This window comes from Neopsephotus bourkii, unplaced genomic scaffold, assembly GCF_033783945.1.
Source record: "Neopsephotus bourkii isolate Nb327-2 ecotype Australia unplaced genomic scaffold, CSIRO-AGI_Nbou_v1 NB_168, whole genome shotgun sequence".
In the NCBI taxonomy this organism is placed as follows: domain Eukaryota; kingdom Metazoa; phylum Chordata; class Aves; order Psittaciformes; family Psittacidae; genus Neopsephotus; species Neopsephotus bourkii.
Genome location: NW_026900684.1, coordinates 5,371,173 through 5,442,313, shown reverse-complemented (window position 1 = coordinate 5,442,313; position 71,141 = coordinate 5,371,173). Strand labels below are relative to the sequence as shown.

Genomic DNA, 71,141 nt, shown 5'->3' with positions numbered 1-71,141 from the left:
GTCTGAATGGCACACCTCACTCATGCAGTAATGGTCAGTCTCACGATCTGGGATCGGACTGATAGGAAGTTCTGAGTTTTGGGAAAGGATGAGGAAGTCTCTTCTCTCCTTTCAGAGACACTCCAACTACTTATATTACGTGGGCAATTAATGTGGCATGAAAGTTGTTGCTGCTGCAGGGACTTAGGTTCTAGTACTTCACTCTTTCACTTTGGCCCTGTAGCAATGTCTAGAAAGATTTTTCAAGTTTCTAATTTTTGTACTTACAGGCATTTAAGACTGATATAAAGCGCTGTTATATTTCCCCCCCCCCCATCTTGTGGTACACAATGAGCACAGAACAGATACTTTCTGATGTCTTTCGTTGCCTGACACTGTGGGGATTGTGCTTAAGGATCAAGACAATTCTTTTAAATATATGAAAAAAATACAGACATGGTTTAAAAGAAAGGATCCAAAAGGAATTCTGAGCAGGAAACTTAAGAAGATGCAAGAGTAGATGGAAAGTGTAATAGTCCCAAAAGCTTCTGTTTAGAGCTTGCCAAAACACTGAATTTCTATTATGGGGAAAAAAAAATGAAGTATTTAGCTTTTTCTCAAGCAATGCACACTGGGGCATTTCTACAAGTACTACATCTAGAAGAGTCAGGAAAGGCTGGTTTTGGGGAATCTCTAGTTAGGCTGCAATCTGTGGTTTACACTGTCTATTTGGAGGGGTTATACTAAGGTAAGACAGGCCTTGGAACCTTCAGCTACTGTCAACAGACTGGCTACAACTATACTAATAAATTAATCATGCCTGGGATCATTCTCTGACATAAACATTAACTCACACAAAAGAACTGAAATTTATGTTAGCAAATACATTAACAACAACACAAAAAGCCAAACCCAAACATGATTGTTGTAGGCTAACTGCATGTTGGGAATAATCCCTAGAACATTTTTACTGTTGAACCGTGACCTGGAACAGTCTGGGAGAGCACTGGTAGGCATCAGCCACAGTCATGCCAAAGAACCTTGCAACAGTTAACTAGAATACACTGGGTTCCCGGGCTACAGATATCTCCAGGAATTGTTTAATTTACTAGTCTAGATGTAGCCAAGTCCAAACAAAGCAGGACTAACACTAACACTAGTGATAAAAGGATGTTTTGTTTCACAAGTCAAAACACAAATTGTTTCTCTAAGAGTAATTTAGTCCACACACTTGCAGTTCTGGTCCCTCCATCAGAAGCCCCTGGATGAGAACACACCTTGGGCCACACCACTGAGCATATAGCACAGAATCCCTCTACCCAATTAAGCAGGATTCTTTCCAACTCACAGAGCTTCAGTGATTCCAGGGTCAGAATATGAATCAGTCTGCATTTAAGTTTCAGCCTTTTTTCCAGCCTTCTTTAGAAGATGAGAAAGGATACGGAGACAACAGTCATGACACAAAAGATGAAGAGACAGCAAAGATGAACAAACATAGAAACTGTGATGCACATGCCATCCTTAGCAATGAATCATCAGTAGGTGTGAAGTATTATCTAAAAGAACCATGGGAGAAGAAACACGAAGGCTACAGATATAGTTGGAAACAGTGGTTGATTTAATACACACGCTGAACATATTACTACTTACCACGTTTCAATAGTTCAAAAATGTCCACACATGAAAGATCATTGTTGATCTTTATTTTATACCCCAGCTTCATAAAAACTTCTCTGACACTTGCAGCATCCGCATCTGTACCCGAACGGGCTAACATCCCTATATGTAAGAGGAATGCGTTATTTTTTATATGATATAGATGGCATGGTCATATTGAGCCAAATTCTTCTCACTTCTATCTGTATCCATTATTCCAGCTCCACTCTTAACAGAAAAAATACTGCGCTGTTACACATGTGCACAATCTCCCTCTCCCTGTATGTTTATTGTAGATTTTTCTACTCCTTATTTTTATATCTACTAATAAAGACATAAAAGGATTTTATTTGCAAAACAGGAATCATGACTAAAAGGTAAGACAGACTTGTCTTGCCTACCAAATTCCCCCCATTACTGCTATACCCTAATGTGTTCCCTCTATGCACCTTTGGAAGAACGAATCACACCCGTTCACACAACAATTTGAGGTTGCAATCCAAGTTGGTCTGCATATTTAATTTTGAAGAATAATACATGCCACTAATCAATATAAATTAAGGAAAAAAACTTCAACATTTGAAAGTAGTACCAGTCTTTCTGTGGAAGTTCTTATTGTTTATTATTACACATTCCCCCATCTCTGGATAATCCATTCTGTAACTGTGGTCCGGCACAATTCCAGAGTCCATGGACTTGCTAGCAGATAGGTTCTTTCTGTATAGAAATCAGACAAACTTTGTTAATTTCTGATCTTCCTTCTCTAGTTTCAAAATAATAACCAAAACCAATGAAATTGGTAAGATTTGCTTCTTGTTCCCTAGAAATTCCCTCAGCAAGTTTGCCAATGACACCAAGCTGAGTGGTGTGTTTACTCTGGAGGCAAAAGAACCCAGAGTAACCTTGACAGGCTAGACAGATGGGCCTGTGCGAACCTCACGAATTTCAACAAGGCAAAGTGTTAAGGTCCTGCATCTGCACTGGGGCAATCTCATTGATACAGGCTGGGTGATGAGTGGATTCAGAGCAGCCCTGAGAAGGACTTGGAGGTATTAGCAGATGAAAAACTGAACATGAGCTGGCAACATGCGCTAGAAAGCCCAGACAATGTAGTCAATGGCATCATGGGCTACATCAAAATAAGCATGACTAGCAGGTTGAAGGAGGTGATTCTCCCCCTCTACTCCACTCTTGTGAGACCCTACCTGGAGTACTGCATCCAGCTCCAGGGCACTCAGCATAAGAAAGACAAGGGGCTGCTCATGCAGGTCCAGAGAAAGGCCATGAAGATGCTCAGTGGGCTTGAGCACCTCTCATATGAGGACAGGCTGAGACAGTTGGGCTTGTTCAGCCTAGAGAAGAGATGGCTCTAGGAAGAGATCAGCCTCCAGTATCTACAGAGGGCTACAAGTAGACCTGAGAGGAACTTTTTAATAGGACATGTAGGGATAGGACAGGGGAAATGGGTTTAAGATAAAAGAGGACAGAATTTGATCAGATATTAGGAAGATATTCTTTACCTGTGAGAGTGGTGAGACCCTGGAACGGCTGCCCAAAAGAAGTGGTAAATTCTCCATCCCTGGCAGTGTTCAAGGCCAGATTGGACAGAGCCTTGGGTGACATGGTCTAGTGTGAGGTGTCCCTGCCCATGACAGGGGGGTTGGAACTTGATGATCTTAAGGTCCTTTCCAACCTTAACCATACTGCCATTCTATGATTCTAGATGTAAGGAAGAAATTTTTCCTTACATCAGAGACACTGGAACAGGCTGCCCAGGGAAGCTGTGGATGCCCCATCCCCTGAAGCTGGAAGGCCAAGTTGGACGGGGCTTTGAGCAACATGGTCTAGCAGAAAGTGTTCCTATTTGTGGCAGAGAGATTGGAACTAGATGATCTTAAGGCCCTTTCTAACCCTAACAATTCTATGATTCTAGATATAAAGAAGAAATTCTTTACTGTGAGGGTGGTGAGGCACTGGAACACGTTGCCCAGAGAAGTTGTGGATGCCCCATCCCCAGCAGTGTTCAAGGCCATGCTGGACAGGGCTTTAAGCCACCTGATCTAGTCGAAGGTGTCCATGCTTGTGGGAGGGGGGTTGGAACTGGATGATCCTTAAGGTCCATTCCAACCCAAACCATTCTGTGATTCTATGATTCTAAGTTATGTCTGTGAAATAAGTTGTTAGATCCGATTTAAGACTAGTGAAGACTGTACTTGCCCAGAGGTTAAAATAAATAAAACTGCTTGTTATGTTCCCAAATAAACCTTTCGTTTTAAGTTCAGGAAAATGTGCACATACACAAATAATTGGGGGGGGGGAGGGTGAGGAAGGAGAGGAGAAGAGACATCTGTAGTTGTATTAATCTTCTGTGCAACTTGTTACAAGTTTAAATTTTAAAGAATCAAGGAAGAACTGTCTAAAATGATAATGCCTCTACATAGCAGAGCACGAAAAATCAGTTTAAGGAAACCAACTACTGTATCAACAAGAAATGCGCTTGGTTTTTTTTACTACCATCTTTTGAAAGCTATGTGCTAGGAGCTAGATCAGCTCTGAGATTGTAAATCTATTCTGAATTTTAACCAAAAGTCATGTCCTCATTTAATTTTCACAAGATTCAAAACCTAGGAAGACCAAGACTCTATATGCAGCTGTAATTCTACCTTAATGAGCACACCAACTATACCACCACTCATGACTGTGCACCACCTGTTAATTTTACTCAGACCATATATGCTGAGTTCAGTGTGGATTTTCTCATTTAAGCATATGGGTATTCTACAGATAAGAAGTCTGTAATGCTCTTAAATCTAATTTTCAGTGGAATATTAAGTTCCTAGAGACTGCAGTCTGATGATAGTGCTACACCAGCATAACAACCAGGAAGAACAGGCCTGCCTTTCCTTCCTTCCAGCCCTTTAAGTTCCTCTTGTACTTGTGCTTCTGCGCATAAAACCCTCCAGCAGGTCAGTTCAAGCAGCTGAACTGTCTGCCACTGGTTCCGGTAAGCCCTAGAAGTAGTTCAAGGAAAGGGGTGAGCAGTTAGCCCAGATTGAGATAGAGAAGTCTGTTTTTCAGAACAGATAACCACTTGATAATACTGTTAAGCTAAGCCTAACTGCACCTCAGGTGTTGCTTTTTAGTTCCTTGCACATACACATGGCCTGTTACAGACCGTATTTTCAAAAGTAGTAAAACTCTTCTAATAGTAATTTATGATTATTATAATTTACCATAATTGAAATTTTTCCTTTTAGCATTACTTCTATGGTTCTTGCCTTCTGTTACAGCACGTGATTCCTCACGAATTAAGGTGAAGACTTAAACCAAAAGTAGCTCACTTACCCTTTGGAACCTCTAGAAACAGATCTTGCATCTGCCAGATCTTCCCCTGAATGTGGGCCATCTCCTGCGTCTGCCATTGTGGCTCTCAATTGTCAGCTTGAAAACATAAGAAAATAGAAATACATCATAGCTAATACTCATATGAAATGCTACCTTCAGATTTTTGTTCAGTTTCCTTAAAGCCTTACACAGTCAGAAAGCAATTCTTTAGAACTGGGGAACACACTAATGTTAAAAGGGGATATTCACACAGAATAGCCTAGGAGTATTAGTATTGGCAGGCAAAAACCCCCAGCATTTCTGAGTATCCCCACATATCTTATACTTGAAAGAACATGAAATATTCTTCTAGATTACTGCATTCTACAGCGAGTCTGAGAAAAATAGGCTGCAGGTCCCTGTGGCCAAATCATTAAAAATGCCTAAGAAAAGCAGGATAAGAGACAAATTGAAAACAATCTTCAAAATATTGTAATGTCCTTACCTGCATCAGTATCGTTTTAGTATTGTGACTGTCATTTATGGATTGTTCCACATCAGTAAGACAGAAATTGAGATCCAAAGCCAATCAATGCAATTTATTGGAAGCATACAAAGACTACCATAGAAGACTGGATTTTGGGTCATAGTATCTGGGGAAATAAATAATTTCTCTGCATTCAGTTTCAACTGAAACATCATTGGATCCAGTCCTAATTGGTGTATGTGAAGGCAACTGCAACATAAATAACATAAACCACAACAACACAACTTTAAATAGTTGATGAAATCAACTCTGTGCTGTGGGCTGCTATTTACTATTAATCAGAGCACAGGACAAAAAATGATAATTGATGCCAAGCCAGAAATCAATTTAAACGCAATAAACTTCCCTCTCTATGCACCCATGGAACACATTACCACAGGTAACCTTTAACTCAGGATTCATAAAAGGATTAAGCATCATAAAGTTAAATAGCCAGAGAGGATAAAGTAATACATGCTTGGAAGTGAAATACGTGGTCAGACCTCAAGAAATAAGCAAGGTACTACAATGCAGTAACTTAAAAGATATTCACTTAACAGATATATTAATGGTATGTATACCCATCTTTCTTTCTTTGGTTCTTACAATAAGACATTTACTTATATCTAGTTACTCTGAATACTATGTCCTTGTGTCTTGGAGCACTGATGTAAGTAAGGTATTTTCTTGCTCACAAAATTATTCCAGACTTAAGAACTGTTATCACATAAATTAGCAGCACACAGGAAATTCCCTGAAAACTAAATGACAAAAGTATCGAATAAGCTTGATATTTAAGAAATAAAATTTCTAGAATAGCTTATTATGTTACATTTTTCATGGCTTTTAACCCCCACCAGCAATGAAGTACTATGCAGTCACTTGCCAACTGAGCTACCAATGACTACTTAGAGAAAGACCGAGGTGAAGTACAGGGAAAGCTAACAATTCTGTCCAACAGGTAAGACCCTGGAATTCTTAGGGAGGATAAGTGGATCATTAGGCTGCCTGTGGTTCACATCATTTGAAGATCCAACCAAACTGTTGCATTCCATTAGGGATTTGTTTTAGTACACTGGTGGCAATAACACTGGTGAACAGCAGCAGGCTTAAGTAGGTAAAATGGAAACCTAATAAACTGGGACATGAATGCTTCTGTAACACAAATGTTGCATGCTGCAAACAATAAGAAAGATCTTCAATATTAAGTGACCTAAATTGAGACTTACCTCCTCAAACCTTTTGCAACCTTAAAACTCAAACCTCTAGAACGGTTGTTCTCGATCCAATCCCAAAGAAACAATGAAATTTCAAGTAGCTAGCAAACCCCACAATTACAATGAACTACATACAGAACTTTGTTTCTGAACAATGTAAAACACAGCTTGTCTAAGAGTCTTTACAGAAGCTAGACAGATAGTGAAGAAAAACCAGGTATTTTAGGTATTTTAAATACGCACACTTTATCTTCAGAATAGAATCCGTAACTCACCTTTAATATCCATCAATTTCTGAGTACCAATTCACCTGCACTTTTTTAAAGAACAAAAGAAATCCACAAAGAGATATCCGTTTTGTTACTAGGCACTCAAATGTACATTTTAACCAGCAGTTATGTTTTCTGCTCTAAAGCACTAGTCAGAGTAACAGCAATGCTCTCTGGAGCATGGTGCTGATTCTAACAGACTAGTAAGAACTGCCTCATCTTTGTTTAGGTAATGCAGTGATGTCATGTTCTGTCAAGCAGAATACACATTTCCCTATAGAGGATGATCTCATGCTGTTAGGGATGGGGCTGAAGACTGGGATAAAGCAATTAAAAATTTAACGTTAAATTGTTATTCTGCTCCTTGTTATTTTATCCTGAAGTTTTGGTAAATAAGAAAATGTTTTTATTCCATGCCAGGCTGGATTTAATTATTTGTCTGGACCCAATGAAAATAAATTAACATCATAATGTCTCACCACTGCCATAAGTGGTGATAAGATAAGAACCATCAGGTTTCTTTATGAAGACACAAGAAAAATAATGATGTAGTGATAAAAATAATACCAAAGCTTCTCAGACAGGGAAGGAAGCAAATAACTGAATTGGCTCTAGTTACCAACTGCATCTTGAAATATGCAAACCACAGGAGTCAAGACAGCACTTGTTCAGTACATGCCAGCTGCTACAAAGCAATGATTGCAGCAGTATTAAAATACACGTCCAAAACAGAAAGCAGTATTGTAACCATGTCCTTAAAGATTAGAAATGGGCAGTTTTCCACCTCACATGACTGCAAGAGAAAATGCCAAGCATTCAGAGAAAGCATTTTATGTACATAAATATATACATGGCACGTTATGATACTAATGCAGACAGGCAGATTAAGAATTTTCCATTCTATGATGTATAATGGTAACAAATAATTATCTAACAATGGAAGGAAAACACAGAAGCTGACATAAAAACCCCCAGCAACTAAAAAAAATTTAAAATACACCATTACATTTTCTGTGTGGCATTATCCCCCTGTTAAATACTGCTGTCACAGATGAAGGAAGCATTGACAGTATTCCTTCACAGTACTTCTGGTCTGGATGTGGTTGTTGGGAGGCACTGACATCGGGCCAGTACTCTGATTTTCCAAAAGCAAACAGCACTTATCTGCAAAATCAGCAAGACCTAAAATCACTCTGAGAATAGATGGGTGCCTTGCTTACTAACTCACCCATACCTATTAAACACACCAATACCACAACAGATATAGCCTTGCCACGCTCCTTAGTGCTAGACACGGTGTGTTAGTTTCAAACCTACCAAATGATGAGTAGTAGATAATTAAAGGAGAGAATTACGGGTTGAAAGGTAAAAGATGAGAGCTATCCTTCACCCCGGCAGGGAACAGGACACAGCAGACCTCGGACAGGGCCCTCACCCCGTGGTGATGCCTCCCGGCTGCCGCACGCTCACTCTTTGTGACAGACAGAGCTGTTGTCTAGATGAGTTTTAACCGCTTGTCTCCAAAGCTTTACTTTGGTGGATCCAAACGCAGGATTTGATCCTGTGTTTCCAATTAGCTAACAGTGTAACGCAAGGCCACCGGAAACCAGTTTAAAATTAAAGCCCCTCTCCCCATCCCCCATCCCCTTTGTTTAGGCAGCTTCTCCACAAAAACAAGTTTAAATGAGCAAACTGTCCGCCTTAAGCTTCTGGGAAAGGAGCAGCTGAGTCCCCGGCCCCGGAGGGGGAGGCCGGGAGGCGCAGGGTGCTGGCGTGGCACCGCGGCCGGTGTCCCCCGCCGCAGTCGGTAGGCAGGGCGCTACCTCGGGCGGAGGGACAACATCCGCCCGCAACAGGCACCCGCCTGCTGGACCGGCCGTTGCGGGAGCCCGCGGGCAGCCGAGGAGCGGGCAGGCGGCGCTCCCAGCCGGGCCTGCTCCGCCTCGGGCGAGCCACGGCTCTCCTCCGGCCCGGCTGTGGAGAGGCTACGGCTCCCCTCAGCCCGCTCCCTGCGGACAAGACGCGGGTGGCTCCGCCAGACCGAGGCCCCTCGGAGCCGGAGAGCCACAGACACACCCCTCACAGGCACCAGCCCTAGCCCGACCCTACCACACCTTCGTTCGACCCAGCCACCGTCCCCGCCGCTGCCACCCACCTCAGCTGCCGCTTATCCACTCCACCGGCGCTGCGCTCCCGCCTGCCTTCTGCAGGACGCGGGTGAGCAGGAGGACGGCCGCTGACCGTGGCTGCCTCTCGGCTCCTGTGGCTCCTCCCCGCGCTGGGCGGGAGCCTGGCCCAGAGGCGCATCATGTCGGCCTGGTGGTGGGGGAGTGCGGATCGTGATGGTGAGTCGGTGTTTGCAGGGACTGCCTTCACTGTAGGTCCCCTTTCTCCGCGCATCTCCCTTTCTCCCCCCAGGGCAGCGCCCCGCCGTGTGGGGTGGCTCCGGTTCCGAGGAGGGCAAGTGGCGTGCGGCTGAGCCGAGCGCCATGGCTGAGGAGGCGCGCCGCCTTGCTCCTCCTCTCCCCGCCTCGGCTTGCCGGGCTGGGACTCCCGCCGTCCCAGGGCCTGGCCGAGCCCATCGGTGTGCCCAGTCATACCAGGGAAAGATGACGGGACAGGGCATGTGAGTTTAGGAGAAGGAGAATGGCTTTAGGCTGAAAGAGGGTAGATTTGGGTTAACAGCTTGGGGAAGAGAAGGCTGCGTGAAGACCTCGTAGCAGCCTTCCATTATCTGAAGGGGGCCTACAAGGATGCCAGAGAGGGCACTCTTCATCAGGGACTGCAGTGATAGGATAAGGAGTAATGGGTTTAAACGTAAACAGGGGAAGTTCAGGTTAGATATAAGGAAGAAGTTCCTTAGTGTGAGGGTTGTGAGGCACTGGAGCTGTTGCCCAGATAAGTGGTAAATGCTCCATCCCTGGCAGTGTTCAAGGCCAGGCTGGATGGAGCTTTGAGCAACCTGGTCTAGTGGAAGGTGTCCCTTCCCATGGCAGGGAGTTGGAACTGGATGATCTGTAAGGACCATTCTGTGATGATTTATGATAAACAGCCATGCCCTTCAGCTGCCATCACACCCAGACTCCCCCTACACCACGCACACAGGAGTGCCCATGCGAGGCTCCCATGGGTGCAAATGCTGAGTCTGTTTGTTACAGCTGCACTTAATGCTGTAACATTTGACTGTGTAACCCAAACTCTGTTGCTTTTGATCTATTGTTGTAGTTCCTCTATGTGCTGAAAAACATCTACTTTTCTGACAGAATGTGCATTTTAAAGATAATTGCCATCTTGAGTAGTTTGTGGGGAGGATTAGCGAATGAGAAGCTATAAGATTTCAGTGAGTTGGGAAAGCATGGATGTACTGGATTGTATCAGAGTAGCACTTTCCACTTACTATGGGGTTTTTCTCCCATCACCTCATGGTGGAAGCTTGGAAATCATAGAACCAACTGACAGATGTAGTCTGAGTATACCTGCCTGCTAGCATCCTACTGCCTTGCCATTCAACCTTACACAACAGCTCTCTGAAGCTGAGGTTTCAGCTTCCTTATCAGCTTTCAGGTCAGTTAGTTTCATATTTGTACATTGACCTTTGATTGTGGGACCAGAGTACATTTAACATGAGAAACTTAAGTTTTCCAGCTTCTCCCAGCAGGCACTAGCCTACTTCTTGAGGTCTCATCACCAGGTGTAATATTCTGAATTTTGCACAAAATTCCTCAAATATGGATTGCAGAAGCTACTTCTGTTAGAAGCTTAAGGTGAAAATTTGATGCCCTTGTTATTGTTGAGGGAAGATGAGTAGTACATTTCAGTATGCCACAGTTTAGCTCATCATAAGTATAACTAAGCTAACTTTCACTAACATTAAGGAATTTAGTACTGGGGAGAGTTATTTAATATATTATTCTAAGGCTGAAATCTATAGCTGATATTGCATCATCCACACTGGCCAAGTAATCATGTTATTTTGAGTAGCAGATGACTAGCGTGTTTAAGCTTCATTTTTCAGCAGCTGTGGATACTGTCTTTTGTCATAATCATTGCAGATTTTTTAGCATAGGTTGTTTGGGTTTTTTGGTGTGTGTGTGTTTTCTGTGGTGTTGTTTTTCTTGCTACAGTGCAGGGACACATGATGAAATGATGCATTTGTCTTTCCTCCATAGCATGAGGGAGCAGATAATAATTTCTGAAACGGAAAGTCCACCTGTCTAAAAAACCCCATACAACCAAAAAACCCTCCCAATCATCTAAGGTATCAAAACACAAGATGTCTGCTGACACCATCACTTCTTCCCTCAAAAAAGGAAAATGAAATAACAAGTTCTGTAAGTCATCTCCCAGGAGACACATTTTCCCAGGCACTTTATGCTAACATCCTGCTGAGTCAGAAATGCTGAAGTCCAAATGTGTCAGTGACAGCATTTCTTTCTGGCAAGTAAAATGAAAATAAGGACTCCCTATACTTCTGGTGGGACAGAAGAGAGGAGGATGAAGTAGGAATTTCCCAGTAAACTCAGAAGGCTACTTACTCTGTGTTCCACTTAGTCTGTAAGGGTAAATTGCACATGCTCTAAATACATGTATTAGGTATAGATGAAGTTACCTTGGAAAGATATATTGGGCTGCTGAGAATCTGAGTATTTGGACTGCAAGAACAGTGATAGATTTCAGTTTAAGGTAAGGGTTACCAGCCTTCTCCCAGGTTCAGATAGCCTCTCAGCCATGTATCTGCAAAAATATATCCTGATTTAACTAGGAAGTTTAAAATGAATAGAGAATTATGGAAATTCTCCGTTGTTTCCCTTCTTTTTAATGGCCACCATGTGGGAAGGTCTTTTGCACCCAATTCATTTACAGCAGAGCCAACAGCATAAAAATGAAACTGAGGGTTCTGCTAGCACTTATGAGAATTGCTGATTAATGTCTATAATTTCATTTTTCATTCCCAAAGAAGAAACTAATTGCATGAAAAGGAAGTGGAGGAAATTCATGAGTCAGGAGACTGGCAAGGTCTGCAGAGATAATATGTTTGAGCCCAGTTAGAAAAAAAACATTCTGTTACTTAGACTTAAGCACTAAAAAGACAGACAAGCCTAGATGTACAGTGGTCAGAAATGTAGAAACCTTTACTGTGGAAAACTCAAAGGGGCATTCAGAGGGTGTAAAATTTGAGCTTCAGGGCCCACAAGAATATTTAAATACTCAAACTCACCTTGTGTATTCAGCTTGTTGAACATTTGAATACTTTCGAGCAAGGTCAGTGTCATGTTTGTCTCATTTTTATCTTTCATTGCAACTGTGAAGTTGTTACAAGAACCAAGTAGTTACTGCAGGGCAAAACTAAAAGATGCCCCTTCATCTTTGTTACTTCTTGCCCCTCTCTCTCTGCTTCACAGTTTCTTAGAAATGCTCTTTACCAATTTGCAAGTGTTCAGAGGGGCAATAAATTTTCCAGAAAAAAATCAAGTTAATTAAACTTGCAAATAATTATATGTATGCTAATCTTGTGTTTATGCTTTCCTACATTACTTCATAACATTTGGATTACTTGTGGAACTAGAAGTTGAAAGGCTGCAAGATAGCAAGCACTATTGCGTCAGGTGCTATTTCTTGAAAAGAGATAAGATTGCTACCTTAAATTTGCAAGAAAGTACATGAGATTTTAAGCAGTATTACTGATGAGTAGCAAAGGAGAATGGAGTCCTCATTTTGGATTTCACCTCTTTGAGATACAACACTCAGAGCTGGAGTCAGATACCTTAATTTTTCTCAGAATTTCAAGTGCTGTGCTACTTATACAAATTAATTATTTCATTTGTCTTTCCAGCCATTAATCAGAAATAATAGTATTTTTTCACTCATTACTGATGCTGTGTGGCTGGTTAACATGGTTTGTGTATTTTTTTGAGAAGGTATATAATAGTATTCTGTAAACAAAAAAGAAGCTTCCTACACCTTCCCTTATTGTGTCTACTCTGCTGTTTATCTTTGATAGTACTAATATGGAGATCTCTTATATCTAAAACTGTGTGGAAAGATTTAATGTTAAAATGAATATCAAGCAAGATTAGGTGTTGATTTGGAATATTGGCTACTCTCAATAAATAAATTACGTTCAACAAAACTAGAATTCAAAGCTGTGATAAGTACAGGATATATTAAAATTGAGTTGCAAACAGAAATTGATAGTTATTTATTTGTTATTGCTTCAGGACAAATGAAGAGAAGCTGGGAAGAAAGACTGAAGAAAATAGAAGAACTAGCTTCTAACTATGAAAGTCACCCTCTTCCTCCAGTTTATAAACCAAGACTGTCCAAACCCTTTTTGCCATCCCCTGTTTGGAAAATATTTTGTCGTCAGGCTGACGCTTTCAATTATGTAAAAGCCTGCAAAGAGGTATAGTATTTGTTTGGTAAATGTCTCTAGGTACTTTCTAGGTTGAGCTTCACTTAAAAGCCTGTTTGGCAATACGATCTTTATCAGATTGCAAGATCCGTTTTGGGGGGTTTTTTTCCTTCTTCCCAATCCTGAAACAGCAAGTAGTTTTATTGTCTTTGTAAGAGATCATACTACACTGGAGGTACCTCTGAGAAGTACTGTTACAACATGCAAATTGGTATGTGATGTTAACCTCTAGCAGTAAAAGTGCTTTTGCTTACGTTGTAGTGATTTGTTTCTTCTGAAGATGAGCAAGCTATCAGGGTTGGCAGGAGAATGGAAAGTAGTGAGAGTTGAGTAAGCAGAAAAAAGAGTTAAAAACTGAGAAAGAAAAAGAGATAATCAGGAAGCAGAGACAGAAAAAATTGTACAACTTTGCAGTGGCATCAGAGTAGCAAGTTCAGTGGTAAGAAGTAATGAGCCAAATGAATGTTAAGCAAAACACATCTTCTGTTTTCAGTTTAATGCTTTTCAAATTGGCTGCAGCTTTTAAAGAAAATACTGGGGTTTTCTTCACACTCTTTCAGGTGTTTAAGTGATCCTGGCAGTCTGCTTTCCAAGAGGCACTCTCACTGGCTTGGCAATAGTTTTTTTGTGTTTTCCATTTTTGCATTTAAATAATATAAAGCCTAAAGAACATTTGCTATAAAGCCATATGCTGCCATCATGTCCAGGCTGTTCCTTTCAGGACATTGTTCTTCCTTCTGTTTGATGCACTTGCCACTGATCAGAAAGAAAGAAGATTTTACAGAGAAAACAGAGCAAAGAAAAGCTTCACATTTTTGCTTATGTAACTGAAATCAGAATTATATTCTTGATTAAAACGAGATGCTACTTGGCTTGAAAAAAGGATAAATTATCTACTTACAGTTTCCTAGTACCTGCTAACCTTTGACCAAAGAAATTAAAAGGAACTTGTGAAAACTTTAACTGGTTCTTCGAATGAAAAAAAACTTTGATATTTTTACTTTAAAAGCGTGTTCATGTATTTGCCTTGGAAAAGAGCACACAAAGTGGACCGAGGTTTTACCTTGTGACGTCATATGAAGAGCTTTGGTTTTATTACACGTGAGTATTTGAAAAGGTATCCTAGATGTTACTGTAAGACAGCAGCGTAGTGGTTACACTGTTGTCCAGTAATAGCTCTTACTGGATAGCCATCCTCAGTAGCCATCTGCTGCTCTGACAGAGCTGTAATGGGTAGCAGAGGTTTCATCTTGCCCATGGGGAAAAAGTCATAAGGCCAAACCAATCTATTTTCTACTGGGTTTGAACTTTCTTTAGAGATGCAGACTGCAATTATTCCCTGTGAATTAAGGACTATGTCTAATGAACTAAAATCTAATAGCACTAGGTTTGCTTTTGCGATCAGGTTTCCTCAGAGAATCATGCCAACATGTGACACAAACACATTTCTATGATTAGTCATATTTTCATTTAAATGGGCATTAATATAAATGGTAGTTACTGGTTTGTGGGTTTGTGTTTGTGTTCAGTAGTTTCAAGTATTGGCAATTCAGTTATATGCTAAACTTTTTTTCCCTTTTATTTGTTTTACAATAAAACATTTAGTTATGAAGTAAAAGAAATCTAAGAGTCAAATTTTATATGAAAAGTAAGCTTTTTTTTCTCTATTTAAAATTAGATTAATTTTTAATTTAGGTGGAAAAAAAAGTCTGCGTAATCTCAGTGCTAATTTACTAAGTTTTACTTTTGAGTTTTAAGGTTTTTTTTTCTGTCATTCCTTAAGGTCTCCACAGCATTTCTTTTGACAGTATGTGTGGTAAGGCTTGGGGGTCGTGGGGAGGAGAATACAAATTAAATTCTAGGCCAGACAAATGTCTTTGTTGAAACTTGATGCTGAAGTTAGTTACAGTTTTTTTTTTCAAAGGATTATGGGGTTGCTACTTTGGTGATAGACTGAAAAATGAAAGAATGTTGTGGGATCCTTGTTTGCAACTGATGAGTATGTGTAATGTTTAACTTGCAAGGTTGTGATTTGCTTTTGTTTTTCCTTAGCAAAGGTTATAAAACAAGTCTTATGCACTGTTATGAAGTAATTCCTGAAAAAGATCCTTGCAAACTTTATTTTGATTTGGAGTTCTACAAACCAGCAAATCCTGATGCAGATGGCAAGAGTATGGTTGCAAAGTTAATTGAGGTAAATTGGAGCAAAGTCATATTGTAGATTATGAATTCATTCCTAATTTAATATGAAACCAGCGTATTCACCACTTCATCTTCATTATTCTTTAGCAAAATGGAACGGTATTGTAGACCTAGTGGTTATCTTTAATTAAGTAAAAAGTACTGTTTTAGTGAAAGCGAAGCCTCTCTTTAAGTGAAAAATAGAGAATGATATTTGTTGGAATGCTTGTATTCACTGTACAATGCTATACAGGTTTACTGACATAAGCTTGCTTTTGCAGATTGATTTATGTGCTCTGCCACTTCAAGGCTGTAAAACTGAAGGAATGTTTAAGTATTTTTCAGAGTAGCATTGATAAAAGTCTCATTCATGTACTCCTCATTTATTTTGCCAGCTGATACAGTCATATATTCAGTCATCTATATAAGCCACTAAATTAGACTTTGACCTGAAAAACTGCAAATCTGCTCAGCTTATCACTGTTAGTATATTTCGTGACTTGTTTATTTCAGCAAATACAATCTATGTCAAATTTGGTTAAAATTTGCTATTAGTTCTGAGCTAGTTTGAATTAACTGTATGCTCAAAATGAGAAAAATAAAATGGGAAAAAAGGATGTAGAGTCTGCATTTGTGTTAGGTTTTATAGATGCTACTGTTAAAAATGCTAGAGAAAATAGCATAATTAATGTTTGTAATTTCAGCTTGTCAACGAAAAGTTAAAAGAACTTTATGGTGTAAATTGTTCAGCCAAAGAAGTCTTGAATTTAGATTCCAGTACTGATGAAAAATTTAGTCGACATTTAATATTTCTACCCCAAAAAGCTGTATTTAAGGATAATATTCATGTTGGTAAGTGTGTTCTTTTCTCTTACACCTAGAAATAACAAGTGAGGTTTTGACTTTGTACAATGCCTTTTCACATTTGAATATTTAATGGAATTATATGTGGAAACAAATACCTATTCCCAGCAGAAATTACTAACGATTTCTATTTCATTAAGCCTCACTGTTTCTCAACTCATCTTGTACTTACTTTTTCTGTAATTAGCATTTGTGGTTGTTTATCATATTGGTTGCCAGCCCTGAGTGGACACAGAGCAGTTATTTCCTGTGTGACACTGTGGTAACAGCTACAAGCCCCAAAGATTAAATGGGATTACTGCAATTTTTAGTTCAAAAGTATGATCTTTAACTCCTCTGCCCCTATAAAACTCTTAAATAATACATGGTTAATAAATAATTTGATATGACATCAATTTTAACCTGTGTTCTTGTTAAGTAAACTGTATTGGTCTGTTCTTTCAGTAAATGCTTGAACTGTTCATTCTGGCCCATTAGTTAAGTGTTATGTGTCTCCACTGTGATGTGAGTTTGTCATGTTTACTGTCAGGCTTAAAATACAGAGATTGTGTATTCATGTTCTGCCTTTGCCTTTGCTGTAGTAAAAACCTAAAAAGGCAGATAATACAATTTTTAGACACATTGAAGTGTTGTCCTTTTTTTTAAATTAATCATTGTGTTCTATCTAATAAATATTTAAGATCGGTTAGTGGTATGTATGTGGGATAAACTAAGATATGGACTACCACATCTTGGATTATATTGTTTCATAAGCATTTAATGTCAGGAGACATGCACAAATTGCATGGGCTTAAAATTAAATATGATTAAAACCATTTACTATATAATTGGAATTAGTTACTAGTTAGGGTTAAAATACAGGGACTGAGTTCATAGCTCATGTGAGAAAGTATAAGAGATACTGTAGAGATCAATGAATTTACATATAAAAATACAAAATACTGTCAGTGGTCAAAAGTGGCAAGTGACCTCGCTTCTTAGGTCTCTCCATTCTCAGTAGTTGTCCTGGGTTCTCCAGTAACAGTCATTTTTCTCCTTAGTTTTGACTTTCAGCCTGGGAACAGTGCTGATAACACTGATGTTTTTAGTTGCTGCTCAGTAATGTTTAGTCTGACCAAGGACTTTCTGAGTCTCATGCTCTGCCAGGGAGGAGGGGAAGCCATGAGGAAGCAGAAACAGGACACCTGACAAGAACTGACCAAAGGGGTATTCCATACCACAGCCCATCATGCCCATTATATAAACTGGGGACAGTTACCTGGAAGGGCTAGATGACTGCTGGGTCAGGCTGGGTATTGGTCGGCGAGTGGTTAGCAGTTGTATTCTCTTCCCTTGTTATTTCCCTTATCATTATTATCATTTGATGGTAGCAGCAGTGATACCTTAGTTACTGGGCTGTTCTTATCTCAACCCATGGGAGTTACATTCTTTCTATTCTCCTCCCCATCCCTCCGGGAGCAAGGAGGAGGAAGGGGGGAGTGAGTGAGTGACTATGTGGTTCTGAGTTACTGCCTGGACTTAAACCACAACAGTAGTCAAATTGCAAAGGGGAAGATTGTGGCTGTATGATACAGTTGATATACGCACAATTGTTTATTTTCTTACGTTTAACAAAGTTTAGTAAACTTCTTGCCAAGCATGGGTTTCTCAGTCATGAACCAGAGCCCTTTTGTACTCTGGGCTGGTCAAAGATGTAATTTTTTCCTTTGAAATCCAGAAGGTGGGAAAAGAGACCCCAAACTCCAACCACTTCCAGCTTGGCTGTTTTGCAGAATGTTTGCACAGGAACTGTTGGTCTTTCTCGACTATTAAATGATGTTGCTTGTGTTGAGGTTTTCCTGTTTGTTTTTAAGGTAACTTTGTGAGGAGGATTCTGCAGCCTGCCATAAAGTTAATAGAGAGCAGCGCTGCTGCTGTGATTCCAGAAGAAGGAGCGGGACATATTTTCCAGTGCTCTGCAGAAGGAGTTGGATCAGATGGCTCTCTTACAAACCTCACAGCTGTTGGAGATGCTTCTAAAGACTGCCCAGCCGTTGCTCACAAAACAAAGGATACAGAAACATCATACCAGGGAGAAAATTTGGAATTTTCCTTTCTAATAGTAAACGATAAAGCTGGCAACAAGCAACTTCTTGTAGATCTAGGTAAGTATAAGAAGTGCTTTTAAACCTCTTTGGGATGTTACAGAGGTTGCAAAAACAGATGTTCCTTAATCTTTGATTACAGACAGTAGGAACAGCAGTGTTTATATTGTTGTCCCTTCAGTCAGAATTTAAGCCAAATACAATATATGCTGAAACTGTGATCATAAATGCTGTACTTAAAATACTCTTAAATTCTGGCCCATGGAACTTCTTCAATTATTATATTTAACTCTTTTGTTCTGAAGTTTGAAGAAACTCTTGCCACACAAGACTCTAGTTTTGTTCCTAAGGAGTTGGTGCTCTTAGTTGGATTAGAAGAGGATAGCATCTATACTGCATTTTTGTCATTTCAGTTGAATTAGGAGCTGCTTCATTACGGAAGGTGTGGCCTTCTGTATTGTTCTTCATGTGTGCATTGAGCCTTCCTCCCCTCTTTGGAATGGCAGTTGTTAGATTTTAAAGACAGAAGAACAGAAATGCGGGGTTGGGCACTTCATGGTCCCGCTGGGTTTCACCTGTTCATGGTATTAAAATGTTAAAAATCTCCAGGAGCACAACGCCCACAGTCAAACTAAAGTTTGAAAGTTGCACCCTTCTCCATCCCTGTGTCTGGTGTCTCTGCTGTTTTCCTGGGCTTAATGAAATGGAAAGAGGTTAGCATGCGTTTACGCAGCAGTGTGTTATGTACTTGAGTACTTCATCTTGCTTTTTTTTGTCAGATTTCGCTGAAAAAAACCCTTTCCTTCAAATTCTTCTCATGGAATTCAGGATCACTTTTACTGGTGGCCTCTTCAGTATGTCTGATTTGCTGAAACGTAATTACAAAGTTAGCCAGATAGTAGGCTTCTCCATTACTGAGTCAGAAGGATTACTTTGTACCTACTGTTCAGGATTCCTTCAAGCATATTAGTGAATGGAAATTACAGAAAACCAAAAAGTTCAGTGCATCATCTTTTAAGAATTTGGTGTTAGTCTCCCCAAATTAACCATGTTCAGCATTTGTTACACACATTACCTCAAAACTGGAAAATCAGATCAGCTGCAGTGATAGAAAGCTAGTGGCATTCTTGTTGAACGAGTTCTTTAAGCTCTTTTATCTTCATGAAAATTAAATGCCACCCACAAAGAAAGCTCTCACCTCCTCAATAAATCATAGACAGATCAGGCAGTGTTTAAGATAGGTGTTCATTTTTTTGTGGTTTGAGATTGGAACCAAATTTTCCTGAGAAATGCTTCAGATAAGTGGTGTCTGGTCCACAGAAAACAAAGTTTGATGAAGCCCTTTCTGATTAAAATAATTGTGCAACTTTTTATTCTCGGTTGCATTTCACAAAGTTATCATGAAAACATTAATTTCTTGTACTGAAGGGAAGCTTTTAGGAATGAGAATGTCAGAATGATTAAAATGCCTATGTAGAGGTCTTGAGTGTTTTAATTCTTCTGTAACATAAAAGCTGTACCTGTGTGCGTGATCTCACTGTGTTGCATTTCTTCTATGGGATGTGAGCTGAAGTTCATAATAGTTTTTGTTCATTCCTCAGACCCTTAGCAGAGTCTCAGGGAAAGGGTTTCATTTACAAGTGCTCAGTATCTTAAACCCTAGCCAGCACTGTTGTTAAGAAATATCTGGTTTCCTGTAGGAGTTTACACAAAGAATAGAAATTTCCGGATGTATAAATCGTCAAAAGCAGGAAAAAACGTGATTCTGAAGATAGCAGAGGATAATAAATTTGTCCCTAAGTGTGAACAGAATGTCTCCATGGAAGAAGCGTATTTTCTTTCCTCCTTGGTCTGCAACGTTAGGTAATCGTTTCATTCTGGTGGAATTTAAGTATTTTTAAACATGTATTTTAGTGATTTTTCTCCTGTGGCAGTCGTGAATAATTACTGTCAATGGGCAGTTATTCCATGGACATTGTTATAGGGTGATTTAGAAGTTTCCATTAGAATTCCTTTTTCTCGAGACTCTTTAAAAAGTTTGAAGAGCACTACAGAAGGCGTGGTTTGGCTTCCGAGTAGTGCCTTATCTCTCTATACACACATGCTGAAATGTTAACTGCTGTTAATTTTGGTTGGATTCTGTATAGTTTTGAGAGGAAAAAGTTGATTTCCACTCAATTAAATATAAACAGTAAATATTGTCTTAAGTCTGATTGAAAAAATAAAAAGGATTTTTGTACATGTTTATTTCCATACCAGATTGCCCTTTTGGTACAGATACCTCTTTAGGCTGGATACTGGTACATACAATAATCAAGTTTTCTGTATCTAAACCTCTGGTATATCTTACCCTGTATTGATGGTACATTAAGATGATCCTAGTCATTACTGCAGCAGGAAGCAGAAAGTTAAAGTACTAAATACAGCTGTATGGTATCATGTATAATATTTTTATTAAAAACAGGTATTTGTTGTGACTGAAGTTTTCATATCCTGAAATGTTTGCTAGCCCATAGCCCGGTAGCATAAATGGTGTCATGTGTTCAGATCACAGGCATCAGCTGGGTGTGTCATAAATATGTATGAGAACTTCTGCTGTGTTGAATTGAGTCTTGTCTGATCATCTGCCTTCCAGCTAGTAATATGACAAGGAAAAAGTAGTTCATTGTAAAGAGAAAAAAACATCTGAGACCTTTCAAAGTGTGTATATATATATATGTGTATATGTATATTATATCTAGAGCAAATACTGCTGCATGAGGGTGGACCAGCTGTCTTTAAACAAAAGAAGTGCCACAGGGATAGGGAAAGGTTACAGGCAGCCTTACAGGCTGGCTGAGGCTGTCAGGGACCTCTGGAGGTCAGTTGGTCCAGCCACCTGCTCTCACAGGGATGCCTGGAGCCAGTAGCCTTGGACTGTGTTATGTCATGGCATACTGTGGTACGTTGCAGTATGTTACACCATACCATGTTGTGCTGTAAGAATCAGAGATTCTCCTTTGTATTCTCTTCTTCAGAGTGAGGGATGACACAAAAGTTCTGTCATCTGGCCTTTCAGAGGAGGAGGGGAACGTGTCTGCGGTTTGGAACAGTCAAAATACCAGAAGCAGTAGAGGTACTCCAAGCCTTTTCTACTCTTTCACTGGATATACTGTGACTGACACACCTGATAACCTCGAGGAGGGCTTTTCTTCAGCAAGCTTTCTACGGGAGGCAGCATGCAGCTGCACTGACAGATGCTGTGCAGCACGTGACTGCCAGCCACTGAGCCTCCCCTCAATGAGCTTCCATGGCAGCCATGCTTTGTCCCCTTCCCCTGGCTCCTTGGGGGTGGCAGTAGCAGTTTAAAGATCTACAGGAAAATAACAGTGGATTTATCCCGTTTTTATTTAAGGATTTGATGTGATTCATGTACATTTTCTGTCTATGGGCTATACAACGTGTAGCAGTGTTACAGTTGCATATGGCAATGGCAAAACCAGTAACTGGGCATATATGTGGCCTTTGTTTTAACAGATTCCATGGATGGTTACCAGGATTCACCATACCCGGAAATTGATTGTTTTGTTCGTTCTTTGGTTAACAAAGATGGGGTACAAGGAGGTAAAGACCATTTTGCTATTTACAAATGAGTATTCTGCAGCAGTATTTTTCAGTAGTTAATTCCCTTTTTAATTTCCCGTAGGAATACGGCGATGGAATTATTTCTCTCCAGATGAAATACTTGTGTATGATATTTATGGTTACCGGTGGTGTGCAAATATTGGAAGAGCTCACAAAAGTAACAACATAATGTATGTTCTGTAACTGTTCACTGCAAAACAGCTTTATTGTCCTGCTCAACTGTTATTCTATAATAATGCTGAAAAATTATTATGGATAGAATTGGCAGCTGTTACCAATTTCTGTGCCGTTTCTTTGTGAGGATACTATGCTTTTAAAAATCAATCAACCAAAACCCTCAATGTACTTTGTGATAACTGAACTTGTATTTTTAATACTTCTATGAAGTAATCTTCATGCTGTTTAAAATATGTGCCTGAAGATGGTCATGTACAAGGCAGAGTATATTAAAGCTATTAAGTGGTACTGTGCTTTGATGGTGCGTAGCAAGGAAGCTGAGCAGTCACAAGTAAGATAAAACAGAACACTTTAAAATCCATTACATTGCATCTTAACATTATTAAAAGGACAAGGGCAACTCCTGCCCCCATGTCAGTCAGGGTGAGTTTTGCTGGTCACTCTACAAGGACTCAGACTTCTTACAGATTAGCAAAAGAAATCTTGCAAGGTCAGGTTTTCAGATGACATTAGAATTGTAATATATCATCAGTGGAAATATTTTAACTTGAAAATAATTTTATATAAACTTTTTTTTTAACTGCAAGGAATGTGTTTTGGAGAAACAAGGGTATAAAAAACCCTATCCACAGCCACTATGCTGGATGAACTTGGTGTTTCTAAAGCACAGCTGAAAAAGCCAGGTTGTCTCATCAGTTGGCAGGAAATAGTGCTTTTATCTGGCTTTTATAATGAAATTAACTCTGACAGCAGCAGCAACAAAACCTTACCTTACACTTAGGTCCCATATACTAATCTTACTGTAATGACTTTTTCTTCCAAGCTTTACGTAATGAAGCTGAATAAATTTCACTGCTACTCTTAAAATAAATACATTTTTAACTTAAGAAACCTGAAGTTTATTCTAAAAACTTAGGGCCTGTACAAAACAAGTATGCAGTAAGCATGTCAGAGAATGAAAAGCAATATCCATAGATGGGGACAAATGAAACCTGTTTTTTTAGTGTTAGTTTTCTTCTGCCTGCATTCACTTAATTTGTGTTACTAAAAATAAATGGCTTCATTTTTAGGATTCTGGTAGATCTAAAGAAGGAAGTCTGGTATCAGAAGTGTCATGATCCAGTCTGCAGGGAAAAAAACTTCAAATCACAAAGTAAGTATTCTGTGATTTCAAAGCAGTTATACTTAATACTTTTTGGAATGCTAACTTTAATTCATGCCGTGTATTTGATTTAGGTTTTCCATTACCACCTAGGATCTGTCTCCCGTTTCTTTTCAAACAGGTATGTTTTGTCCTATCAATACGCTACAGTTCTTGTGAATAAAGCTGTCTCTGGAGCTCACTGGAAATCCCTGCTAGCAGAGCCTGTTGAGCTTCTTACAGTAGTGACACTGGTACAGAATAGCTCCCCAGAGCAGCTGTGCTGGTGGGGTAGCTCCATATATTCATTTTTAAGTTCTCCAACAGGAGATCCAGTACAAAACCTGTCAGCACAGATAAAGCTGCATTAGCTTTATATATTGAGTTACTGCAGTAGCCTACCTTCCCCTGGGACTAAAGACTTTTTTGTTTTGGTCTGAGCAGTAGTTCCCATTGCATAAGCCACAAGAGCACTCCAGGTGCAGAACGGAGAAACTGCCTGCATTAAGCTCTGCTGTGCACTTTTGACTTCATGCTGGGCCAGCTAAAGGAGAATTGTTCCCTGACCACTTGAGTCAGAGTCAAATTTAAGTCAGTGACGCTCAAATTTGAAGTCCACTTAACTCCGTTTTAGTGTACTAAAGCAGTTATGTTTACCCACACAGGTAGAATATTTAAACCAACTGAATACTGCACCTGGATTCTAAACCCTGAACGTAGCAATTTGTCTACTGAGGAGGCAGTAAGAGCTGGCATCTCTGCAACTTTTAAATTTCATACACTTAAATTTCATACTGCAGAATGCCACATCAAGCTCTACTGAGGCAGATCATCAACAGCTATTAGTGTTATTTCACAGAAAGTATAATTTCAATGCATTTTCTTTAAACAGATACTAAAATTGGTTTTGACCTTGTATTTTAAGAAGTTGTATTCATCAGACTACTAGTTTGCTAGAAAAACAGCATATTTCTATTCCTATTAAAATAGGATTCACTGGTTAATGTGTTTATAAATCGATGTACTGGAACATCTGTCTTTTTGGCCACCTTTCTGTAGTATCCATTAGATGTGACTATACGAGTTTCAAACTTTCAGGTCAGAGCAGTTAAAGATATGAAGACCATTTTCATATGTAGTAAGTAGGATTCTTGTTTCTAAAAGGAAGAAGAGCATGAAAGCAGGAACATAGAAGTAAAGCCCCATTCTGATGTGTCAGACTTGTCAAATACTTCAGTATCTGTAGAAAAAAGCTTGTCTCAAAGCTTCCTGTTGTCAGACAGCGAGTGGGACAATGCAAGCGATGACGCCTGTTTCCTAGAAGCTACCGAAGATGTGGAACTAGCTGAAGCTGCAAATGACAGTCTGAATTATGCCATGGAAGAAATCCCTGATGAAATTCTTTTGGAAGCTTTAAGGAAACAGGACACCTGCAATAAAGAAAGCAACTGACCACCGACTTGGCTAGCATACTGCTAGCAGGGAAGTTTGCCTCTTGCATGTCTTCTGTGACAGATACTGTGATACAGTTCAAAAGCGCTCTTGCAGAGCTGTAAGACAAAGAACTGAGTAACTGCCAACAACCAAGCGTCCTCTCGACTGGATGGTCTTCAACAGGCATGAGGAAATCATAGAAGACTATATGAAGGCTGAAGAGTACTGGACTGAAAACTTGTGATGAATGCTGCTCCAAGTTTAGCACTTCTAACACACTGCTGTGTGGTTTCTATTTTATTAGTTGTATGTCCAAGTTCTACTGACAAACCAAGGCAGATGGCTTTACTTTCAGAAATGGAAATTATTTATTTCAAATAAACAAATCTTTTTATTAAATTTATATCTATGTCTTCTCTTTAAAAAATACATATTGCTTTCAAGATCACATTACTTTAATAGCCAAAAGATTGTTCACAGAGCACAGAAGAATTTTAGTGCTTTAACTGGAATACCAGTTTCATTAATTTCACTGCCATCCTGAGTATGTTCTCACAGACTATTTAACTATAGAAAGATAAAAACTCTGGTTAAGTCACTGATTTCTTTTAAACACTGAAGCAACACAGAGCTGCAATGATTAAACAAGCTTTAAGCACTGACCGTTGCAATAACTGTTACAAGCAAGTGTCAAAAAGTCTATTAAAAACCACTTAATGTTTCTCTGATAATTTCTGTCTTTGTACAGCCAGAGCCTCTTCCAGTTTCATATTAATATTCTGAAAGTGTTTTTCTGCTTGTAGAATTCTCCGTGACTCCACCAGAAGAGCAGGGAGGCTGGAAATTCCATACTGTTGATAAGGAAATAAAATTACAAGGCAATCTTTTTAACTCTTGGAAAAATCACTTACAGATCTGTATTTATTTTTCCTGTATCTGAAATGGTGCAAGGTGATTTCTGAAAGTATAAACCAGACATTAGAGAGGCTTCTGAAACAGGAGGATCTCCCTTACACAGGCAGGCACTGAGCGCTGTCAACAGAAAACATCACACCAAGTCATGAGCCATGGTGACAGGAGTGCCAAGACTACATGAGAAGTTACTGTCTTTATAATTAAACACCTTACAGAACACGCACATAAGTACCAGGGCATTCCCCACCTTTGATCAGTAACAATAAAAGGAACTGACTACTTGTTTCTCACTGTTAATTGTTCTTTGATTTCTATAAAAAATGTTAAAACCTGAGGACAGCTGCTATGCTTCTGTGTCCTTTGAATTCCTGGGCACAGACAACAAGGTAGCATACTTTAGTTTCTAACATGGGGCCAAAAAACCTGAGTGAGATACCACAGTACAGTTGCAGCAGTGATCCTCAAGTTGCTCCCACAATTAACAAAATACTGCTATTTAATGTAAGTTAAACATTAATAGAAATGCCCATCAGTCTAGGAAAGAAAAACTGGCAGGAGGGCTGATCCAGAACAGTTCAGGAGCGTACACAAAGTATGTACTTACAACCATTGTTTCTGTTGGATTTTCTTCTCTATAATCCAAACAGTCTTGCTGTAGCTCCTTTAAATGAGTAAGTAATTCAGTTGCTTGCCTCAAGGCAGATTGCCTTTCCTGTACCTCAGCATATTCTGTTTGTAGGCGTACCAGTTGTTGCTCAGCTCTGAAAAAGATCAAGGCTTTGATTATTACAGCTGCGTATTTATTTCATGAGTAATTTATGAACATATTTCCTCTGAAGAAGATTTCAGGGAAAGGTTGGTCAAAATACAAAACATAGGTTAGTGTAACATACTGTTTAACTAGAACAACCAGCGTAGTCTTTCAATGACAGCATGAGTCCAAATCCACACAAGACACAAACCTTTTTCCCACATGTCATTTTTGAGTCTGACAATATAGCCACTCTCTCTGAAGCTCTTGAGGTTTTTTCAAGTGAAGCACCTCATGTTCCACACACACACACCTGCTTGCAGGCTGAGGTGTTTTGTTGGGCACTTATGCTGAAGCATACTCAGGACCCCCAAGTACATACACCTCTGCCTAAGGAAAGGGGAAGGCTCAATCCATTTAAACTGCACTCGACAAACAACAGCAGCAGTCATTTAACAGTGTTGCAGCAAAAAAGCTGTTTTCAGATGATCAAAGGATTAAAAGGCAACAAATAAAAGATGCAAAGACAGTGTCAGCCTGTGAGGGGGTCAAACCCTGAAGGATGCCTTTAATGTGTTCCTTGAGTGAAGTTTATCCATAGTACTCCAAACAAACCAGACAGACTCTCATGGCCATAGAGAAAGGGGTTTTAATCTGCCTTTGTGGATCCAAAGCCGTGGTTCCCCACAGAGTTGACTTACAGTGTGTGTGTTACAGACAGCTTTGGTACAAACCTTGCCACAACTAACAAACGGGTTATGTTACAGACAGCTTTGGTATAAACTTTGCCACAGCTAACAAACGGGCTATGTGGCAGTCCAATGGTTCTTCCAAAGAACTTAACTTTTGTGTTGCACATCTGGATGATACTTAAGATTAATGGTGAGTTAGAGAAGGAATTGTGTGGCCACATGAGATGGAAGTAAACCATGTACCCAGAGGCATCCCTGCCAAATTGCAGAGGTGAAACACATTCTCCTAGCTCAAAACCAAAAGAGAGCCCACAGTATTACCTTTGTAAATTTATGATTCAAATTGTAATGTTTGTGTTTTTCTTATGAATATAGGGTCTGAAATACCATCCCAGTAACCAGTTACCGAAGGGAACTTGTAGGAATGACTGTCCTGAGTTGTATCAGGTCATCCTGAGCTTTTGCAAAAACAAAGCAATCCAAGAATAGAGTTTCATCAAAATAATATGGAAGAACAAAAAACCCATTACTTTCACTTCCGGGTTACAAAATAGCAGACTTAAGTTCTTCAGGCTATTCCTGGGCCTCAGAAACATACCGAAGTTGCTCTTGTCCAAGTTGAAACAGTTGCTGCCTTTTCTTTTTCATGTCTGTTAATACCTGAAGCAAACAGTGAGAAAAATCTTTGAAATAGTGTTGTAACTTCAAAGGCAAATAACTCCAATTTTGTTGACTTTTTTCCTTTGAAGTTTTATGCTTCTGGTTCTGGGTGCAGAAGATTCCCAGATACCAAACCTTATAAACTGCTATACTTCAAGTTTGTATTTTAAACACTTCCAAGCTCTTTCAAACGTCAAACTCTCATCTGCATCCAAAATTTCTCTTAAGGAACACTGGATCTACAAGCATACAGAAGGAGTTTGTGACATTTTGAACCCAAAGATGATTAACTCTACCAAGGTTTTGTTTCTGTCTTAAAATTGCAGACTAATAGGAATGAATGTATGGCTGCCATAACTAAGGAACTAAGCATAGTTAAGCTTTCATTAATACGACATCCAACTTAAACCAAAACAAATCATAAATGTAAATTTAGCAAATAAAAATCTGATTTTAAAGAGATGTACAAGAGGCAAAATAAGGTTAACTCTGAGTGGCTGTGAATGCCAGATGTATATTAAGGTATTCGTTTTATATGCCCAGTAGTTTCCCCTATCACCTCCAACTAGCTAGACTTTAGCACATCAATTGCTACCTCCCAGAATAAGCTTTTTGTTGACTTTACTTGTTAAAAACTATTTTGTCATTGAAAAGTTGGCACCAGATGTTAATCTGGGCAGAAAACCTCTAACAGACAGTGCTCAACCTGCTGTGGTAAGGCAGTTACCTCTCTCCTGATGAAACCACTGCAACCTTTCTCTGCTCTGACGTTAGTTCCTCCTCATGTCGTCGTTCCTCCGTCACATGTTCAGTCAGTTCCTATTCGCTCTGAATGAACAGAGGAACTGCCTTCCTCTGAATATCTATATTTCTTGGAGGTTAGCCCTCAATACTTAATTGGCTCTCCAGAGGCTTCACCATCATTAATTTAATGAATTATTCATGAAAAAGAATAACTCACAATCATAGACACCTCTTTTTACACCAGTATAACAGTATACGTATGGAGTTTCCAATCTGTTGTATTTACTCAGATCTTTTCCAAAAAGCCGCTGGTGGTTCTGTCATGGTTTAAGCCCAGCAGGAGCTAAGTACCACCCCTGAGCCAATTGCTCACTCCACCCTCTGCCCCAGTGGGATGGGGAGGAAAACTGGAAAAAAGGTAAAACCCATGGGTGGAGCAAGGACAGTTTAATAATTTGTTATTAATAATAAATATAATAAGAAATAGAGAGAGGAAGAAATAACACCCCCCCCCCAAAACAAAAAAAAGAAACAACCAAAAAAACACAACAAAACAAGTGATGTAAAACACAACTGCTCACTACCCACCAACCGATACCCAGCCCGACCCGAGCAGTGATCTGGGCCTGCCGGGAAACTGCCCCCAGTTTATACACTGGGGATGAAGTGCTGTGGTACAGAATACCCCTTTGGCTAGTTTGTGTCAGGTGTCCTGCCTCTGCTTCCTCCTGGCTTTCCTTCTTCCCTGACAGAGCATGAGACCGAGAAGTCATTGATCTGAGCAAGTGCTACTGAGCAACAACTAAAACACTGGTGCGTTATCAGCGCTGTTCTCAGACTAAAGCCAAAACACAGCACTGCACCAGCTACGAGGAAGAAAATCAACTCTGTCCCAGGTGAAACCAGGATAGGTTCCATATCCTCTATCTGAGCAATTGATTCTGCAGTACAGTACACTGCTTTGGTGAATTATTTTATTCCTTCTGGTCAACTTCTCAAAATTTCAGTGCTCATCTCTGTATGCTGTACAATCTAGTGATAGATATGTATTTACCTTGGCATTTCTTTTCTTCATATTCTCTAATTCCTGGACTTCCACTATCTACAGAGGAAAAGAAGAATTACAGACTGACTATGGATTTTTATTTCATCATTATCCTCCTAAAAACACAGTTGCAAGAACTACTTTGAAATGACATAAATAGGTGATTAAAAATCCCCAAGCACTGTTTCAAATGAAGATTACAAATGGCAGTTGTGTATCAGTTCTTTCCCCTCCTCATGCCAGAGGAAGACTCATGCATAAAATAAATCATCTTGCACCAGTCAGTGCAAGTAATACTCCTTGTACCAATTAGTGGAGTACTACCTAGCTTAATTTTTCTATAACTTTATATATAAATGTGTAAATCTAGCAGTTTCAGAACTTGCTCATTCTAATGAATCACTTGGTAGTTTTAGTACTTATCCATTATACTTCTCATACCTCCTACAAAGTTCTGAGTTTACATATTCATGTTTATTAGTGAGAAGAAATGTTAGTCCTCCAAGCTAATCATCTTTTTACAGTCAGGTTCAAAGTGTTAGTTAAAAAAGGGCAATTTTTCCTGTTAGAGGCCTTAGTCAGGCCTCTACACAAGAGTCACTGAGACACAATATAACCATTAAATCATCAACCTTTTAAAACTAATCTGTGAGCCCCGTGTTTGGCAGAACTGATCAGTCAAATTATGCAGCTCTCCATTTTTACTACATAATGCTTTACACATGTCAAACAGGATTATTAGATGCTTCCCTATTCTCAAAATCTGACAACTTTGCAATGTACTTAAAAGCCATGCTGGATGGGGCTTTGAGCAACCTGGTCTAGTGGAAGGTGTCCCTGCCCATAGCAAGGGGGTTGGAACTGGATGATCTTTAAGGTCCTTTCCAACCCAAACCATTCTACTGGATCAGTGAGAGCAGTGCTGTGCCTAAAGGCGATTCTCATAAAATCCAGCATAAAGGCAGCAAATCACAACCTGCACACCAACAAATTGTATTCAAAGTATTTATCCTGACAAGAGATTAGAACATTTAAAGTATCATAAAATAAATATGTAAAGGACAATATAAAACCATAAGCATTTTGACTCCAGTGTAATATACATCTCTATAATCACTACCACAAAATTGATTTTATTTATGATGCACTTACAAGATCAGTGATTTCATCCTTGAAGGCAGCACAGAAGCTATTGATAGCTTTTCTGCAAATGTCTGATTCTATGCTTTGTCTGGAGAAGTCAGAGACAAAACACAAACCATTTGGTTTAGTAAAGGAGAAATCTCATCCTTGGAGTAACAAATAAAAGCCAGAGTTAAGCAGCTAGTAGCACAGGCAGCTGTAGATCTGCCATGTACTAGCAATAGCTTAACTTTCTACATTGAAAAACATCAGCTGAAATGTGTTCTTCTTATGTTTGGAAAAATTATCGAATCCCTAGGGACCACCTCAAGATCACATACAAAAAATATTTGTATCACAGAAACCTAATAATCATTAAAATACCACTAGCATGTAACCATGCAATAGTGCACCCCCTGCCTATAAGCAAAACACAGGTAATTTGTTTTTAACACTTTGAGTATTCATCCATAGGAAAGCAGAATATTTACCTGTAATTTGCTGTTATCTTCTCAAATTCAGTCAGAACAATATCCAGTTCTGTAATATCTCTAGTAGATCTCTTAATCTCTTTGGGGCACCAAACCTGTACAGAATATGGACTATCCACTGAAACCGCAGAATAAAGACAAATACTGAATGATTCAGGAACACGTTATAATATAATGGAAAAGTGATTGTGCTCACTATTAAAATAACCATTTAAAAGTTAGGGATATTTTAATATAAGAGGAATATATCTGTCTTTGGCTGAACAACTATGATACAGTTACCTGTGAATACTTCAGATTTGGATGATCAATCATAAAGAACTTTCTATTCTTCATCATTTCAAGCAAGTCCAGGAGCACGTTATTAAACCAACTGATAAACTACACAGGGTAGATACATACAACTGTTTGTGCTGTAAAAACTATTAGCCTGAGTTTGATAAACCTGCATTACTCAAAAGAATCATGAGTTGTTATATTTGTATATATTTTGCATTAATACCATTTATGCTTCAAAAAAAGCCCTATATACAATTGGTTTTTTTTAACCTTTGCAATAGTGTTATTAACTAATTCCACAAAAAGTTAAACTGTGTTTCTTCACACACTCCCAAATGTAAATCTAGTACTTGAATGTGACGGGATACTGTTCAAAGGAAGCAAAATGAGACTGGAGAAAGTTTCTCTCTGCTGAAAAATGCCACTCTTGATGTTCCCTACCTCAAAAAGGTCTTTATACCAACAGCTGTGCCGACACACAAAGTCAGGGGCACTCCAGGTTCTGCCCCACAGCTGGTGCTCCAGGCTTCCAGACTAAGGGATGTACTGACATGTCTTACAGTTCCATATCCACAGGCCAGACTTCAGTTCAAAGGGAGCCAAACTGAGTATGAGTGATGATGCACACCTACAATTTACCCCTAAGAGAGTAAGTCCAGGCAATTGCAGAGATGCAAACCATGGGAATCTGTGTGGCACACCAGACCCTCAATTTAACCATTGCTAATGAGTGTCTGTTCCAAACCTGAAACTAAAATCTCTCATTTCTAGAAGCAGTATGTTGCTACATGCCAGAAACTAAAACCATCGTGTTATGGAAATGCATTCATCTTGAATAAGAAAAAGCTATACAGGGGTTTTGAAGTCTACTTTACCAGAAGGATCCGATGTATTCTCCTCTAAAGGCTGCTTCTTTTTTGCCTGGAATTGAGGAGTATTCTGAGATTTCTGTGATAGAAAAAAATAGATTAATTTCCAGAAAACCCATAGGTTTACTCACTTAAAATTCTGAGAGATGGCAGTTAGGCAGAATGCAGGGAAACATTTCTTGACTGAAAGGTCAGTTACATTTACCTAGGCCTATTTCACCACAGTCACAGCACAGTGACCACCACTGCTGAAGGACAGCTGACTGGCCAGCTGATATATCAGCCACTGCCTGTGCAGCAGGACTAGAAACATCTTAAGGAGCATTGGGACCCTCGGTTCAGCACAGCCGTCACCCAATATTAACAGTTCTCTGATCAATAGCACCTGCTCATTTTCCTTTTCACCCCCATTCTGTCCAAATCCTTTCTCTACTTTGACTATTTTGTGATACCAACAGCGCTTCTACAAAGTCCCGCATAGGTGTACTTTGCTGATGAAAGACTAACACCTTGTACTGAAATTTAGAACACACTTTTCAACAATTCCAAGAAATTTCAATACATAAAGAACTTTTAAGCAAACTACTTAGCCTTAGATAGGCTGAGAAAGTTGGGGCTGTTCAGCCTGGAGAAGAGAAGGCTGTGTGGAGACCTCATAGCAGTCTTCCAGTATCTGAAGGGGGCCTATAGGGATGCTGGGGAGGGACTCTTCATTAAGGACTGGAGTGACAGGACAAGGGGTAATGGGTTAAAACTTAAACAGGGGAAGTTTAGATTGGCTATAAGGAGGAAATTCTTTCCTGTTAGGGTGGTGAGGCACTGGAATGGGTTGCACAGGGAGGTTGTGAATGCTCCATCCCTGACAGTGTTCAAGGCCAGGTTGGATGAAGCCTTGGGTGAGATGGTTTAGTGTGAGGTGTCCCTGCCCATGGCAAGGGGGTTGGAACTAGATGATCTTAATGTCCTTTCCAACCCTAACTATTCTATGATTATATGATTCTATATTACTACATAACTTTTTTTTGTCATAGGCCTACTTTCTCAAGCCTGCAGACAGTTAATTTCCTCTGTGTGCCTGAAAACTAAGTGGGCTAAAAACATTTTACACAAACTGTGGTCTGAGTGTGGAAAAACAAAAAAAAAAAAAGAGTGAATTTTGTTTCATTCTACTATATATTAAAAATTAATTTTGTCACTATTCAGTTCTCTCATAGATACATTTCACTTCAATACTGAACAAATACAAAGGATTTATATTCCATTTGTACACCATTCCTTAAGAACACCGATTCCGGATACAAAAAAGTTATTTAAAATAACATATTCCTAAATGAGCAACAGAACAGGCTACTGGATCCAGGAACACCAGGCTGTTATATTCCCTGCAGGCATGATCACTGTAGCTTTAAGCATTTCACTTGGTCGTCTCACAGGAATACCTTGAGGAATAAATTATTTCAGATATCATTAAGTACTAAGGCAGTACTAAGAAATGAATGGTCTTCCTCTTCCCCCAGCCCTTCAATGCAAGCATGCCATGAAGCAAGCTAAAATTAAATCGACTGATAATACTCATGCAACTTTTTCTGTACCACATTGTCCGTAAGGGATTTATCCTCAGAATCAGCTGCACTGCATTTCCGATCATCACCATCTGATGTTTTTGAGCGAGGTGTTTTTTTACTAGGAAAAGAAAAACACCCACATGTAAACCCACTATACACTGAGAAAGAACAATCTTCAACCACTTACACAACAAAGCCTTGTGTTGTGGGGAATATTTTGTAGCACTATGTCATTCAGTTTGTGTTCCCTAGACTACACAAGAAGTTGCAAATGGCATATACAGGGAGCAGAATCTTTATTCCTCAACAGCAACCCTCGCGACCACTTAGAAACCCATTGCTAACTGAGCACTGGGATAGCCATGTTGTATTAAACAGGAACTTCAAAACAGAGGCAGAATTACTAGTGAAGATACTTTAGCAGGAATGGAGAAGGGTTCCTTGGTGGGGGACAGAGTTGGTAATAAAGAAAAATACACATCCCCCCTGCCATACAAACACTGTTATTGTCTCGCTATTTTATTCAAATCAGAACTATTTCAGATTTAAACCAGATCTGATTTAACAAGTGAGAAATGCACTAAAATTTGCATTAAAATATTTAAAAAATAATTTTCTTTGTTGCATAGAATTTAACTAGTTTCTATTTATTTTTAATTTTTTCTACCTTTTAACTTTAGACACCAGTATTTAGAGAACTCACCCAGGTATTTGAAAATCCCTTCATACTAAAATAACCAAATACAGAAAGTACTTAGATCAATATACTACTTACAGAAAGCAGACTACTTTATTCTCACATTTCTTTTCTACATTCCCCAACTTTACTTACTGTGTTGTTTCTCATCTGGGAAATTTTAAGTTAAAGTACTTGACAAACATAACATTTTTCCCATTTAATCTGAAAATTGAAAGATTAAATTAAATGCTGGCAATGATTTTTTCACCGGACCTTCTTTCTGTATTTTTCCTTTGTGGTTCTGAAACCTGGCCAAGCGACTCGCTTCGTGATTGTTCCTCTCCATAGGCATCCAGAGCAGTACTGTGCAAAGGGTGATCTATAAGGAACAGAAAATGAGCTGTGTGAAAACTGTTCCCATCTGTCCAGGCAAAGAGCACAGACGTGCTAAGGCTGCCTGCCATTAATCATTTGGTTAGAGTATTTATGGTTTGATTGTAATACAAAGGAACTCTTGTTAAAAGCATTCTTTGAGGATTAGGAAAAATATATATATTGTGAAAAGCTTCACAATTTTTATACTTGCCCACCTGCTATTTCTTTACAACCCGAAACTGAAGGTGCAAGAAAGCTCAGTAGGTACGCATGGCACATAGCAAGCCAAGTATTTTGCACGGTTTATTTAAAGTCTCTTTCTATTATGGCACACATCAATCTTCTACACACTTAACTACTTTCTAAATTTTACCTTTTGTTTTTAATATGGATCTTTTTAGCTGCTTTACTGATGTTGTAAGGCAGCAGTTCCAGCTGCTACAGAACGTTTGTAAGTGTAGAAATCTTGAAGGTAGATATCAAAATACAACAGAACCTCTTTAAGTTCTCATGTTGTTTAAGTTCAAACACTTTAAGCTTTTATTATGTCTTCCATAGTACAATTTCTTTTTTCAAGCACATTGCCACAGAAACTTAGTGTTACCTTACACTGAGCAACCTGTTCTACTGGAAAGTGTTCCTGCCCATGGCAGGGGGGTTGGAACTAAATGATCTTTAAGGTCTCTTCCGAACCAAACCATTCTATAATTCTATTATTAGCATTAGTGGGCATTCTTTTCATAGTTCTAATACATGACATAGTAGTGAGAAAAAGAAGAGCATTTAATTTTTCAGCCTTTTTCTCATGACAACACTTTTGCTATACTGTTTTTTGTATCTAATTTTCAGTGCTGTTTCTAATAGCTGCATGTATATTATCCAGAATTTCCTTGAAGAAACAATCATTACAGCTGGGAAACCTCTCAGCGTTTTCTCTGCAGCTTCTAATTACACAGTTTTTTCAAATATTTTTATTATTGGCCTTATAATATAAAAGCTATCTGTATTTAATAACTGAGGACTTCACACAGGGATAAATAATTTAAGACTTTCTTTTTTAAATGTAAATTCTCACACAATTGCAATGTTACATTGTGGAAATTCTAACTTTCAGATTATTAAACCTGAAGAGAGTATTTTTCCATAGACTTTATTTGCACATATTACAATATTATTCTTGTTACATCCTAAATGATAGAAAAGAACACCACTCTCAAAAAACCCCTTTGTCTCTCCTGCCCATAACTTGCTCTGCCAAAGAAACAATACCTTTACCTAGGTAAGCATTAAAATATTTTGCCCATCTGGTTGGTTCATGAAAACTGTACATTAAATGACATTCAAGTTAATACTGACCAAATGAATCGTCAAGCTCCTCAAGCTGATTTCCTTGAGATACCTTCTGTATCATCGAGACATCTGGTTCCTCAAGTGAAGGTAATTTCCGAGAATGAGGGTTAGGTTTGTGTTCCTGGATAGGTAGGAAATTAATAGCTAGTTCATCCAGCTTTTTGAGTATAAAACAGATTAAATATGACAATAAATTTCAAGAATGCTTGACCAGAAATAAATTTAACCAGGACCATATTGACTACTGAGCCATGATACAAAGTATTTGAAATATTCCTCAGGCTATAGGGGTTTTTTTTTCCTCTAGGAAAAGTGATGGTATAAAATGGATGTATTATACTATTTGATACTATACTGTAGTGTGCCCTTTATTTTATAAAGCTAAGTGTATAAGCTTAGAACTCTTATAACAGTCTAACATCTAGTTTTTATCATCTGCAGCCTTTTTTCTTTTCAGGCATTAAAATATTTCTTTTTTCATCTCTGTATTACATAAATCCCCAATTTAATTATTTTCACTTTAAAAACCTGAAAAGCAGTGGTGTAACTTCCTATAGAAAGTGGCATTTATAAATCAGGGATTGCACAGGCAGTTCTGTAAAGCAGAGGGTAGAGACTGGCACGAGTTTATGAAATAGCTGTAAATGTGTCCTTAGCACCCAAAGTGTGTGAGTGAATTTCATCACTAACGGGTGTGTACAAGGACGGGGAATTATAACCAGAAAACACCGACTTCCTGAGCTTCTACTTTTACCAGCACTTAGCAGTGCCTCACAAGTTTAGTTATGGCACCAAACATGGACCTATCAGCTACTTCCTCTATAAGCTGTTCTCTTTAATTTTACAAGACTGTTTTCAAACTTTTGGCCGTTTAAAAGTCAGTAGCCTATTTTGCCTAATGATGTATTAGTCCTAAAGGAAAAAAATGAAAAAAAGGCAAAAAATAAAAAAAAAAATAAAAAAAAAAGGAAATCCCTCCCACCCCAAACCTGCATAAGCAAGGGCTGCAGTGCACAGCTCCCAGCATCCACGCAGAGCCCTATACCGATACCCGTGCATCCACCTCAAGAGCGGATGCTGTAAGAGCACAGTAAAACAAAACACTGTCTCAATTCTGCTCAAGCTAGGAAAACTTACCGTTAACTTTTTGCTGGAATGATCGCTCTTCATTTTCTTTCTTGAGGACATTTTACTATTCAGTATATGCTGCTAAATATACAACTGAGGATAGAGCTACTGAAAAACTGTCCCCGACACAAATCTGCTGTCTCAGTACCTGAGAGAGAACGGGAAATTTGTTAACTCAGTGCATTATGCATAACTCACTTCACAAGTAGAGCTCCCTTCCTTAGGCCAGCCCGACACAGCACGCCTAAATGAGCAACAAGACGCGTTTAATGAGCACATTACCGTACAACGCTGCTCGCACCTTCGCTTCTGCTTCCCTAGGGCCGATCGGCTCACGCAGAGCACACCAGGCCCCGTCCCCGACTGCCAGCAGCCCAGAGCCCGCCCGGCCGTGCCCGCCGCCTCAGGAGCAGGATATAGCAGTCGGTGGCCACAGCGGGAGCCCGGCCCCCCAGCCCCAGCCGCCGCCGCCACCGCCCCGCGCGAGGCTCCGCGGACATGGGCGCCCTCGGCCCGACTCCCTCAGCGGACCCACCCGCCTCCGGCACCGCCGAATTCCCGCCGCCAGTCGAACCGGGCACGCCTCTAGCGGGAAGGGGCGGTGCCAGCACCGGAAGGGGAACGGGGCAGCGGCGGCGGCAGCGGGGCGGCTGGGGCAGAGCTCTTTGGCCCCGGGGCGAGGGGAAGGCTGCAGCGGGTTGACGGGAGGTGAAAGCGTCGAGGTGAGGCGGTGAGGGTCTCTCCACAGCGGGGTCAGAGGTGCCAGGAGGGAGCAGAGCAAGCTTGTCCTGCGGGTAACGCGTTTGCCTGCGCTCTGGTCCCGGCTCACTCCAAACCGTGCCCTGACAGGTAGCGTAGCTTCCTATTTCCCCATTCCAGATACCAAGGTTTTATTTTTAACTCATCTAGCAGCATAGGTGGAGTCAGTGTGCACATTAATACACCTAACCCACGCTGTAACATGACTGAAAAAACCCACCCAAACCCTGTTCTGTGCATGGGTGGCATTACAGAGCCAGGCCAATGCACTGGCCATCTCCAACTTCATACCTGCCTACAGCAAACACGGTCAAAACCTTGCAGCAGTTAAGAAACTGTTATAAAGTCATCACACCACCAAATAAGCTAAAATACCATGAAACAGCAGTTGAGGATGGCCAGGTTGCAAGTCCTCTTTAAGATTTTAATTTGATGACTACAGCACCCAGCAGCATTTAGTTACAAGCTCTACCTACAGCTGAGCCTTGGTTGTGTGGTGGTGAATGGCTCCTCCAGAAAACAGTCTGTGGTAGGATGCGTCAAGAATAAAACTTGATCCAGCTCCCACCCCTCACTTAACCGTATCCCTGAGGAGAGGTGTGGGGGCATATCACAATCTTGCCAAGTGACAAAAATTGGGTTAATATATAAAGGAACATATGAAATGACTCAAAGGGAGAAAGTCTACCATGGCTAGGAACAGAAGTGTGCTTACTATTTCACAATAACATCTGTGTTCAAAGTGTGCTCTACACCTTGCTTTGGTGGTGATGCTTCACGTACCTTGGTCTGATAAATCTACCATGAAGCCTTGCATAGCATACTTGATTAAAGCCAGACACACAATAGAAGGGGGAAGAAGGATGACAACACAGGAAGGACAACCACTACCTCCCAAACACAGCCTAAGAGTTTCAGAACTCCAGATTTCACTCAGAAGTTGTTTTTGATAATAAGAACACTAACCATCAGAAACCATACTGAAGACGAAGGGTGTTTGGTGCTTAGGAATCCTGATTTAGCAAGTTGCATCCAACAGAATCCCTTACAGACACTGGCCAAAAGCCTACACAAATATCAGACCAAAGCAGAAAGTTACTTTCCAGAGTGTCAACAACCAGTATTTGTCCTCCATTTAGTATGTTTGTAGCAGTGGAGTCCTACAGCTTGTCAGTTACCCAGTGAACGCAGGGTTGTTAGTCAGCAGCATGGTGACTTGATAAACACTTGACCAAGTTGAAATGCAGAAATATTTATTTTGGTTTCCTTCATTGGTTTTGAAAATTGTTTTGGTTTTATAAAACATAGAAATAGCCAACACTAAGCAAACATTTGAATTCCAATGTAACAAACTACTGCTCTAACAGTTGACTTTGATTTGTGTACCTTAATTGCACACATGTATGAAATTATGCTACAGAGTAGTGCATTACAATCACACACAAATCTTAGTGCAAACCTTGTTGTGCTTGTATTTTACATATATCCATGTTTTTTTGAAAACAGCAATGAATGCTAATGCAAAACCAACTGTTAAGGATAGTAAAAGACTTCTGCTTTCATAAGGCTTATTTCTGCTGATTTCTCAAACAAAAACTAGTATTTTGTAGTTTATCTGGGAATTAGGTTTTTATCCCTGAACAAATACCTATCCTGTGCCAACACACAGTCCGTTGGCATACATAAATACTTCCAATTGCTGCAAAGCATCAGGCAAAAACATTCTACCTGATCTATTTTGCTATTCAGTGAAGAATACTCAGTGGCTCATATATAAAGCACAGAAAACAGAGGTTATGTCAGAAGCTCTTCTCCTTACAGAGGACCTGGCACATTTTTAAAATGCATTTTAAATACACGCTCATTACAGGGAAATGAGTGGCTAGTACAGGTGCAGTTTACCTGACTGTTAGCATAGCCAGCCTCCTGAATGGTTTTAAGTCTCTAGTGTTCTTGCCAGAGTTAGGATCTGTTCATTTACCAGGCTGGCACCATTCTGGAATTCGTGTTCATAAAGCAAAGACCACACTTGCTGAATTAACTGCATCCACACTTTCAGTGCAGAGCCATCATATGCAGACTTACTCTGAGGAACTTGCATTCATCAGTCTCCTTCGTGTGAAGTTCTGACTTTTACTTATAAAAATAGATCTCAGAACTGGCTGCAGATAGAGAAGGGAGGGAAAAACCCACTCAGATGTTTTGCTCCAGTTAACATTAGGACTAATGCAAGATGTGATACCAGCTATACAACTGTAAAAGTTTGGGTTTTTGGTGGTTTGTGTTTTTGTCTTTTTGAACAGATTAAGTAACCCTTTTGAGGATGCAAGATACTTAGAGGCATTTTCAAACCTGCCAAATCCTTTGTGGAACTGCTAACTGCAAAATACACTGCAGACAGCAAACGTGCTGGCAATAAGAAAACCTTACCTCCTTGGTAAAGGAGAGTCCGATTTTTGGCAAGGAAGTCTTAAATAACTTAGATATAGTTACCATTTATAGTTAAGGCTCTTCTTGGAAATTGTAGGTCACCATAAAAACAGTATGCAACACAACTTGACAGTAAGGCAGTGTTCCATTTCTTCAGTGTTCCTATGGCAAGTACCCATTTTTGTACAAGTTAATGATTGCACAGTTTCCTTCCCTATGTTTGCTGTAGTCAAATTACAGATATGAAGGCCAACAGTAGACATCGGACATGTGCCACTTCCCTCATTCCATTCTCAGTTACATTTTGGCATTGGCATAGAGTTCATTTATCTGTGACTGGAAATATTTTCGCAGTTCTGGTCTCTTCGCCTTCAGGGTTGGTGTCAGCAGGCCGTTTTCAATAGAAAACATTTCACTGTGCATGGCAATGTCTTTGACCTGCAAAGTAAACAGTTACTGGCCAAGCTGCATTCCTTGGAATAGACAAGGTTATTAAGGATTACCCAGACATCATAAAGCCCAGATGCAAATTAAAAGCAGTTTCTGGAGAGCCAGATTATATTGGTGTTGATAAGTTTAAAGAATTGAGTCACAGAATCATGCTCACAAGCATCTTACCTGTTCGAATGACTTCAAACCAGATTCTTTCCCAATCCTCACCATGTCTTCCAAAACATAGTTTTTAAGCTCCTGTGGATACAGGAATACATTGTATAGCTTGAAAAAGTTGGTGCAGAACTGTTAACTGTATTTAGACATGACTCACCTTGTTTTTGCATAGCTCTTCATATGAGCCTTCAAATCCCTTTTTCTTGGCCCAGTTGCGCAAAGTCTCAGGATCAGGTACTACAATGGCTACTAAGAAGGCCTAAAAAAAGAATTTTTGTCAAGCTTTTCTTCTTTTAAAGTCAACACTTTAGTTCCTAGTCCTTTCATACTACTCAGCATTAGGTTTTGGGCAGCATTTCTCATCCTGCTATGAAGTCAGCAGCTTACCACTACCTGAACACAGGAGTGCAGTTCAGAATTTGTATTTAAGAGAATTACTCTCCTTAAGAGCCACAGTTCAGTTTACACTTGTAAAAACGTGGACATCTTGGATTTAGATAGGTTTTTTTTGGTGGGGGGGAGGAGCTCCCCCCACCCTCATGTTTTTGTGTTGTGGGGTTTTGTTTTTTCCTCCTTCCCCTGCACACTGTTAGTGACTTACAAACAGTCTTTAATACCCAAATTAATCCAGCTTCCCTACTGTCTGAAACTAAATCCAGATACATGCTATATAACTGCTGGAGCCAAAAGTACAAAAATGTGTCAAAAGAACTAAAATGTGTAATGTCAAAAATTTATGGTTTCAGTCCTGAAGTTTGGGGTGGAGGAATGAGGAAAAGATGACTCTTCTGCAGTCTTTTCTTGCATTTATTTTTAATTACCTAAATAATACTTACCTGCAAGCTCTCTCCATGGACAAACACCTGAGCAAGTGCTTCACATCTCAGATACACATTTTCTATTTTCTCTGGTGCTATGTACTCTCCCTGGGCTAGTTTAAAGATGTGTTTTTTCCGGTCAATGATCTTCAATGTACCATTCTGTTGACAGAAATAACTTCCACTCAAAAGAGGCACTTCAAGTGAAAACACCAGTCTACATAGCTTAATCATGCCACACTAGTACAGTTAAAGAATGCTAGAGCCAGAGCACTGTCAGACTGATGTTAGGACTAAACAGGCTCTGCATCAGCTAACCTAAACGAGGGAAAGCCCCAGGATTGGCACTGCTAACACTTTAACCCCCAGGCACACAAATTTATCTAGAACAGTAGTTGTCCTCCTCCTAACATTATTTGTCTTTCACCTAATTCATTGTGTTTAATACCAGATATTTTCAGTCAAATTACTGCTCATAACTGCAGAAGTACATTTTAGCTATACAAGTTAACTTACTGGTAGCCATTTCCCAATATCTCCTGTATGAAGCCAGCCATCTTTGTCCAGAGCTTCTGCTGTTTTTTCTGGATCTTTCAAATAGCCACGAAATACATTTGGCCCTTTTATACACACCTGAAAATAGCCATTTATTAGCATACATACTATGAAGGAAGATTAGCAAACACTACTTGCAATGGATGTTTTCTCTAGTGGTTCTAAATAACCCCTGCTAAAAACACGAAGTTTATGCATTAGTACAGAAATTTCTGCTCATGGTTTTTGGAGACCTAACATTTTCTATTGGCATAAAGTATAATAAGCAATTGGAAGCATCTGTTTTCTTCCAGCCAAGCAGCAGTATTCATAGCTGCTATCTGAATAATCTGAAGTTACCAAATGAAATTTTTATTTATCTGAAGAAATTCTGCTGAATCCAGAAATATTACCCCTCAGCCTGGCAGCATGTGTGTTTCAGCTCTGGTAAGCAGCAGTGGTGTTGTGCTAAAACCAGTGACAAAAGACTGCATATCAAACAAATTACATGCTTGCTGTCCCAAAGTAAAGCAGTTAATACTTTAGGGCTTACAGCACTCAAGACCTGTCTATAATGGGAACCTGAAATTTCTGTGGCTTGAAGGTTGCCTGGGTTTCCATACCAAACAGAAATCCAAGAACAATTCCTCTGGAGGCATGGGCATCATTAGGATCAGAAAGTATGCTTACAAGGTATGAAAAGAGACCAGCAAGATTAAAGGTTTGTAAGAGGTTGTCAAGGAATCAAGTTAGACCTTACAAGCTAAATTAAAACAATTAGTAGAGCATTTGTAAGTAAGAGAACATAGAAGTAAAGCAACTAATCAGAACAGAGTAGAGCCTGAAGTATCCAGAGATGATGCCAGATTTAAGTATTTTCTGACTGTAACAGCCAAGGTTGTGTAAGCTTTTTTCAGTGGAGAGTAGGACACAGGACAGAACCCTTGTTATTTAAGGATCTGTAGGACTATAAGAATACCTCATTAGAAATGCCGACAGAGATATACACAAGATTAAGTTTTGCTTCAGTCTTGTTTTAAGATGCCCACTGCACACAACTGTTGGTGAATCAAGAGTCTAAAATCCCTGAAAGCTTTACAGAGCAGTCCTCAGAATCAACAAAGGATTCAAGCCATCATACCAGCTTGGTATGTGTTGATGCTGGAAGACAGTGAGAAGGGTCTGGTCTGAGCCATAGTATCAGGGCTCTAAAACAAATCTAGAAGAATGGGACAGAAAACCCAGTTTTAAGTTAACTAGATAATAAATATCAATAGGGATGGATAAAATATAGGCCAACTATTAGTCTAGGGGATTAGTAAAATTATAAAGCAGGCAAGGAGGTGGCTAAAGAATCTTCAGACACTATTATAAATTCTCAGACCAGAAGAAGAAATTACACAGTTCATAGAAGAAATAGACCAATTCTTAATAAAACTCATCCCAACTACTTTCAGTGCTTACCTCAACATAAAACATAGGCATACTTGTGAGCTACAATACAGCAAACAGAGGTGTTGTCAGTAAGAGGGCAGTCTGAGTGTTAGTGAGGGTTCTGATGACCTTGTCAAAACAGCACCAAACTTGTGACCAAATCAAGGTCATGTTTTATGAACCAAGTTATTTCTACTGTAAAACAGAGCTTAACTGGAATGATATGAGTAGAGATCTTGGTGTCCCAGTCAAGCCAAAGGCTGACTGATCAAGTGTTTCCATTTCCATGGCTCCTACAATCACAGGATGGCAGTAGATAACAGCTTTTCCCAGTTGAGACAGCAAACCATTTGTATGTCTGCTGCTAACTGGCACTAAGATCTCACCTGCATGTCAGTATATACAATTTATTCACAAATTTATCCTTCTTGAACATGGTAACTGGTAAAAGTGAAAAGCAAGGCTGACAGAATGGAGAACATTGAAAGCTTACTCTCAGAAAGGAGGACTAGCAGCGCTTAATCCAGCTGAAGGACAGTGAGGAGGAAGATGTACTTTGGCCAAAGATAATGGGAGCCAATTCTATAGCTATGAGCTTCAGTTCTGTGAAACAAGTTACACTTAATTTGTTAAATACAGAATAGTTCACACTGACGAAGTTCGGACTGAAAGACTAAGATGGTACCTGATGTATTAAGGTACTACCATATTTATTCAAGTCCAAAGTAACTCCTAACATAGCAAACTTGCAAAGTAAGTGCAAACCAAAATATTTTTAGAAGGTTTGGGGTCTTTTTTAAGAACACATAACTGTTTCTCATTGTAAGAATTTATACTCAGTTCCTCTAGCAGACCAAGCTTTAGAAGCATATTTAAAGTGAAGCAGAAGATGACTAAACATTGGATCATAGAATAGCAAACATGGGGTCATATGCAATACAGGAAAGAATTGTGACATTGCTCTCTACTTGCCAGCATTTTCCCACCACCAAGCCCAACTAAATCCTTAAGTATTTCTGGGAACTAAAGCCTAATGACTTGCCTCTAGTCCCATACAAACCACAACCAGAACAAATTAAGATTATAAATTGTTTGCTGTCACAAATTAGTGACTTGCTTAAGCTACTTTTTATTTATTCCTTTCTCACTCCTCAGCTGCCCCCAAGACCTCTCAAAAGCATATAAAAGACACCACAGTTAATTTGCTTTCAGGGCTTGGGGAAAATAAATTGCTTCATGGACATCTGTTCAAAGTATACACACAAAGTTCAAGCTGTATAGATTTTACTTGGGGAAAAAAAAATACTGAAAGAGACAGCATATAGCATTACACACAGAAGCCGACTCCTCAAAGTGCAATTTGAAGACATACATGTTCAGTTTGTGCAAGCTGCAGGAAAAAAGTTAAGAATGTGCAAGCAGTTGTCACAAATTAGCATCCTTCATGACATTTTAGCTCTGTTCTTCCTAATGGTGTTCCAGCCACTTTAGATTTCCTCATCTTACGCATCACAAGCTAGGTAACAAGCTACATACATCAGCATGTTCTCTAGCACTTGGCTGGGGAGAAGAGGAGGAGGATCCCTAGCATTTTACTGGAGGATAAATGCAGTATGAGATACGTAGCTTCACAGCTATCCCACAGCTGGAAGATGGCATGTTAGCCATACAGTCATAAATACATCGTAATCCATTATCCCACAGTAAGCAGCTTTTTCTTGCAATACACGATTCCGGCTTTGCTTCTGTTAGCTGACGTTGCGTGCAAGCATTTTTGATTTTAGGTAGCAGGCCTTGTTTAGCACTTGTACTAAGCTCAGACAGCGAGCTGTTTATTTCATGAAAAAAAAACATTTTCCAAGGTTTCGTAAGAGGCTCATATTGACCTTCTGAAATTGCTTACCTCACCCTCTCCTTTGGCAGCCAAGTAGTTCATTTCCTGTACATCAACAAGCTTGATGATGCTGCATGGCATGGGTGCTCCAACATGACCTATTAGACAAAGTAACATTTCAACTGCTTTTCAAGTCAGGTTCTTAAAACAAGAAGCTGGTTACATGCTAAAGTAAAAAAGATGGAAAACTGATCTCTAATAATATACTACACCAATACCAGTACAGTAATAGCTTAGTTTTGCTGAAACTGAAAAATTAGATTCTCAGATATCCCTAGAATGTTGTAAGTTGCACCATGTACTCAGGATTTCTTTTTCTTATAATCAGGATCCTCACTATGAACACAAGTAGCGTAACACCCGCTATAGTTTCAGTTATCAGTCTTATTTCAGTTAGGGTGCTAGAAATATAGCAGCTGACAAACGCAGACTGTTTGTTCCAACACCAAAAATGCCATTTAAATTTCCAGCAATGTGTTTATATACAGCAGATTCCTGTTCTGTAAAAATGACAAGAGTTGATACTATGACCTCCCATCTCCTAAATCCACTTCAACTTAAAAGGACAAAGCCTACTAAAAGTTTGGATTACTGAACCTTCCTAGCTACTTAGGGGTAGAAACTTGAAAGGATCCCATCAAAACTATTTTACTTCACTTGAAGAAAACCAGAATCTTATGAGAGCTTTAAGCTGAAGACTAATGCCATCAGGGACCTTTAATAGCATCCTGAAATTTAACAGACAGGCAGACTGTTGAACACCATACCTGCTGTCCAGTCACCAGGCAGTGACAGTGAGCATGCAGCTGTGCATTCAGTCTGTCCATAACCTTCATAGAACTAGGATTGAAACCAAAACATTAAGATTTACTTTTCAACATGCAGTTTATTAAAGTCAAATTAATATTTTGCTTCTTCCTGAATTTAAATTTGAGTCCAGCAAAACCCCCAGCATTTTCTAGAAAGAAATAGCTATTAGAGTTTTATCACAATACACAATCTTTAAGTGCTAATATTCCACATGCAGTTCCAATAGTTACTCCAAGTTTCACAAGCTATATGACACCTGTAGAAATGAAAACAGAAAATAGAGGGAGCAAGAGGAAAAAACAAAGACTAACAGTACTAACAGTGACTTCATTCACATCATTTAACAACCGGTTTGTCCAAGACAGCCAGGAACAGGATCCCTATGCCCATCACAGCTCTGCAATTAAACAGAAGACAGGCTTCCCTTTTCTGTGCAGAATGCATTGCTACACCTGCACACTACTGATTAACTTCAAGCCACAGAAGCTTCACATTTTAGAGTTCTTTCTATTCTTTAAATTTGTTTCAACACATTTGTTCCATCCTGTGCCACTGTTAAGCAGATTTTACCTCAAAAAGCATATACTTTGGAGAGGTTCTGAAGACAAATGCAATGTGTACAGTCTGATTCTCCCCAGTCTCATCTTCAAAGCAAGAATACTACAGTATCATCACATTGATTTGATTCTCTACAGTAGTTACAAATACTTCTGCAAGGCAAGCCCCAGGAATTTAATCCAAGAAAATTAATTATTGCTTATAGCAACCCTTCCCCTCCCCCCCCCCCCAGTCTTCCCCTTAACACAGTTTAGTTGGTTACTTCAGCTAAACTGTAATAAAGACTTTGGAATGAATGCATAAATCTCAGGGGACAGAGAAACTGGAAAGGAGTACACACTTGCATAGTCTCTAACAAGAATGCCAGAAAGAGTTATCCATATGATCAGAACACTTGAAATGTTCTATCATCATAGATGGAATTGGGAATTAAAATACTTATGGTTTAAGATTATGGTCAGGACACTCACCTGACAGCCAAGAGCTGTTCTCAGGAAGGTCAATACACTTGCAGATACAGGTGCTGCTCCTGTAATCATCAGCTTTACTCTTCCTCCCAAACTTGCCTACAACAGATACAAGATACTGTGGACACCAAAAGCATTTTAGAGATTTCCAGAGTCTTTTTCCTTCCCACTCTTACCCACTACTCACCTACAGTGCTACCCACAGGTGTTAAGAGATTAAAGTTTAGTCCCCTATTGCAAGCTGTCTTTCTTGCAGTGTTTTTGACTGCATAAATGGCATCTCAAACATACAGTATCTACAAAGACTATGCTTATGGTATCACTGCAGTGCAGGCTGTCAAAAGCCTGAAGAGCTTAAGCTGTGGCCTTATATCAACAACTTTATTTTTAACTGCCTTGTATCAGCTTCTATACATCCTGAATGCTATAAAAAGCAGCCACAGGGCATGTTGTACAACCAGAGTTAAGGCCATAGCAAGTGAGTGCCAGATATAATAGCAGGTGTAACTTACTAGTGACCAACAGTGAGGAGGCAGTAGGGGTTACAGGTGGCCCTGTCACATTTAGCATTCCTCCTTCAGAAGGACAGCGATTGCTTTCAAAGTGGTAAGAGAGGGAAGCACTAGACTGTTTTAGAGTATCTCACCTAACACAGTTAGCTGATACTATTAGAACTAAGGGGGTTGAAAAAGCAAAGTTGGAAATAGAACAAACCAGCTTTGCTTGTTATTTGGAGTAGCCAGTTAGTGATGAAAGTCACACCAGATTGTAACTATTCATATGAAACTCAACATCTATGAACTTAAATTCAGAGGCTTTCAAGCATACCTGTATTTTGCGGAAGACGACTTTGTCCCAGAAACTGTTATTTCTAACTATACCACTTTTGAGCTCTGCTTCTTTCCTCTTGGAAGCAAAATCCAGCATCCACCTCTTTATTGTAGTATCTGCCTGTCCAAAAATCTATAAAGAAAGAAGACCTGTGGTTAGAAGCCTCACAAACTAGCATTCCCTTTTTCTTACAGAAGCATGCTTAGAGACGCTTAACAATGAAAACCAATTAAACAACCTTTATTGGGAGGTAATCTTAATCCCAGTAAGAAATACTTGTGGATCTTTTATCTTTGCCTCTACCTCAGTTCAGAGATGGTCACCAGTTAGTACTTAACCAATTCTTGTGTCCCATCAAACTGTGATGTTGTTTCAGTATATAGTTTCTTCATTTAAATGAAAGAAACAGATGTTTGCCTTTTCTATTCCACGATGATTAAAATTCAAATTGATTATAATCCTCAGCATATTCTAAAAAGCACATCACCATAATGCTTAAAGTAACAAGGGTTTCTGAGGAAATACAGGTCCCTTCAGAGATACCAGGGAGGTCTGTCTTGCACATACAAACTCACTTTCTGTATCACTTTTCAAAGGCTCCTTCTAGTTCTTCTCAGGAAGTCAAAAAGCAGATTCAACAGGCCACAGATTAGTGTATTTACTCAGAAAGAGAAAGACCCAGCAGATCTTCAGCATTATGGCACCCCCATCATGCCAATTTCCCACTTGTTGACTTCACCTGCTATGTTACTGCAAGGCTGGGTGAACTTGAAACAGTGCCATAGAAGTGTGAAAGCCTCAGGGCACCAGAGTTAACAAGCAAGAGGACATCATGAAAGAGTGTCCCAAGCTTTGGCTCTGCTTCTAAAATTCCAGTACAAGAATGTGTGAGCAGAATGAGTGGCTATATTTTAAGCACCACAGGCTGGTCTCAGGATTTCCTCCCCTCCAAATGGATCAGAGTTGCACTGTCTGTTCCTGTGGCCAAACATAACCTTGTATTACTTGCTGTTCCTCCAGTCTCAGGATTAGAACACTTTCCTGGCTAAGGCAGCATAGGCAAGCTCTGCAATTTCTTTAGCAGTCACTGGGCTTCTTCTTATATCCTTCAACTGTTCTGACTGTATCCTAAGAATAGTCACCCATATACAAAAGGATGACTTTAAAGTCTGAAGTCCAGGAAAAAAACTTGCTTCTGAATTCCCACCTCAGGTGACCCTGAACAGCCAAACAGCAACCACCAGAGAGAGCAGAGCTGTTGACACACCCTGTCCCCAGCACTGCTGACTGGCTGGTTTATAGCTCTCCCTGCTAGAACACAGTGGTTGCTGTGTAGGAAACTTGTATGCGTCTGTGCAAAGAGGCAAATACCTGACCTTGGTGTGCAAATTCCACTCCATGAGTCAGATGCTAAAAGCATGACATGCAGAATCTAAGCATGGACTAAGTTCATATGTACTAGACTAGACTTAAATAACTTGCTCTGAGCAAAACAGTACATCATTAATCAAGCTATAGGGAACCAAGTCCCCTAGTCAGACTCTTTAATGCTAGTATTTACTGCGTGGAAATATTTTAATACAACAGGTATTACAGTACTCCCTGTACTTTCAGCCCTCTTTTAGAAGTAGATACACAAATTGGTGAGCATACTGGTTTAACATTCCAGAGCACAGTTACTCCTACCCTGGCAGCACAGACTTCATTAAGTCTCTTAAAGCCCTGCACAGGTCTAGACTCATGCCTATAGACTTACCTTATCAAACATTCTGTTCAACAGCCTTGGTACTACAGGAAATACAGTTGGCTGCAGTGTTTTCAGGTCATCCATAAGTAGCCTGATATCCCCTTGAAAGAACCCTATCCGAGCTCCATGGCACAGAATCACACACTATTAGAAAAAAGTTAACATTGAAAACACAAGATGTATGCAGCTGGAACACATTATACAACACCTATGCAGAGCAGACTGCACGGGATCCACCTTAAGTCCTCTCAGCTTCTGGGCTAGTTCTGCAGCATTCTGACATTATAGGATGGGACTAGAAAGACCACGACATGCCTGGTGTACACAGGCTAAAGACTTTGACAGAATATACAGCACAAAAGCCCCTATCTAAAGGGGCTGTTGGCCAAATAAGGCAATGCCAGTGACTCAGACGTAGCAAAAGACCAAAAAGCAGAACCCTTCTTTAAATGTTTAACAAGCTTATTTAAAAATACTAGACCTCTCTTTGTTCCCCGCTACGTACTAGGAAACTGCATTTCTGCATCTGAAGTCAACACATGCTATTTACTGATCCAGCAGGGATTTTTGCCTTATGCTACTTGAATTCCACTCCTTTGCACTCTGGTTTTTCTTCCCATTTCATAGAACTGATGCGAGCAGAGGATCTGTTGTTAGGAGATCAAGATGCTATTTAGAAGAGTCTAGCAGACCACTGCTTATTTCTGCACCCTTCAAACCTACACCAAGAAAGGCAGACTTAATCCTGTTGTGTTCTATAGCCTGTTACAAGTCTAGAAGCTCCACCCCCTCACCTATACACCCCCCATCTCTATTTTGTTTGGGTTTCATTTATTCTGTTAAACAAAACCTCTATTCCTCTTGTGTGTATCTATACCTGTTTTTATTTCTTATGCGTCTTTCATTCCCTGCCATCCATTCTCATCTTTTCTGCACAAGACAAGAGTATCAATTTTGGCCTTCACCCACACTGCCACCATCTGCTAAAAAACAACAACTGCATCAGTCCAAATGGACTGAGGAGCAAGTGCATTTGTCCTGTCAAAGCTTCCTGGCTTTCTAAGGGAGCCAAAAATCTGCTAACATCAGGTTTATGACTGGGGTAGAACTCTAACGATTGCTTCTCACAGAGCCTGTGTTCGTACCTACCCCAAAGAGTAACCAATCTTTTCTCCTTTTTACCAGAAGTGTTCTTGCTTGCAATTACCTACTTTGTAAAGACCTCGAACAGCAGAGGAATACTGAGATCTAAACACTTTCTTCTCATTTTATCCTTTATAACACAGGTTCACATCCTATTTCTACTGCATGATCAAGAGCAGAGCTGTTACCTGAGGCTTGTACTTTCTGGTGCAAGGCAGGCATCAGTAAAACAGACACTGAAGCATAACTGGTATCCAGGTTACCAGTAGAAAGAAGCCAAAAGCCTAAAGGCACCTGACTCCTCAGTTACACTCTATTCCCAATCTTAACTTAAACACTTTTACATGTGCACATGTACACACTCGGTAGGAAGCTCAGGTTTCCTAACTGAAATCACAGGACAATTTCTGGGTCCATGTACCTTTTCACGCTTGCACAGAGGCTGTTTATTTCACTACATAAACTGGGGCACAACTACCTTCAACATACATACTTTCAGTCTCACCTAAGGGAGAGGTGTTAATTGAAATTCAGTAGGTCCAGTAACTAAATACCTGTGCCTCTACTGTATATCAGAAGGAAATTGCATCCTTTCACTAATGCATGCCACCTAACTATGGGCTCAGAGATCCTTAAGACTGCCCGTATTAAGACAACCTGAGCTCCCTCATCCTCAGAAATTAAACCCCAGGTTTTGCTATATGGTAAAACATATAGCAAGAGAATCCAAGAGAATTTCAAAGTCTGTCATTAAATAGCATCAAAAGTAATTTTCATTCCTAGAAGAGAACTCCACTAAATCATCTAAATCCACTAAATCATCTAAATCATCACTAAATTCATCTCCTAGAAGAGAACTCCACTAAAACAAAATCCCTTCCTCTTTATTATTTCTTGAAGCAATGGTAAGTTTAACCAACATAAAATTAGTTCTGTGTAAGCAACCAGGATGCCACATTATAAATAAATTTGTAGTGTCTGTAGACTAAAATGCATGGATATTTAATAGTGCACTAACTATATTAGAGGGAATTTTTTGAGATTGTCTCATGATCTAGTAAAGCCAGTTTATTAACCCTAGCTCTAAGGTTGATGTTTATGTTTCAGCATGAAAGCTAATTGTCTGGTACTTACTGGATATTGTTTACAATATTGCTTTCCTGAACCTTACCTCAAGCTTTCATACACATGAGCAGGAGTCAAAAAGGAATAGCGTGTAACACTGATTCAAGATACATGCACTCTGTAAGTAAAGTAAGCTTTTCAATAGTTCAGAATGATAAACAAATGCTTACCTCAACAATTCTCTCAAACATATGAGCCAAGGGCAGGAATGATATCAGAACATCATCAGGACAAACTGAAAACGTTTTCTGAAAGTGTTAGTAAAATTAGATTTCATTCTCATTGATTCTCTATTTTGCTCAAGTTAAACACAACAATGAAACCTAGTGTCTAAAGGACAACCCCTGCTTCAAGTTTTGTTTGCAATAAAGCTGCATTGTTTTTCTTTCATCAAAATACTACAGCAGTAACTTGTAGCATGACTAAACACTGCAGAAACTGTAATCTTTTAGAGTTGAATACAGTAACCAAATTATTACAATTTACCATTCATATTATAACTAGAAACAAATTCTGATAGAAACTACAGGAAGTTATACACATTGTGGGGGTAGATGGGGACAGAAAGATTAAAGTAGTAAAAAATACACACTGCCATCTTAAGTCACACACTGCCATCTTAAGTCACCTTGCTAATCCAATTTACCATAGGGTTGATATCAAAAGTGCCTTACATGATCTTATTGTGAGACCACTTGCTTAAAGACAATTCTGTGTGTTGTATTTTAAATAAGTGCAGTTGTACTTTTAATTACATCTGTATGCATTAGAACCATCTTAGCTACCTTGCAAATGAACTTTAGTAGTCTACCGTAAACTAGAAGTTAACACTATCAAGTAAAAATACAGTTATGTTGCTTGCTCATTTGTGCAAGGGCTTTAAGCATTTTGGGTGTTGGAAGTAAAATACATTATAGCTTCTCCCATTCTTAGTGGAAAAGTTTAGCCCCTACACAAACCCTCTGATACAGAGCTTTCACTATTTACAGACAGTATAAGCCCATGGGAGAACGTAGTGTAGATCCACATCAGGATCTTTGTAACATTTTGCTTGGATCAGAGCAAACTGTAAATTTGTCAAGTTTTTGATGCTGACAGAAGAAACCAGTAAACATTAAACTTCTGACCTAGCATGGGCAGAGTGCTGTCAAGGTACATTTTCACTTGAATTTTACTAAAAAGACCAAAGTTAACAGGGTTTCAATGTTGGTTTTACTCATGAGATTCTTCCCTCCTGCAAATCCACAATGTTAAGCTTTGCAGTTTACCTCTGTAGTTCTCAGAAAAGCTGAAGCATTGCTGACTATGTTTTGATGAGTGATCATAGCTCCTTTGGGGTTTCCTAAGGAAGAAGCATATCAGGACACAACAGTCAAATTTTTAGATCCTTTAGGTTACCAAGCAGAGGTAAAATTAAGTGTGTGAATCAGTCCCTTCTTTGATATTAAGATCTTTCCTTCTATATTGATTTTACAAAGGCAGAGAACTTGCTAATACTTTCCAGAATAGCTAGTAACAGTTAAGTTTGCACTAAGCACCTCAAATTTCACAAGGAAATAAAATCCTTGAATTGTTGTGGTTCTCATTCAAAATCCAACACTTCTGTGAAGATACAGCTATCAACCCAGACCAATTTCTACTCTCGCATCTGCTGTAAAAATGTAGCTTTTCTTCCCTTTTGCTCCCTGCCAATCTTTGGTATTAACTCAAATATCAAGTGTGTGACATCCTGGTTTCAGCCAGGACAGACATCTAGACAGTCCGTTTTGGTCTTACAGCAAGGTTGCTTAGAGCTAAGGAACAAATTCTGCTAATACAGTACAAAAAGAAAAAAGACTACAGGAGAATTGAAGTATGAAGAGCACTTACAATGGAAATAGACATTCAGTTCTTATTTCCAAACCCCAAAATATAACATTTCCACCCCCAATATTGTAAAACTCTGTAGTGATCTATAGGAAAAATCAAAGGGAGCCTTACCATAAAACTTCCCCAGCTACTACTTGCCAAAAAGATGCAGCAGTAGGGGAGAGTCTTGAAAAAAAGTAGGAGGGCTTCTGAATTAATTTTGCACATACAGGATAATAAATTCTGCATAATGTAATGATGTGTACCTGTTGTTCCACTGGTGAAACAGATGATTGCTAGATCTTCTGGCTTTGGAGGCTATGAGAGTTAAGAAAGTATTACTATGGTTAAGATGGCAAGGAAAGATTTTCCTGGACAAAACACTGAAATACTAGTGTTACTTGTAAGCAATGGGAGATCTGCTAGCTGCCCAGCTTTCAGATTGTCACTTACACTGATTTCATACTTACTATAGGTTTTTGCCTGTGTGCTCTTCCCAGCTCCTACAGAAAAGAAAGAAAAGGGAGACAGACAGCTTAGACATGTAACTTTTGCTTTAAACTTAGCAGACTAACGTTACCAAACACCATAATATTCTGTTACCTAGACTGTCTATTACGGCATTTTAACCTCCAAAGAGTAACAAAGGCTTTAAGGACATTTTAAAGATATACAGAATAACTATCATGTTCTACAAATACAAAAGTGATAACTAATCTCAAATTCACTGTTTTTTGTTTTTTGGTTTTTTTTTTTTTTCCAGCTACTAAACCAGAAGTTTAACTCACTACAGGAGCTCAGGGTTAAGCAGTGTTGTGACAAGCTACAACAGGCAATCAGTCCTATACATCATCCAGAAGACATGTGCCACTAACAACTGCTAAATAAATGAAACTGGATTAATTTCAATAAGCACCTCGCACCAACATCACTGCTTGTGAAAAGGAAGACTGGTTTTCCCCATGATTACCACAAGTAGTTTGTATTCCTTTCATACATAATCAACACAAGATTCTCTCCCTCTTCCCTCCTTATTCAGGTCTGACTTACTAATGTCATAGTTCTTTAGGCAGAAAGGAATTGATACCATAAAGATCCTTTTATCATCAAGGATAAAAGGATTAAGAGGGAAGTTCTGAATGCCAATATTCCAGTATCTGTGACCTTCAAAGGTTTAAGTCAATAATTATTACTGTCATGCTTACTGAAGAATAAAAACAATACTACCTTAAGGACTTAGGCAAATTAAAATGGACTTTTTTAATGTATAGCTTTGGAAGCACTCTTTGAGGGCAGACATATCAACTTCACCATTGCTTTTACATTTTAAGTCACAATAGCACTATGCATTCCTTCACTAGCCCTAGATTTCTTTTAGTTATGATGTACCTACTTGGGTAACCTTAAGAAATAAGCTATGTCTGGGAAAAGTTAACATTCCCATACCTGTAAATTTGCGCTTTTGAAGCAGTACCTTTATAGAAAAAATTGCTACTAGGACAATGCTCAAAACAGCATCTGCATTTCAAGTACCAACAGAGTCTCAGTATTTCCCTACAGCATGTTCTGAGTAAGAAACTGGTATTTACTGAATATACAGCTAAAATCTCCACACACTTATTTTGATCTCCTAGATCAGAACACCGAGATCTTTTCTATTGAGATCTGTTTAGAAGCCATTTATTCACAGCTACTCAGCTCTAAGTAACCACAGCATACAATCAGATACTATGCATCAGAAATCAAGCTTATGGCATCTGGGAGATATCAGAGGAACAGGTCACATAACCTATAAAGCACAGCTGAGCAATAAGCTTAATCCAGAGATCCAGAAAACAAATACTTAAAGCTAGAAATAGTCACTCTATTCTAATCTAAGCTTCTAAACAGTCTATGGTTGTCTTTTGGGAGACATTAAAAGCCTCTACCTCTTAAAAAGAGGGAAAAAGAAAACTCATGAGAAAAAAACCTTATTCCTGCTCACAGAAACACTATTAGAAATGTTTAAATTTGCCTAACTTTAGATAAGATTTAGACAAGAGGCTCTTGGAGCATCTATTACTGCATCAATCCAAACATCAAGCATTTCTGTGAAATAAGACCTACAAAGTACTACTGGTAGTCACTACTTGAGCATCTAAATTTCTAACTTCAAGGTAACATTCATCCCCAGTTTTGTTTTTCCATAATTGGAAGATCAAATGAAAAGCACCTTCCTTTGCAAAAAAAAAAAAAAAAAAAGGAGTTAAATCAAGGAAAGAAGCCAATTCTCACGTAGCAACTTGCAGCTGGGCCAATCTTTTTCTAAGCTTAACCCAACCCTTTTGCCACTGAGCTATAAAGTCACTTAATCCACATGTTTTTAGCCCCATTTCAACCTGATTTTGCTGGGGCTAGCTAGCTGTGATAGTTACCTTTCAAAGACATACTAGCATTTTTTATCTTTACCAGAAGGTGGCCCTGTTAACACAGCAGTTAAAGACTTGCTGTGGAAACAAGTTCAGTGAAATGAGGTATTTCACACAGTCACTGACACCTGCACAAGACAAGCTCACTTACTTTGAGACATTCAAGTCCTAGTGAACCAAGCCTTCCCCAGAAGTCCTAGCTAGAACTAGGTTAAGCCTCGTTTCACAGTCTCCCAGTAAAGATGTACTTTATGCATGTTGATCATGGAACAGAGTTCTCCAAATAACAAGTGAAGTTATGAAATAAAACTTGCATAAGATGTTTATGCAGACAAACTAACTACGAGCAAAACCAAGACTTAAACATTATGTGGCTAAGCAAAATGGTTTCTACTTCCCAAACCTGGCAGTCTCATACCCCTACCTTACCATAAACTTCCCCTGGAACAGTTCACTGCCATTTTCTTCCTCCCCATAAAACTTTTTGGAGAATCACCGTACAGGGGAAACTACCATTTTTCACAAGACCAAAACCTACACAGGCTCTTTTTTGAAACAGTGTTTCTGAAGTATTAGTCACAGTATATAATTATCATGTATCATGGGCAAGCCTTAACTGTTCAGTCTGAACCATGTTAACAAGCTTTCATTCTGCAATCTTGGCATATACACTTTTACATTTTTAGCATTATCAAATACTATTAGCAAACTGCTTTCTTTCTTATATTTTTGTCTAAACTTCAATCCAAGAGATAGTTGAGTATTTTGAAACTAATCCACAACATTCTGTTCACAGTCCTAAAACTCTGTTCAACAGTCATCTTCCTCCAGAAGTAAATGGGATGAAAGCAGTAATGTAGGTTAGGCATGCTTACCTCTATTTCTCTCATGCTGAAGACTTCCACCCCACACTTTTTGCCACGTTCCACAAGATCCATGCCAAAAGACTCCATAATAACAATAGTGTTGAGTATTGGAGCTTCACCCTTTTCCACACTGGTTAGCAGAAGTTTGGCCTTGTCAGGTTTGTCACAGAAAACCAATGACAAGTCAGCTGATGAAAGAGAATGACTTGTCAGTATGACAATTTTAGGCTAGATCCATACATACTTCAGAACATGTAATGGAAGACTTCTCTGAAGAAGGCTACAGTTCTGCCCTCAGTCAGTTCTGCAATCAAACATTCGCTTGCTGAAGTACTAAAAATGTCCTACCTTTGTTCACAATGTACGTTATAGCTTCAGTTCCCAGTGTATCATAGAGCGGCACCACCACCATGGAGTATGCATAGCATGCCTGTTCAATGATAACCCACTGCAGAAAAAGAAGAGATGCAAGTCATTATGTGTTTGCTTATCATAACAGACATCCAAGAAAGAGTCATTTGGATTCTATCAAGAAAGCCAGCAGGACAGAGCTCATTTGGACAAGTGGCAGTTTGTATAATTTGTTTACTTTGAAGACCTACTAATTTATTTTTATTTGTGGAGTTAAAAATAAATGAGCTATGGGAAAGAATCCAACTCAATAAAATTCAACTCTGCCCCAAGAGATCTGCCTGCTAACAATTGCCGTGCTCAATAAACATAATGGATACTGTAGCCTTATGATGTGTTGCAAGCTGACAATGCTTTACAGCAAGCCTGATTTCACCCAAAATACTGTCAAAGCAAGATAGTAATGGAATTATTTTTTCTGATAGTAGCTCACTCCCCTATGATGACAACTTTAAGCATCACTCAGCTGGTTCTTCCATGTAATATGTAACATCTAATATCTAATACAGCAGCTATGTTAACAAAATTGCTAAATGCCAGTTTTACAAACTGTTTATTAGGGGCAAGTTTCCTGAAGTAAGTTCTCTACTTACTAAGACCACTTTAAATGCAGGGAATTCTTCTGAAAACACTCGTGTGATAGGCAAGTTGTACACCTCTTGTCCAAAAAGACTTCTTATTAAGACTACTTCAAGGCCAGCTAACAAGTAACTAGACTTCAATGTAAACATTAGGAATACTGGTAAGTCTAAGCAGGCACATCTATACTAGCCACTGAATACCCCACCTGTACATGTAACAAGGGGGCTGCTGTATTGCTGTTCAGCAGCCTGAAGTTTAGTAGGTATCTTAATAGGGTGGGAGTCTACTTTGTTGGACTTAAGAAGCTGCACAGTGATAAAAGCTTCTTGTTGCAGCCTTCAACAACTTTTGCACACCATCATTCTCAATACAACAACCAGCATCTTCATTTTCTGGACTATCAAGATATTTTTCTTTCATTTTTCCTTCTAAATTTAAGAATAGTTCAATACAAGTATCAAACCTTAACATTTGAGGTCTCTCTCAAAGTCCAAGCAAGCATCTAGTATTGAATACAGACAACAGCCTGGAAGTTTCAATTTGTTTTCTGACATGGCTCTGACCTTCTGATAAGGGACCCTTGTATTATTTCCTGTCCTGTTCTCTCAGTCCAAAACACAACTTTCTGTTGTGATCATCTGTTCTCCAGTTACTCAGGGAAAGTAATATTTTTATTTATATATCCAAATTTGTGGTGGTTTTTTAGTGAACATTTAAGCAAATAACATACTAGGATTTTCCCAATTAGGGGGTTTCCCCAGCAGCTGTTCCATGAACTGACAAATGTGAATCATTTCACACACACACAAAAAAATAATATCTCAATCTCATGTCTGGATTAGCAATTATATTGGGGATGTTACAACACCCATTCAGTAGTTTTCTGCAGGGAAAACCCCAGATTTAAAATTGCTGCTTCAAACAAGTCTTTCCAGCTCATTCCTGACCCAACCCAAAGCCTGCTGGAGCAATGCAACTCAAGCACATTTTGTCTCTGTGATCCAAGAGCAGACCACACTACTGTGCTCTTTCAGAAAATCCACTGGCCTAGCAGCCAAAGACTTTGCACACAGATGTCTGTAGGAAAACAGTTCAAACTGGTACAACACTCCCATAGCTCCCTTTCTCACTTCCAGTTCATAACGCTATAAACACAGGAGACTGAAAAATCAGTCACACCGTGTCATTTAACAGCTTCCTAGCCTTTAAGATATCCCAGCCTTTATTACAGGGGAAAAAAAAAAATAATATAGCTTTTAGAACCAGAATTCCAGCAGGAAAATCCAAGCACCAAACAACTGCAAATTTAAGAGTCTTGAAACTGTGTTTACTTCATCCATACAAGGCTAGAGTTAGGGGAGTTTGTGTTGCAGGTTGGAAGAGGAGGAAGGGGGTCAAGGTCACTTATCACATAACTTGCATTTTAATGACAGGAGTGAAGGCTCAATGGCAAACTTGAAATCAGAAGAGATCCAACAGCATGCTGTTGTCCAGCACGACCAAGACACTGACACAACTCCTAATGCTGTCAACACTGTAGATGGCTCTGTATTATGGCATCCAGCTGGGAGCATTTAATCAAGAGTGACAGTATAGTTCTGACAAAACTTAAGAAACAGTCCCTTCTCAATAAAGGCTTGTATTAGCTTAACACAGCAAGTACCAGCTAGGCCACTGAGCACATAAATTATCTAGTAAGACTGAGTTTCTCTAACCTGTGTTTAATAAACAACTCCAGAGAACAAATATTTACTGAATATTCCATAATATTTTTAGAAACAGTAATCTAGAACCACTTCTGGGTTAAAATGGATAGACACCAGCTAATCAATCTAAATATCCCAAAGTTGTTTCAGGTTTCTAACATCATTTTGCTTTATCAGGTCTTCTTTGATTATGTCTCTCTTTAGTATTTATGCCCCTTTATTAAAGTGCAGTTGACTTCCAATTTTGCCTCCCCAAGCAGTTCTGCCTCCCAGAATCTTTGTGCCCAGGGTCTCTGTCCAAATATTTAATATCTCCTATAGTCGTCCAAATTTCCCTTATTTGTCCAAATATTTAATCACTAAGTGATTTTAAATGTTTTAACACAACCTTATTACTTCCAACCACTTTCAATTACCTTGCACTCAAGTGTCACTTCTTAAGAGAAAGCAAATGGTGATTACATTCTCTAAGTACCACATTAGCTTCCCATTAAACAGGTTTCCTCTATAAACTGGGAAGAGGAGTTTGGTTCTTCTGGATTCCCCCATTCCCTTCCTGCTATCCAACCTTCTGCATTCAGCTTTGAGCACTCAACACTAATAATTGTGTCAGCTAGCTGGTTTTGTTAGCTAAAGATATCAGAGTTTATGGCTTGTGGTTCTACAGTGTCAGCCTTTATAGCCTTGTCCAACACCACATGGACTCCTAATAGGGAAGTTCAGCACACTGCCAAAAACCAACAGATAGAGGAGTGGCACACTTTAATAACAGCTATACTACCAATACACACGCTGTCAAATTACCTCAGGTCTGTTTTGTGAAAAGATTCCTATGTACTGAACATGAGATGGTTTGAAGCCCCGGTGGAGTAATGCAGAGCCCACGCACTCAGCTCTGTCTAAAGCCTGTAGAGGCAAAAAAGAAAACAAAAATATTGAGAGCAAGCTCATCAGTTTATACCCCTCAACATTATTCTATCTTAGGTCTTACAAAAAGAAGGCCAATAACTGGTATGAAGAAGACATAAGTTTTTAGGCTACTCTGGATGTCCTCTGCGACTTTGATAAATGAAACATCGCAGTGTTATTACACTGCACTGACTGTAGATACAACACTTGAACTCAATATGCACCAGAAAAGGCACTTAATCCAGTTGAAAGTATTAAGTGTAAGTTTAAATGTTAGGCTCACATACACAGAAAAGGCTGTTTCATTGTATCTGTATGGAACTGCATAAGTGACCATGGAATGATTCAGGATTATATTTCTGTTCGACCTAAGGCACTACATACGCCATCCTTCTGCTTCATTCAGTGCTTATGGGAAAAAGGAAGGGAACAAGGAGGCAAAACACAGCTAGGTCTATAAAGGAAGCCTGGGAAAGCAATTTTCTAGATTCTTTCCACATAGCACATGACCTGAATTCATGTTAGTCACATGATTCAAGCAGCAAATACAGATAGGTTGCACCTAGCAAGTGCCCAGCAAAATCACCTTGGAAAAAGTGAGGTCTGCTACATACAAAAGGTGTTTAATGACCCTAACAGTATGTAATAGGCAAGGTTTATGCAAATTTGAATAACAGATTAAATCAGGAACAACCTAGAAGTGCACAGCTGTGAACAAAGACTTGCATAAAGGTATTTTTAGCTATCATTAAGGAGCATGCTAGTAGTTAGAAGTGTATCTTTCAGCACCCTATACAAACATCATTCAGCACTATGGAGACAAGTTGTCAAGAAGCACAAGGAACATCTGTAGATAGGACCTTCCCTAGTGTAAAATGAAGGTTTCAGAAGCAAGCACCTAAAGTAGTAGCAGTCTGAGTCCCAGAATACTACTTCAAAGCTACAGCTTTTTAGAGGCAGTGCCCAAGTCCTAAACAATTCAGCAATGAAATGCTAAAACCTGCCAAGGTAACAAATTCCAAAAAACTTAACAAACCAAGTAAGTGCAGGAGATACTCTTCTCCCTTGCACGTGTCTGATGCTATTCAAGACACTGCAATATTCTGCTACAGCTTTAAAGCATCTATAAATAATTAAGATTTGTTATATCACATTACTGGATGTTGTATCAATGGTCTCAGCAAGCAAAAGCAGGTCTAGCACTGGATTAGAGACTTACCTCTTTGTAGGAGATCCACTCATATGGCTGGTTTGGTTTTCTAACACCTAGACATGGACCATTATCTAAAAAAAAGATAATAAGAAATTACTCAAAACTTAACCCAACTCCTCTGCCCTGACATCACACTAACTACACTCATGGTGGTAAGCCTCTAGATTCTTTGCAGACACCTTCAGAGACAAACCCAGTTGGTTGGTTCTTTTCTGGGGGGGAGTGGAATGGTGGGGTGGGAGGTATCAGGAAGGGAAGCTGGGGGGGGGAGACATATAGACAACAAGGTTGGTTTAGGCTAAAGGAACACAGCACTGACTTTATTCACATAGCTCTGCTTCACAAGAGGTCAGTCGTATTTGCCTTCAAGAAAAATTACATCCAATACATTTACCATATTGCTAGATAGACATTCCCTATCCCCAAGTGCATTTCAAATGAGCCCAGACCTTAGTTCTTGAGGTATTGTTGGAAAAAAAAAAAGTATCTTTAGCTTAAGACTTACTTGATACTTGCACACCCCTTTGGAAGATATCATAAACTGTTCTCACATCATCATAGTAGTAAACCAACAGTTCATCACTGCTAAGAAGAGAGGACCTTCGAGCATGTTCACCACCCTAAGGAAACCAATTAGGAAGGTTAGACACTTGTTTATTATAAATGAACAGGAATTTCCTGAAGAAATAAAAACACCTCATCCATTAAATTGTTATGAGCCTTGGCAAATTCAGCTTCAGAGAACTTCAATTCTTTTTAGTTCAGTGAAGAGACTGGCAAGGCTTCCCAGGACTTTGTTTAAAGAGTCAGACTGCTCCCTGCATTAGTAAAAACCTGTCAGGCAAAATCTTATTCCTCCTCAGCTACCTATAACAGCACAGAACAAATAAGGGACAGAATGCCCTTTGACAGTCCTTACAGGGCTTTTCTTAAGAAATGCTTTACTCTATTATTGCAGCATATATCACAATTAATCCTATCAAGCTTTCTAAATCACTCCAGCTTCAACTCTCTAGATACAGTGTTAATGCTGAGATCCTAATCTACTTTTCTGATTAAAATTACAAAACATAATCACACTTCAAACTGTGGTTTTAAAGCCTAAATGATTTTAAGGGTGGACACTAACACCCTGAACAAGTGTTCTCATAAGTGAAATACTCTATACCAAATAAAAACTGAGCCCTTTAATCCAATTTCAAGTTCCATCTTATAAAAAAAAGGCTTTCTCCTGATCTTGTCAGAAGCAGTCAAGACAATACCACCTTGAGAATTAAAAATCACCATCTTTCAGCAGCTGAGCATTTAACACGGGCTACAACTGGAAATCAATACAAAACCAGATTTTTCTAGATTGATCAAATCATCTCATTTTATACCAATCATGTTTCACAAATTGCTGTTATGCAAGTACTATTAGGCCATGTTTATTAGTCCTGCTATGATGACAAACACCTGCAAAACAGTTCTTAGCAGGAAGAACCTAGCTGGTTAAACAGAGGGTCTTGGGTTAACATTGAATAAGATTCTCTGTCAGTGGCTGCTGTCAACTCCTGGCTCTTTTACAAAAGTAAAATCATGAACTAACTAAATCCGTGCCTGAGTTGTTCTTCACCCACAACCTCAAAAACCTGTTCACATGCAATAGGCTTTTCCTGGCCATTAGTGTATTTTCCTGTTTTCAAAGTACCCTAGAAGACCAGAGTGCATCTATTCCTATTGAAACTAGATAAACACAGGTTCATCTGCAGAAGATGTCATATTGCCTGTGTCCACAGAAAGGAGCTAGCACATTAGAGGCACAGAGAAGAGAAAAAACAACACTAAAACAAGTCTAACTTGTTTTCACAAAACACTATGCGTAATGCAGTGCTTGCCACTCCTTTGTTCAAGCCAAGGGTTTGCTTCTTGTTGACACAGGCTGCTTAGGATTCCAGTAATGTCAAAACATACTGTGGGCTCCACCATGACTGAGAGGCAAGAGACCAAATTTTTATTTTCCTGAGAGAAAGTATACTAGCAAGTGGTGCTTAGGTCACCAACATGCATATTCTGAGCAGCAAGAAGTATAAACTAGAGTTTTCAAATCAGCCATTATAATTTAAAGCATGCCAATCCCTAGATAAGCACGCAACAGCTAAGGCTGATCACTTCATATGGAGACAAGCTCATGTCTAATCAAGTGATTCCTGAAAGACAAGGAAAGCTAGAGTTCTGGTAATGTATCAGGAAAATGTAATTAGGTTTAAAAGTTTCCATGAGTTGAACACTTCTCTCCATGTCTTCCATGCTAAAGGAAGAAAAAAAGCGAGTCACAAATGCAAACCCTTACTACTAGAAAATACTGACATCCTAGTGTTTATTTATATTCCTTCCTTCATGACTTAGCTGAAATTGAGCCAAATAGAAGTATTTGGGGCTTTAAAGCAATATTTAATATTTGACAGCCATACACAGGCACTCAAAAGCCAAAGTTGTGTAGCTACCAGTCACCAGAGGAAAGAGCAATCCACAAGCAGACAGATCCAGATACACGTACAACTACAGACATTAAGGGTGCACAAGCTTGCAAAACACAGGACAAATGCCCTATTTCTACCATCACTGTAGCACTGAAATTCTTAATATAGTGCATGACTGAGTACAGCATGAGTCTCAGCAATGCAGCCTTGCACTAGTCAGACTTTATTTAGAATAACTCTTCATTAATCTTGTCTCCCTTCCTACACAGAAGGGATTCAAATGGATCCTGAAAGACTTTCACCTATACTTCTGAGAAGATACACTGAAGAGAGATTAGGTTGGGAACTCTGAACACAATAGGGTTTCTTTCAGTGAAATGTAACCCTGGTATGCATAGTTTAAAGACTGTACTCCATTAATTGTGCCATCTACTCTAGAAGAGTAAATCTTTCAGTAACTTTTTGTATCAATATTCAACCAAGTGTGCAGTCTTCATGCTCATTCAGTGATTGTTAAAATGGGTCACTGGGTGCCAGCCTACTAAATCTAAACTTTCCAGAGATGGGAAGTGACCTGGAGCAGCAGTAAATAGGATCATTTTCCTCCCACAGAAAGTTATTAAGATCTGTTATCAGAACACTTAGAAACCCTAGTCCAGTCACTGATTGCATTTAAACTTTGCTGGGCCAAGGAAATATACCACAAGTAAGAATTAAACATAAGCCTATTTATACTTCAAAATTGTTACTATTAATGAACAAGTAGGTTAGATATTAAAACAGTAGAGAAAATGAATTGCCTCCTGCCATATCTTTTTTTTTTTTTGGGACCACACTGCTTACTCCTTAGACATTTTAATATTGTATTACTTAGCCAGAAAAAACAATGTTAAGACATAACTTGAGAGCAGTATTGGGTATTTTTCTTCAATGGAAGAGAATCCATCTTAACACATGTGTTAAGAGAATGGAGTAAGCTGAATGAAATTTTAAGCAAAATGCAATGAGAAACTGAATACTAAGCACTGTACTACACCCTTGTTACTGTTACAGCAGTACTAATTCTAACAGACACTTGAAACTTTCTTCAAAACATACATTCTCCTTTGATTAGTTTGGTACAGTTTATAACATTAAAGGCTGTATCTGAACTGTCCATAGGCAAAACTGGATTGATCTTGCTCATTTCAACCTGTTCTCAAAGCATGAGCTCTTTATCACCAAGACATGCTAACACACTCAACTACTGCTCATTTAAGTTTCACTACTGTTTAGTCTTCCTATTAAAATGAACTTTCTAAAGAGAAAATGAAAAATAATGCTGTTATATCTATATTGCTCTGATCAGAGAGCTGATGTTAATTAGGACAATATGGATCAATGACGTGTTAAGCGGTTCAGTGACGTCTCATACTACCAAACAATTATTTCAATTACAGAAACCAGCAGTGCTGAAGAAGTAAAGGCACTGAACTGAGAAGGCTGCCAAGATTCTCAAGCAAATAAGCATCTATCACTGGGTTTATGGCCAGTTAAGAGCCACATTAAGGAAGTTAATCTTCCAATGCAACACACCCCCCTCAAATCTGTTGAAGGCCATACTGACTAGTAAGGCCTCCCACTGCTGGAAAAACCTTTCACTGCTAGCTGATTCCAGCCACCAAAACATGCTGTTCTACAAGATTATTGCACCCACTAAGTGGCTGCTGCTAGGATTGGGCAAGCTCACCAAGAGAAGCAAGAGCTAAATTCTGAACCCTTACTATACACATGCATATAAAATACCTTTTGAAAATAAGCATTCTGGGCAATTATTGCATTACCAGAGCATGTTTTACTTTCCCCTTTGTGTACTTCTAATATCAGACCACTACTTGCTATAGTAACATGTTACAGTAAGCTTACTGCATGCCATACAGGGAAGAATAGGAAATAAATGGTACTAAGATTTGGATGGAGAAGCCAACTAATGCTTCATTCTTCAACCTCAATATCACAAAACACTGCAAAGAAAATGCCTGATTTGAGACTATGACAGGCATTTGCTTTGCTGAAATTCATTAAAGTTTAGCTACTCCAAATTCCAAACTGCTTTGCCATATATGTTTACATGAGTTTGTAGTCACTTCTACTCTTAAAGACATTTGATATAGGACAACTAGGTACACTCTATCCACACAGAAGAATGTGCTATACAGTGGGAGTTCAGTTGCAAGTGTTAAGAAAATCTATGATGGTAGCATCTGACTATCAAGAGTAATGCAAGAAACTGTCAGCCTTACAATCCTATGTTTTGTAATTATCTCCCTTGAAGATCACAGCCTTTCAAAGCTGTTTCCTTCCTTCAAAAGGAGAAAACACCTTGGTCTACCCTGAAGAAATACAGAGGCACTCTTGAAAGAATAAGTGGTAAAATCTTGACTCAATAAGGGAATTGATGTAACTGCTGCTTGGGGAGCCCCATCCATGTAATCAGTTGTCTGTATTTGCTTCTAAGCAGCAGTTCCTCCTAGTCAGACTGTTCCCACATTTTGCTTCACTATTAAAAAACCCACCACCTAACAATAACTCTGCCTGCCTCTAAAAAGCATAAGAAAAGCTAAGCTAGCACATCCAGAATTTAGCAGGTGGTTGCTTTAATTTCAACTTATTCTATAGCTGGGATCAATTTGCAAGACTAATACATTTCCACAGATCATGTGAGGACAATCAGTACCCTCTTCATGCTTATAACCCTATATAAAGTCTCATCTGACAGCTATTATAATCTAAATATAACAGAAAAGTATTAGCCTAATCAGTATACTCTGACCCCAAGACCTAATTTAGTAGTTCATCACCTAAACACAGAGCCAGGAGTTGAAAACTACACTGTACTGATTTTAACATGCACAAGTTTCCTGCCATCAGTCAGATTAGAAGCTCCATGTTTGCAGCACAGAATCTTTTTCTCCCATGCCAGTTACTACCACTATGACCTCAACAACCCTCAAACTAGTTCTCAAATTCAGAAAGCCAAAAAACTGAGTTCAGGTCATATTTCAAATAACAACCCCCCAAACCAAACATGCCCTGAAATATATTCCCCACACACTACAGGTTTAGGAACATTCATCTATAAATCAGTGTTTGGTCTCCCTCAATGCCACCTTTAGGCTTCAAAATGAACAGCATTCAATGAACAATAGTGAACAACAGCATCCACCACGCATCACTTACCTCTACTTCCACAGACTGCATTGCTAAATCACATGGTGGTTTTAGTGCTTTTGGTCTTGTTGCATACCAGTAAGTTGTGAGAGCTGCGAAAGCACCGAAGCCCATAAGCGTGTTGGTCGGAAGGGTGCGCACATACTGCCTGACATCCCCAAGTTCTGGCATTCGTAGATGTCTAAACAACTCATGTGCTTGCATTGCAATTCAGTGCAGTTTTTCACGATGCTGGAATCTGGTGATATGAAAGAAAGTTACACAGAAAGATTTCAAATCCCCTTTCAGTTAACTGTTGTTGTGGGAGACTGATGTATGCATTGTCCTACCAGCTTCCCACTATCAAAATTATCCGCCACTCAGCAGGCAATACCTTTAGACTGCTGTACTGCAATTAAATAAGCAAGTGATTAGTAGTTCATACACCAGAAAAACAGGTGGGGCTGACAGGAGGCAATTTCTTTAGGGTTTTAATATTGTTTTTAACAGACACTGCATTTCAAAATAGAAAGAGGCAATTGTTTTGTTAAAGGACAGCATTTCACAAATGCAAACTAGTTATTTGTAGAATAGCTGTACCAGGAGACTGTTTAAACAGTGTCAAACAGGGAAGTTTGGGAGAGAGAGGTCAGGGCTGTAAGATGTTAACTTGCTTGCATTAACATAACAGAGAGCATCCTAATCCTACAGTAGCATAGCAGGAGCAGGATTTTTCATCTCTTAAATCCAGTAAAATAAACTCTTTTTATTCTCCCTTCAGTCATGTACAGAAAGCTCACTACAGCAAGCTGCTTTCAAAGCCAACATCCTCCCATAACTCCTCTTGTGCTAGCAAGCTTCCTGTTTCTCCCAGCATCATGCCAGCAAATTACCTGTGGTCATGAGGCATGCTAAAGCAGCATCTAAGGAGGCCCAAGGCAGCAGCACACAGCAATATAATCAAGCACAGGAAGCACATTTGATTTGTCGTGTTCACACAGAAGGAAGAGTTGACAGAGGCTGCTCCCTGTCAGTGCTTTCTGACACGGATATTCCAGAGCAAGAACCAGCCATGGGGGGGTGTGGGGGAGGACTGCCATCAGCTCAGCTGGTGCACTCCTCTACAGCCAAGGTCTCCCGGGACATTCGTCACATGTCAAACCCACCAGCTCCTGCCCAGTAGGTGAGAGGTAAGCAGCAGGCAGCCAGCCTGCTCTGGGCCAATGGCAACGGACACCCAGGCACCCCACCGCCTGCTGAAGGGCGCCCGCCTGCCCTCCCGGCTGGCAGCACTGCTCACAGCCGCTGTCACCAGCCCAGCCTTTGGCCACACAGGGACAGCTGACAAAGGCTGCTGTCAGGGTGGGGTGGGGGAAGCAACACTTTCCTGCTTGACTGGAGAGCAGGAGTTAATTGCTTAGATGATTTAGGTCCAGCCATGTCCTACAGACAATGAAATTAAACAAAGGTCCTACAAAACGTCAAAGTAAGTGTTAAAATAGATAGCACATACAACATAACCATACACTGCTGCAGGATGGCAGTGTAAGAGACACTACAATACAAAGAGGCAGACTTCTACACTTATTAGTTTTAAAACCAACCAGAAGAGGCTAAGATTTCAGATTGCTAAAGGAAAATCTCTAGTTCACAGCCCGCCCTTGAAATCTTTACTGCTGCAATCAGTTACCCAACCAGGCAGCAGAAGAGTTGTCTTGTTCACAAAATGTCTAACCAGTATTTGGAGAAGGATTTGCTACTGACAGAAAAAAAAAAAAAGGCATAAAATTAGTTCAAAGGGCCCATGGTTTCACAATGTTAGCAGAAGGACAGGCTGAAGTAAGGTCATGGATGGGGGCAGCGTCAGGATGGAATCAAGTTCCACCTCTGGAATGCTCCCAGGCCCATTGGAGGCTTCCCAGGCTTCAGGTGCTGTCTTCTCTCTCCCTGCTCCCTTTTCTTTTACAGCATAGCCTTAGGGTGCAGGGCTGTATCACCTAGATACGTAGTGCAGGGCCACTACAGAAATGCCCTTTGGTTATTTGCACTGTGATACACAGCAGCCTATACTCAAAATCCACAACACATCAGGATGTAGTAATGGAAGGTAGAGAAGAACTGAAATACTAATTTGGAACACCTTTGTCTTCCCCCAGCATAAAAAATAAATCAGTTACTTTAGTATTACCATGCTATTGCTTTTTAAGCATCAAATCATGCTTACTAGCATTGCAGGTATGAAAACTACCTCTTAATATACACCGATTAACAATAAGAATAAAGAGTAATTCCAACAAGGAACTCTTGGTTTACAAGTTAATTTTGCATATATTATAGGCACCATGTTATGAAACTAGGAATAAAAGGGGGCTATAAACATATGTAAGGGTTAAGATCAGTCCTCCTCAAGCCCCACAGTAAAGCACCTTTGACTTTTAAAACAAGATACTTGCTTTCCTCTCCACATTAGTCATGACTTGTCCTGCACAAAGACTATTGATGTAGGAATGCAATGTAATTAGAGAGTTACTCTTTCAAAAGGCTGTGGTGCCATCACAGCTAACAAGAACTGAAATAAACATGACCATTTCATTCACAGAACAGTCCCATTGTAGTCAAGGAGCTGCTACAATTTCAGCTGCACACCACTACTTTTCATTTCCTTGACAACTTGTTTGTAGAGCAGCCTGTATCAGAAACCTTTCTTGACCAGGTACACTGCAAATTATCAGTTATATAATGATACATTTTACTGCTTAGGTTTATATTAAGGGATGACTTTATTACACTTTCTGCCTCATCAGCACACACACACACACAAAAAAAAAAACAGCC

The 71,141-nt window shown here is 39.4% G+C and overlaps 4 protein-coding genes across 9 annotated transcripts in view; 1 reads left to right on the top strand and 3 right to left on the bottom strand.

The window, feature by feature from the left end:
* The window catches only part of CASP3 (caspase 3), an 8,964-nt gene extending 3,813 nt beyond the window's left edge, over nt 1–5,151 (bottom strand). Inside the window, exons 1-3 of one of the 2 annotated variants that reach the window (XM_061371798.1) lie at nt 4,981–5,138; nt 2,228–2,352; nt 1,630–1,758 (exon numbers count right to left, since the gene is read on the bottom strand). In XM_061371798.1, the coding sequence (XP_061227782.1) occupies nt 1,630–1,758; nt 2,228–2,352; nt 4,981–5,057 (331 nt within the window). In that variant the 5' untranslated portion in view covers nt 5,058–5,138. Of the gene's footprint in view, nt 1–1,629; nt 1,759–2,227; nt 2,353–4,980 lie in introns of both variants that reach the window. The other variant, XM_061371807.1, reaches the window with a different exon arrangement.
* Nucleotides 5,152–13,159: 8,008 nt separating this feature from the next.
* PRIMPOL (primase and DNA directed polymerase) lies at nt 13,160–25,287 on the top strand. Of its 5 annotated transcripts, none has more exons than XM_061371909.1 (12): nt 13,160–13,374; nt 14,393–14,484; nt 15,436–15,577; nt 16,269–16,416; nt 18,282–18,572; nt 20,213–20,375; nt 21,530–21,627; nt 22,029–22,115; nt 22,198–22,306; nt 23,384–23,466; nt 23,550–23,596; nt 24,619–25,287. In XM_061371909.1, the coding sequence occupies exons 1-12, from the start codon at nt 13,195–13,197 to the stop codon at nt 24,904–24,906; spliced, it is 1,728 nt and encodes a 575-aa protein (XP_061227893.1). In that variant the 5' UTR covers nt 13,160–13,194; the 3' UTR covers nt 24,907–25,287. The 5 variants fall into 5 exon arrangements, with proteins under 5 accessions (XP_061227893.1, XP_061227922.1, XP_061227913.1 ...); XM_061371919.1 differs by having other exon boundaries at nt 13,243–13,374; nt 15,441–15,577; XM_061371938.1 differs by lacking the exon at nt 23,550–23,596 and having other exon boundaries at nt 24,619–24,773.
* Nucleotides 25,233–37,998, bottom strand: CENPU (centromere protein U). Its single transcript, XM_061372053.1, has 12 exons — nt 37,855–37,998; nt 37,563–37,701; nt 36,432–36,582; nt 34,974–35,079; nt 34,049–34,139; nt 32,463–32,535; nt 31,309–31,426; nt 30,848–30,926; nt 29,705–29,752; nt 27,845–27,906; nt 26,408–26,564; nt 25,233–25,739 (listed from the first exon to the last, which is right to left on the bottom strand). Exons 2-12 carry the CDS (start codon nt 37,611–37,613, stop codon nt 25,602–25,604), a joined length of 1,074 nt encoding a protein of 357 aa, XP_061228037.1. The 5' UTR covers nt 37,614–37,701; nt 37,855–37,998; the 3' UTR covers nt 25,233–25,601.
* A 1,550-nt stretch (nt 37,999–39,548) lies between these two features.
* On the bottom strand, nt 39,549–68,580 carry ACSL1 (acyl-CoA synthetase long chain family member 1). The gene is made up of 20 exons (XM_061371788.1): nt 68,337–68,580; nt 63,161–63,275; nt 62,662–62,726; nt 61,338–61,439; nt 58,183–58,282; nt 57,844–58,022; nt 55,031–55,063; nt 54,827–54,878; nt 53,981–54,054; nt 52,883–52,960; nt 50,454–50,588; nt 48,695–48,829; nt 47,870–47,965; nt 46,799–46,871; nt 46,041–46,129; nt 42,686–42,802; nt 42,188–42,331; nt 41,509–41,610; nt 41,361–41,432; nt 39,549–41,180 (listed from the first exon to the last, which is right to left on the bottom strand). The coding sequence occupies exons 1-20, from the start codon at nt 68,529–68,531 to the stop codon at nt 41,040–41,042; spliced, it is 2,097 nt and encodes a 698-aa protein (XP_061227772.1). The 5' UTR covers nt 68,532–68,580; the 3' UTR covers nt 39,549–41,039.
* Nucleotides 68,581–71,141: the final 2,561 nt, after the last annotated feature.

Coding starts and splice junctions, on each gene's coding strand:
- PRIMPOL (XM_061371909.1), top strand. CDS start 13,195: ATGAAGAGAAGCTGGGAAGAAAGACTGAAGAAAATAGAAGAACTAGCT. Junction 21,628..22,028: donor AAATACCAGAAGCAGTAGAG/GTACTCCAAGCC, acceptor TTGTTTTAACAG/ATTCCATGGATGGTTACCAG. Junction 22,307..23,383: donor CACAAAAGTAACAACATAAT/GTATGTTCTGTA, acceptor CTTCATTTTTAG/GATTCTGGTAGATCTAAAGA.
- CENPU (XM_061372053.1), bottom strand. CDS start 37,613: ATGTCCTCAAGAAAGAAAATGAAGAGCGATCATTCCAGCAAAAAGTTA. Junction 31,427..32,462: donor GAATACATCGGATCCTTCTG/GTAAAGTAGACT, acceptor CTGCGGTTTCAG/TGGATAGTCCATATTCTGTA. Junction 27,907..29,704: donor TGAAGAAAAGAAATGCCAAG/GTAAATACATAT, acceptor TGTTTGCTTCAG/GTATTAACAGACATGAAAAA.
- ACSL1 (XM_061371788.1), bottom strand. CDS start 68,531: ATGCAAGCACATGAGTTGTTTAGACATCTACGAATGCCAGAACTTGGG. Junction 50,589..52,882: donor TGTTTGAGAGAATTGTTGAG/GTAAGCATTTGT, acceptor TTTTTCTAATAG/TGTGTGATTCTGTGCCATGG. Junction 46,872..47,869: donor GAACAGCTCTTGGCTGTCAG/GTGAGTGTCCTG, acceptor TTTCAATCCTAG/TTCTATGAAGGTTATGGACA.